This window comes from Geotrypetes seraphini, chromosome 3, assembly GCF_902459505.1.
Source record: "Geotrypetes seraphini chromosome 3, aGeoSer1.1, whole genome shotgun sequence".
NCBI classification, from domain to species: Eukaryota; Metazoa; Chordata; class Amphibia; order Gymnophiona; family Dermophiidae; genus Geotrypetes; species Geotrypetes seraphini.
In genome coordinates, this window is record NC_047086.1 from 18,645,569 (window position 1) to 18,717,657 (window position 72,089).

Sequence of the window (72,089 nt, forward strand, 5' to 3'; positions counted from 1 at the left end):
ATTATTATTATTATTATAAGTTATCAAGACAAGAGGGAAAAAGTACTCCATAGAAGCATCTGCTAAGATGTGCGATGCCTACAAGGCATATTGTGACATGCCTTTTGGGGATCAAGACAAACCTTGGGTACCTCGGTACCTCACTTCAAAAAACTCTGGAAGGTAAGACAATTTTATTTCTCTTTTTCAAAATTACAAGGACTAGGGGGCATGCGATGAAGCTAGATTTAAAACAAACCAGAGAAAATGTTTCTTCATACAACGTGCAATTAGATGCTGGAATTCATTTCTGGAGAATGTGGTGAAATCAGTTAGCTTAGCAGGGTTTAAGAAGGTTTGGATAAATTCCTAAAAGAAGTCCATAGGCCATTGTTGAGATGGCTTGATGAAATCTGCTGCTTGTTCCTAGGATAAGCAGCATAAAATCGGTGTTCTTATGGACCCAGAATTTTGAAATTCCTTTTTGAATAAGACCCATGGGGAGGCCGTTTTTAAACTGCCTGTGTGACATTTGCAGGTCCCTGGATACAAAGGGCTCCTTTTACTAAGCCGTGTTAGGGCTTTAACGCGCGGAATAGCACGTGCTGCTAGACCTTAACGCCAGCATTGAGCTGGCGTTAGTTCTAGAAGCGCAGCGCACGGTAATTTCCCGCGTGCGCTAAAAATGCTAGCGCGCCTTAACGGAGCCTGTAGCATTTGCAAGCCCTCAAGCTAATATTCTCTTTGAAAATTCAGACCTATAGGGGGGAATGCAGGTACACATATACCTTGCACCCTAAATACAGGCCGACCGTAGTATAAAAGGAAATTTGGCTCGCTCACATTTAGGGACGAAGACTTTGTATCTCAAGTGCCCAAAGTCTGCAACCAGGGCGTATCATAGTTACTACACTTATAGCTGGGCTATCATTGATATTTGTCTGATTTTCACCGTGAACTATTATTTAAAATATAAATTCAATCACACCTTGATGAATACTGTCTGCTGTATTTGTACTTAGCTCGGGTTAAATGTTACTCCCGGCTTTCATCCCGACGGAAGATCTCCGTTTCGCTCTATTCAGACTATCAAGACCTTCCTCAGGACAGCATTCAGTTAAGTATTCGAAAACAAAACATAGTTAAATACAATTTTATTATATTTTTTTCTTTATTTAATATAAGCTGAAAGCCTTTTATCCTATCCGTCCCAGAAAAACTCAAGGGCTACACCCCTCTAACTTGTGCTGATAAGATAACTTAAGAAAAATATAAAATGTTATATTATATTACTAGTCTTTAAGCCCGTTACATTAACGGGTGCTATAACATATGTGTGTGTGTCTGTCTTTATTTCTTTCTCTCTCTCTCCTTAGCCGCTTTTTTTCTTTCTGCCTTTCTTTTTCCTTGGCTGTCCATCACCACCCCTTGCCTGCTCCCCCTGTCCATTCTCCCTTCCTTTTACCTCCCCTGTGTCCACCACCACCCCTTCACTGCTCTCCTTATGCAGCAGCAGCCCTTCTCCCTTTGTTTTACCTCCCCCCTGTCCAGCAGCACCTCTTTCCTTCTCCCCCTGTCCAACATTAGTCCTCCGTTCCTTTTTCTTCAACCCCCTGTCCATCAGCATCTCTTTCGTTCTCCCCCCTGTCCAACGGGTGCTAGAATAGACGACTGTTTTTTTTTCCTTTCTCTCTCTGTGCTTGGATCCTGGCTGGCTGTCTGTCATTCTTTCTGTCAGTGTCTCTGCCTTGCGCCCTGCCTGCCTGTATTTCTCCACTGCGCCATGCCTGCCTATCTCTCTTTGGCCCCCTTCTCTTCCCCGCCATGATTGGTGTGTGCCCCCAGCACACCCTTCCCCCCCAAAGCAGCCCCGTTTCCCAATGCCCCTGCCCCCTTTTGTGCCATGCCTGCCTGCTCCGTGGCCCCCTTCTGTTTCCCCCCTATGATTGCTGTCTGGCCCAGCAAACCCCTCACCCCAAAGCAGCTCCCTTTCTCTCTCCCCTTGTTTAGCCATGCCTGCCTGCTCTGTGATCCCCTGCCCATGATTGCTGTGTGCCCCCAGCACACCCCTACCCCCAAAGCAGCCCCTTTCCCTCTCCCCCTGCTTGCCTGCCATGCCTGCCTGCTCCCTGTGCATCAGCATCAGCATTTCCCTCCCCCTCACCTGTTCCTTCGTAGCAGCATGGAGATAAAACGGCTCCCTTAGTTCTTTGCTGGATTTTTTTTTTAAGTTTAAAGATGCCGACGCGGCTCCTCTCACAATCCCGCCTGCGTCGGAAGCCTTCTCTGACACAGGCCGGGATCGTGAGAGGAGCCACGGCGGCAGCTTTAAACTTAAAAAAATCCAGCAAAGAACTAAGGGAGCCGTTTTCAAAGCCGCCGCCGCGGCTCCTCTCATGAGCTGCACTTATATTATGTCGGAAGATGAGAGAGGAGCCGCGGCGGCGGCAGATTTCAAATTAAAATAACTTAGGCGGCCAGGGAGTTTAAGGGACAGGATTGTACAGCTGGAGCAAGTCCATCCTGGGCCCGCGTCTGCCCTCCGCCGACAGCCGGCTTCCTCAAAGCCCTCCTCCCCCCCCTTTCCCTTCCCCTTCCCGCGGTCCATCTGGCTGCGGTCCGGCCTGTGGAGGCGATCGGCTGGTGACATATTAGCGCGCATGTGCATTCCTTCAGCCACAGACCTACACGCACGGAACACGCAAACAGAAGTGCGCATGCGCGGCTAGCTCTTTATTATATTAGATAGAGAATTATACTATAAAGTTTCTAGTTAATCCTATGAACTTACTAATTTTCAATCCGCAGTTCTCATCGTGATGTTTGTGTTCTGAGAATCCCTGATATTGCGGGCATGAAAGCTGATTATATAGTCGTATTTTGGCGGCGTCCTACGTCATTTCCGGAAGAAACTTACTACCGCTAAAAAATACGCAGTAGTGTAACGACCAGACTATTAAATAGAATGCTTAAATCCCTGCTTTAAATCTTGTTTGTAATAAATACCCTGATTCAACTCTAAACCTTGGTTCTGATTAAAAGAACACTTGCCAGTTTAAGGATATATTTAAACCCGTGCGGATGTATGGTCTGAAGGCGGTCTATCCATTTCTGTTCCGTTTGTATGAAATTATGTTATCAGCACAAGTTAGAGGGGTGTAGCCCTTGAGTTTTTCTGGGACGGATAGGATAAAAAGCTTTCAGCTTATATTAAATAAAGAAAAAAGTATAATAAAATTGTATTTAACTATGTTTTGTTTTCGAATACTTAACTGAATGCTGTCCTGAGGAAGCTCTTGATAGTTTGAATAGAGCGAAACGGAGATCTTCTGTCGGGATGAAAGCCGGGAGTAACATTTAACCCGAGCTAAGTACAAATACAGCAAACAGTATTCATCAAGGGGGGTAGGGGTGTGCTGGGGCACACAGCAATCATGGGCAGGGGATCACAGAGCAGGCAGGCATGGCTAAACAAGGGGAGAGAGAAAGGGGGCTGCTTTGGGGTGAGGGGTTTGCTGGGCCAGACAGCAATCATAGGGGGGAAACAGAAGGGGGCCACGGAGCAGGCAGGCATGGCACAAAAGGGGGCAGGGGCATTGGGAAATGGGGCTGCTTTGGGGGGGAAGGGTGTGCTGGGGGCACACACCAATCATGGCGGGGAAGAGAAGGGGGCCAAAGAGAGATAGGCAGGTATGGCGCAATGGAGAAATACAAGCAGGCAGGGCGCAAGGCAGAGACACAGACAGAAAGAATGACAGACAGACAGCCAGGATCCAAGCACAGAGAGAGAAAGGAAAAAAAAACAGTCGTCTATTCTAGCACCCGTTGGACAGGGGGGAGAACGAAAGAGATGCTGAATTTATATTTTAAATAATAGTTCACGGTGAAAATAAGACAAATATCAATGATAGCCCAGCTATAAGTGTAGCAACTATGATACGCCCTGGTTGCAGACTTTGGGCACTTGAGATACAAAGTCTTCGTCCCTAAATGTGAGCGAGCCAAATTTCCTTTTATACTACGGTCGGTCTCTATTTAGGGTGTTGAGTATTTATACTATTTATTGAATTGGACACATATACCTTGCACCTGGATCAAAATAAAAAATCTCCACATGTACTTTCTCTCCCCCAGCCCATAATCACTCTTTTCATCAAAAGATACAGTCATGGTCATATGAAGTTAGTCAACATTCCAAGTACCTTAGGTGTTAGAGCGTTAGACTGAAAGCCAGAAAAACCCTATTCGAATCCTGCTGCTAAACCTTGTGATCTTGAGCAAATCACTTAACCCTCCATTACATCAGGTGACTGAGCTATCCAAAGATAGGGGAATGCCTAGAGTATTTGAAAGTAGCTCGCATCCACCTGCAAAAGATATGAGCTAAATCCAAGTCATTTCTCAAAAGGTTGTATGTATTGGATCCTTCCTGAACTCATGGAAAATCTACCGGATTGGCTGATATTAGAGAGTCATCTCATGTCCCCATTATGTCTGAGTCATATTTTGAGTATCAAGTTGCCTAGAATATATAAGAACAATAGTATTCTTTTTTCCACCTGGAATACATTAAAATATATTAATAATGTAACACCTACGCCAATACAACAACCCACATGTCAATCCCTATGGTTAAATTCCAAGATACAAATTGGCGAGTCTAAAATCCTCTGGAAGCATTGGCTGCAGGCAGGCATATGTACTTTAGATGATGTAATGCAGAATGGGAGAACGGTAAATTCATTACAATTGCAACAATCATTCGGCATCTCAAAATCTCAAGGTTATAAGTGGTTGCAGTTGAAACAAGCCATTCAGATAGGGTTCCCTGATTGGCGAAATTTTAAAAAATCAGTATAGTTTGCCGGGCCTATGTTTCCAGACAGATTGGCAAGGGCACCAGGCCGCCCAAGTGGCACAAATTAATATCTGAATATTTGAATAAAAACCCTAAAACAAGCTTAAAAGACATTTGGAGCATTGAGATAAAGTAGCAGATTTCTGCTACTCAATGGCCACGGATTTGGACTTGGAGGCTGAGATGTGAAAAGAATTAGGTCCCAATTACTGCCCTACATTTTCTTTGTCTGTCATTTGCAAGACAGATGCATCTGGGGACATATCTTAGAGGCAAGAAATTATCTCCGAAACATGTCCAGTTTATTGTCAGCTTTACCACTCTTTTATATCATTTTACATGAATCAGTGTTGTCAGCATGTGTCAGCATGTGTCAGCATGTGACGTAAATGCAAACCATATATGGACACAGGTCACATGAAACTTTAAAGAAATAACAAGCATTTTACTATCTAAAGACTGAAGTCCAAAGGGTCAGCAGAGCCTTTTTCTTATCTAAAGCTGCTTGCAAATACAGCTATGAAAACAATTGAATTCACTTCACAACAAGATAAGAACACATCTTCTCAAACATAAAATGGCCTTGCAGTATTTCAGAGAAGGAAAAACAAACAGGGTCTGGTTTTCTTACAGCTTCAAACACAGTTGAAAGAAAAACTGCAAGACACATGAAAAGTATCCCTTCAAGATGTACAGTGTCAGCATCTATGAGACAAACCTGGTTCTTTTTGTTACATAGAGTTTTCTGGACCCCAGTTCGTTTGCAAAAGTTAGATAGTTCAAAGTCTAATAGATGCTGACACTGTCATCTTGAAGTAGGGACACTGGATCATTTGTTCTATTATCCCTTGATATTCAACTTTTGGAAGTCTATATGGGGGTAAAATCAATAGGATATTGGAAACTTCTATCCCAATGTCGTATGACATTGTGTTATTTGGGACTTTATTAAATCCCAAGAGTCCAGTTAGTGCAAGACAGATTACTTCTTATTAAGACAGGAATAGCTATGCAGTTAATTACAAAAAAATTGGAAAAACTGGGATAGACTGAATTTCAACTTTTGGTGGGAAACCCTGTATCATTTTTATAGATATGAGCGAATTAATTCAGAACTGGGGCATAATAAAAAATTTAAAGAGACTTGGGACCCATTAGCGAATTCTGTAAAAACTGATAACTAATATAAGGCTTTAATTTCTAAAGGAGTTTACACACATCCAGGGAGGGTGGGAGGGAAGGGAAGGGAGGGGGGAAAATGTACTTATATGGTTATTTGTTGGGTAAAAATGTTGTTTCATTGTACCAATTGTTTGTATATTCTATTGCACTTTGTTTTTAAAAATTAATAAAGAATTATTTAAAAAAAAAAAAAACGTTGACAACATCCACACTGGGAGCATTTTTTCTCATCATAATTCAAACCATCCCATGACATATAATATATGCTATATAATTTAATCCCTTCTTCCTTGGACTTAAATTTCCAGTGACCTATTGATTCTATTCTTTTTTTTTTTTTTTTAATCTGTATTAATTTTTCAAAACTAATACAAAGTGCCAAGAATTATATAGACATTAATAATAATAATTTATTTCTTATATACTGCTATACCGTGAAGTTCAAAGCGGTTTACAGTAAAGATACATTTTTATAGTACATGGGATACAAGTGGTTTACAATAAAGATACATTTTGTCAGGACGTGTTATGCAAGGGGAGAGAGGGTTAGAGTTAGTCTCAAATCTAAAATTGGGGAGGCGAGGTAGAGAGGAGTGCCGTAGCGAGGAAGAGGAGGTTGGGCATTTAGAATTTGCTAAACAATCGAGTTTTCAGGAATTTTCTAAAGTCAGCGTATGTAGTGGCCTCAAGTATGGGTTTTCCAAGCCAAGTGTTCAGCCTGGCTGCCTGGAAAGCTAACATTCTATCTAAAAACTTTTTGCATTGGTAAGATTTCAGGGAGGGGTAATTAAATAGGTTTGTTCTACGAGTACTCTTGTTGGAACCGTTGAGAAAGAACTGGGAGATTAGGTAAGTTGGAAGCATCCCAAAGAGAGCTTTGTAACAAATACAAGCAAACTTGAAGATGATTCTGGATTCTATGGGTAACCAGTGGAGTTTCTGATAGTAAGGGGTGATGTGCTCCCATTTTTTAAAACCGTGGATTAATTGGATCGCGGTGTTCTGAATTAATCTCAGTTTGTTGAGGTTCTTTTTATAAGCACCTAGGTATATAATCAAAGTAAGCACTTGAATTCAATCAATAACAATGCAGAAGAAAAATATCCCTTCCCTCCCATCAAACAATTTAATCAAGGAATAAACCAAAAAAGATATCCCCACCCCCGCCCAAAATAAACAAAAATAAAATAAAAGACAACTATGTTGAAGTAACAAAGGATGTCAACAGGCCCCAAACCAATTTTAAAAAATTGCTATGCCCCAACATATCAGCATTCATCTTTTCATATTTGTTTTTTTGTGTTTTTTTTTAAATTGTCTTTATTAGCAATTGCAAAGGGAACATACAACCAGGATCAAAACAAGCATAAAAAAACATAGCCAGCAGAGAAAACAGCACTGGAAAACTATGACAGCAAATGTGGACAGCAAATATTTCACAATACAGGAACCCAATGGCTGAATGCCCAACGCAATTGACATTTTTGAAGTACCAAACCCCCCAATCAAACACACACAAACCCCAAGCACTCGGCCTCAGACCACAACAAACAAACAGCAAACACTCCAGACAACCAAACACCCAAATGCACACTCTCAAGTGCAGTCACCCGGTGAAAAAACAAAAACAAAAAGAGAGCAACAGCCCCACCAAGAAGAAAAATCAAGGTAAAGAGTCCGTGTCCTCCGGCTCCGAGCTGGAACAAACAGTTAACGCCCTCTTCCATAGAGCTTGATAGCAGCGGAGGGCCAGAGTCCCAGACCCAGGGACACGTTGACGCTCATACCGCCCTACCTCAACAAAACGAGCAAGCCAGTGCGGGAAAGAGGCCACTGAGTCATCCACCCAGTGCTGCAACTGGAGCTTTTTCACCACCAAGACAGCCATGTAAAGCAACCTAAACATAAACTGGCCCACCAAAAAGGAAAGTTGAGGTGGTCGCAATTTTTCCAATTGCAAGTCACCATTTGCATGGCTATCCCTGTCATAATTAGGACAAGCATGCATTTGTAGCGATCCAAGGGGGGGGGCCTAATATGCAGCAATGTTGATTCCAGTATGAGGTTAATCTGTCCCCATATTGACTTCCAGAAGTTGAGTATCAAAGGACAATAGAACAACAGATGATCCAGTGTCCCTATGTCTAGATCTATTAGATTTAGAACTATCTAAGTTAAGTAACCTAACAGGGGTCCAAAAAGATCTATTGATTCTATTCTTAAATTTCCAGTGACCTGTTGATTCTATTCTTTAGAAAGTAACCTTACGAAACTAGAAACGTTTCCGACAGTTCACAAAGATGGTCCACCGAAATGTTGACTTCGAGAGCATCTGACAAAATCATAAAAATCTAATGAAGTCGCTCGGACAGTTCAAATTCAACAATTGCCATACAACTAGGGGAGGAAAAAAAAATATCAAAGAATGTTGACATCCGTCTCAAAGGAGCATTTTTCTATTTTGAAAGAATCGCCTGGGGGAATCATCCATCTTATCTACGGAGTCGAGGAGCAATGATTCTGGAAAGCTACAAAGCTGTCATGAGCTTCTTCACATGTAACAAACCTGAAATAAGCCTTCATCAATCTCTTTGTCTCCGGAATAATGAACTCTTTAGAAGGGGCTTATGTTTATACATAAGACTCTGCAGCCAACAAGGTAGAGATCCAGAGCAAATGTTTAAGGTCATTTATCCATTTTCTTCTTTTTTTATGCGATTTCACACTCTCAAATCAAGTATCCCTTTGTGCAAAAAAGCAATATTTATCAAATGAAGGGAAAAGTATTAACTAAATAAATTCTCAAAAGAAAAATATACGAAACTCCTGACCACAAACCGGAAGATTCAAGTGCAAAAGTAAATTAGAGAAACCCCCCAAGTTGATGATTATTGGCCCATAAACAGAAGATTCTTACTAGGCATCGACAGTAGACAGCATTGGAAATGAAGTTATGTCTCCACACTCATTGCTTCCTCTGGTAGATCTGAAAGTAGACCATTGCAAATTGTCAAAGACCTATATTTAAGTAAATATGTACAGGGAACCCATCTAAATGCAGCTTGTAAGAACTGAAATTGACCTCGCAATAAAGCTACTAAGTACATTCTCTGGCAACGAATTGCAGAATTTAATGACATGTTGAATGAAGAAGTATTTTCTCCCATTTTTTTAAAATCTATTACTTACTCAGGGGCGGAAAATTTCATGGCGACACCAGAAAGTATTTCTTCACAGAGAGAGTGGTTGATCATTGGAACAAGCTTCCAGTGCAGGTGATCGAGGCAGACAGCGTGCCAGACTTTAAGAATAAATGGGAGGGTCAAGATAAGGAAATTGGGTCATTAGGGCATAGACAGGGGGTGGGTAAGCAGAGTGGGCAGACTTGATGGGCTGTAGCCCTTTTCTGCCGTCATCTTCTATGTTTCTATGTTTCTATGATGGGTCATTTGGCCTTTATCTGCCATCATGTTTCTATGTTTCTATAATCAGAAAGTTCTATGACATCACAATGCAGGTGTAAAGAGCCTTAGCCTATAGGAAGAGGAGATGCAAATGTTAAGAGCCTTAGCCAATAGGGAGAGGAGGAGAGAGTGGCTGCTGCAGACACCAGAAAGTATTTCTTCACAGAGAGAGTGGTTGATCATTGGAACAAGCTTCCAGTGCAGGAGATCGAGGCAGACAGTGTGCCAGACTTTAAGAATAAATGGGATACCCATGTGGGATCCCTACGAGGGTCAAGATAAGAAAATTGGGTCATTAGGGCATAGACAGGAGGTGGGTAAGCAGAGTGGGCAGACTTGATGGGCTGTAGCCCTTTTCTGCCGTCATCTTCTATGTTTCTATGTTTACTAGCTCCATTGCAAGCCTCCTAATCCTAGGATTTTCGGAAAGAGTAAAGAAGCCATTCACATCTACCCAATGCACTCCACTCAGTATTTTGTAGACAGAGAAACATGATGGCAGATAAAGGCCAAATGGCCCATCCAGTCTGCCCATCCGCAGCAATCACTATCTCTTCCTCTCTCTCCCATGTGACTATCCCAGGCTGTCTTGAATTCAGACACAGTCTTTGTCTCCACCACCTCTACCGGGAGCCTATTCCAGGCATCTGTCACCCTTTCTGTAAAAAAGTATTTCCGTAGTGTTCTGCAGTGTCAGCCAATTTGACCTGTCAGTCAATTTTCTTTTTTTTCCCCTCCTCCCTTCCTACCCCCCCCCCCCCCAACTCAGACAAGAGAGTATCAAGGGCAGGAAAGCCGTATCCAGGGAGAGTGTGGCGTGGTTGTTAAAGTTATAGCCTCAGACTCTGAGGTTGTGGGTTCAAACCCATGCTGTTCCTTGTAATCCTGGGCAAATCACCTCATTTCCCCCATGGCCCCAGGTAGATTAGATAGATTGTGAGCCTGCCAGGACAGCCAGGGACAAATGCTTTATTGCCTGAATAAATTCATGTGAACTGTTCTAAGCGCCTCTGGGAGAATTGATGTGGGTGCACTTGGCCCCTTCAAAAAGGAGGAACTAAGAGGCAAATTCTATAAATGGCATCCCGATTGTAGGCAGTGGTAGGCGTCCTACTGCTGTCTAACCAGCCAATCAGGATGCAGGTTTAAAAAAAAAAAAAAAAAGAACAACCCAAGGCAGACTGCCTACATTGTAGGCATCTTCACAAGCCTAGGGAGGCGTGTAGAACCGCCTAAGCTGGTCCAAGGCTAGGCGTGGGCGTGGTTTTGCCCAGCAAGGGAAACTCTCTGCTGCTATCAGTTTAGTGGCTACAGCAGGAAACTCGTCCCACCGCGAAGTCAGTCGGCAGGAGAGCCAGCAGGAGGGATGTCCAATCCCTCCTGTCACAAACCTCGAAATAATCCACGATAGGAGGGGATGTCTCGGGGGGGGGGGGGAGTTCCAGAAAGAGGGACTGGACATCCCTGCTGCCGGTAGATGTCTTGGGGGTGGCAGTATTTGGAACTGGGCACTTCTGCCGTGGACATTTAGGGGTAGGGTTCCATTAGGAGAGACTGGGCATCCCTCCTGCCGGTAGTCTTCACGGGGTGACGGGTTCTCTGCCATGGTCGCTAAACTGATTACCTCGCCTATGACCTGGACGCCGATTAGAGAATCATAATCTTGGTTTTAGGCAGGCTTAGCTATTGTTTTTATCATATTTCTTTTAAAGATGTTTTTCTATGATCTACTATTACAATTCAGTTAAGAACATAGGAATAGCCTTAACTGGGTCAGACAAATGGTCCATCAAGCCTAGTAGCCCGTTGTCACGGTGGCCAATCCAGGTCACTAGTACCTGGCCAAAACCCAAAGAGTAGCAACATTCCAGCATCTCAAAGAATAGCAAGATTCCGGAATCCCACTGAGAGCAACATTCCAGAGCTGAGATTGTGATGTCATAATGCCTCAGAGCCAACCTCATCAGTGATGTTACAATGGCTTGATTATCATATGCTTGGCTCACATAAGAACATAAGATTAGCCTTACTGGGTCAGAGCAAAGGGCCATCAAGCCTAGTAGCCCATTCTCATGGTGGCCAGTTCAGATCACTAGTACCTGGCAAAAAACTCATATAGTAGTAACATTCCATGCTACCGATCCAGGGCAAGCAGTGGCTTCCCTCATGTCTTTCTCAATAACAGACTATGGCCTTTTCCTTCAGGAATTTGTCCAAACCTTTCTTAAAACCAGCTTAAGATGTAATTACAAATACTTACTATAAAGGTTACTCCATATCTTCATGCCATAGTATTATGTTGTGAACAATACAAACACATCCATTTCAACTTGTCAGGTACCAAAATGTGCAAAAGCACTACCCACTCCTTTTGTAACAATGAGCTCAAAATATAAATAGCAATCACAAGCCATTCAAGAACACAAGAGGAGGAGAAAGCCTCAGAACCTAACCCTTGCCATCCAGTCAATTGGCTAAAGGGTGAAAGGGTAGCGAACCTCACTGGCATTAAAAAAAAAAACCTCCTCTGTTCATGAAAAAGCTCTGCGTGTTGCAATAGTTCGCAACGAGGAAGACCAAAAGTACTTATCTTGCAAGCAGGCTCAATACACCAACGGTGGCCAGCGTTTCACAATTCTTCCTGCCTCTTTGGAATGTATGGAGATGGTTTTGATTTTTTTTTTACGTTCCCACAGACAGGATCGATTTGCAACGTTTACACCCTGATGCAGCAAGAATGTTTTTTTTACTCAAAAGGGTCCAGAGAAGAGCGACTAAAATGGTTAAGGGGCTGGAGAAGTTGCCGTACAGTGAGAGATTGGAGAAACTGGGCCTCTTCTCCCTTGAAAAGAGGAGACTGCGAGGGGACATGATCGAAACATTCAAAATACTGAAGGGAATAGACTTAGTAGATAAAGACAGGTTGTTCACCCTCTCCAAGGTAGAGAGAACAAGAGGTTACTCTCTACAGTTGAAAGGGGATAGATTCCGTACAAAAGTAAGGAAGTTCTTCTTCACCCAGAGAGTGGTGGAGAGCTGGAACGCTCTTCCAGAGTCTGTCGTAGGGGAAAACACCCTCTAGGGATTCAAGACTAAGTTGGACAAGTTCATGCTAAACTGGTGAGACTGGACTCATTTGATAGCATTGGTCTTGACCTAGGGGCCGCCGCGTGAGCGGACTGCTGGGCAGGATGGACCACTGGTCTGACCCAGCAGCGGCAATTCTTATGTTCTTATGTACTTGCCCAGGGTCACAAGTTTCACTTCAAGAATCCTCACCACGAGCGTTTTGTCTTGGATTTGACGTGGAACTTTCGTATGTTATCTACCAGTGGTGGACTCCTGATCCAGGCAACCTAGCCGAAACACGTCCCGTGTCGAGTCCATGTTCCATAATATTTGTTTTATGCTTATTGTTCAATTGTGGCCATCGGACTTTTATGATTTGTTAACAATAAAATGGGGGTTGAAGACCAGAGGCGCAATTTGCTGTCTTTTTCTGGAATAGGGGTTAGAGCTACAGCCTTAGCCTCCTGAGGTTGTGGGTTCAAAACCCATGCTGCTCCTTGTGACCCTGGGCAAGTCACTTAATCCCCCCATTGCCCCAGGTACATTAGATAGATTGTGAGCCCACCGGGACAGACAGGTAAAAATGCTTGAAGTACCTGTATGTGAATCACTTTGAGTGTGGTTATATAACTACAAAAAGGCAAGATACAAGTCCCAACCCCTTTCCCTGATGTCATAATGCCTCATTCCACCAATGCCTAAGAGCCAACCTCATCAGTGATGTCACAATGGGTTCATTGTTATAGACTTGGCTCACTTCTGATATTGTGTTGGAGGAGAGTGTGGTGCAGTGGTTAGAGCTACAGCCTCAGCACCCTGAGGTTGTGGGTTCAAATCCCATGCTGCTCCTTGTGACCCTGGGCAAGTCACTTAATCCCCCATTGTCCCAGGTATATTAGACGGAGCGGGAGCCCAACGGGACCGATATGGAAAAATGCTTGAGTACCTAAATGTACACCACTTAGGCCCTCTTTTACAAAGGTGCGCTAAGCGTTTTAGCGTGCGATTAGCGCACGCTAAATCAATGCGCGCGCTAAACGCTAACGCGTCCATAGGATAACATGCATGGGTTAGCGTTTAGCGTGCGCTGAAAAGCATAGCGCACCTTTGTAAAAGAGGGTGTTAGGTTATAAGTGGTATGTAAATAATATTTAAAAAAATAGCCTACTTTTTATTATTTTATTTTATCTCCAATCAACTAAATTGTAAACAATCCATTTAAGTGTTACCTTGTGCCGTTTCTTCGTATTCACTCTCTTCTCTCTCCCCTTCCCCCCATCACTGGAGAAGCCTGGAAGGAGGACTGCTGCCCAGTGGTCCTGGTTGGCACCAGTTTTAACAGGGCAGTCGTGGCTACAGCAGATTTGAAGCTGGCCAGAGAAGAGTTATCTATTCTTCTGTAAAGAGAGCAGGAGTTTGGGTTCATGGAAAATACAGACTTTGCTTTGCTTTGATTTTTTGGTTACTTTTTTTCGATATGAAAACCGGCAAAACATGTCAACGCAGCTTAAGAAACATGTCACGCTGGGAGGTCATCTGGAAAATACGCAAGCATGATTCAGACAAGAAACCTGACTGAGACACACAGCCGAGCAGCTATAGCTTTGACAACCTGCAAGGAATTCAGATTGAAAACCAGTGGTAAAGAAAATGTCTTAGAATACCGCCCCGGTAATTTACTCCTTGGAATAGCCTGCACAGAACAGCATTCGCAACCGTTGGACACTCTTTTTAGGTAGAGCGAGAACACAGCTATAGCTCAAAAGTTAAATCACAAAGTTTAAATCACAGAATGCATGAACTAGAAAATGTCTTGGTTGTGCCTCAGAAGATAAAGACAGTTTTAAGATATTTAGAAGTATTTGAGGACTCCTAGATGTCGAGCTCCCAGAATCCTCAGCATGGCAAACAGATATCAGCAGACATGGTAGGAAGAAACCACCCCACAGTGCACCCAAAACCATCTTGGAACACTAGAGAAACATTAATATATTTCAACATGGCAAACACATCTGCGCTTTGCCTTTGCTACTTCATGACAGAGCTAAATAAATGAACTGTATATAGGAAGGCATCACAAGCAGTTAGGAGAGACAGAGAAGACAACAGAGGCGTGCTTGGTGCAATTCTTACTATAATGGAATATGTCAATCAAATCGCATCGCAAGGCAGCACGAGCAGCCCTGACCGTTTAAACCGCTGATGGAAAACGAGGGGACGGCGAACATGAAAACCCCTTCCTTTGCTCCATGCTGATTTCAGGGGCTTCAAGGCGGGGAAGATGCTTGTAGGAGGAGATTCCCAACATATATGGAAGGGGGACGAATTTTTATAAGCCTTAATACATATCGAAGTAATGCCAGTGTGTGGCGCAGCGATTTAGAGCTACAGCCTCGGCACTCTGAGGTTGTGGGTTCAAATCCCACGCTGCTCCCTGTGACCCTGGGCAAGTCACTTAAGGGCAAATCCTATAAGACGCGCCCAAAAGTTAGGCGCTTAATTAGGCACTGTTCAGCGCGATTCAAGTAGAATTGGGCGCTGTTTAATGAATCACGCTGAGCGGAATCTATTTTGGAGGCGCCCAAGAAATAGACCAGCCCTCGGCACCACTAAAAGTTTGGCGCCTAGCTGAGCGCTCAAGCACGCTTAAGAGCAGCGATTCTGCAACAAGGCGCCTACCATGTAGCCACGCCCACGCCTAACATGCATAGCACCTATTTTTTTGAAGGCCGCCTAAATTTTTAGAGGCGCCTTGTTACAGAATCGCGCTTTCTTGATAGGCGCCTAGGTTTCAATCGGTTCGTTAAAAAGCTTAATTGAGCTTGTTCTTCAATTTAGATAGGCGCCAGGATGGTCTCAGGTCTCAAGGATCTCCCGTATGAGGAACAACTGGGTAAGTTGCAGCTGTACTCACTCGAGGAACGCAGAGAGAGGGGAGACATGATCGAGATGTTCAAATATGTCACGGGCCGTATCGAGGTGGAAGAAGATCTCTTTTATCTTAAAGGACCCATGACAACAAGAGGGCATCCGTTGAAAATCAGGGGTGGGAAATTTCATGGCGACACCAGAAAATATTTCTTCACCGAAAGGGTGGTTGACCATTGGAATAATCTTCCACAACAGGTAATTGAGGCCAGCAGCGTGCCAGATTTTAAGAAAAGATGGGATTGGCATGTGGGATCTCTTCATGGAGGTAGTTAGGGGGTGGGCCATTAGTGTGGGCAGACTAGATGGACCGTGGCCCTTTTCTGCCGTCATGTTCTATGTTTCTATGTTTCTATGTCTTAGGGGACATACTGAAAACATGTAAAGGAAAGAAAGAGAGATGAAAGGAAAAGAAGGGAGGAGGGAGGAAAAAGGAAGAAAAGAGAAGGAAGGAGAAATAGGAGGTGGGAGGGGAAAAGGAAAGGGGGGACGAGGGAGGAAGGGAGAAAAAAGGGGGAAATAGGAAGAAAAACAGGAAGGAGAACAAAAGAAGAGCACATACCCATGGTAAATTTCATAAACTATAAAACAGTTTTAAATAATTGTAAAAAACAACAACCCATAAAAGACAGATGTTACTACATGGAAACCATTATTACTGTAATACCCTTGACACAGACTTTTTGTACCTTATAACTCTTTCTTTTATTATGCAGTATGAGGAACGACTGGGTAAGTTGCAGCTGTACTCACTTGAGGAACGCAGAGAGAGGGGAGACATGATCGAGACATTCAATTATGTCACGGGCCGTATCAAGGTGGAAGAGGATCTCTTTTTCCTTAAAGGACCCACGGCAACAAGAGGGCATCCGTTGAAAATCAGGGGTGGGACATTTCATGGCGACACCAGAAAATATTTCTTCACCGAAAGGGTGGTTGATCGCCGGAATAATCTTCCACAACAGGTAATTGAGGCCAGCAGCGTGCCAGATTTTAAGAAAAGATGGGATTGGCTTGTGGGATCTCTTCATGGAGGAAGTTAGGGGGTGGGCCATTAGTGTGGGCAGACTAGATGGGCCGTGGCCCTTTTCAGCCGCCATGTTCTATGTTTCTAGTTGGGCGCCTCTGAAATAGGTGCCTGACTTTAGGCGCTGGTTACAGAATTTGGGCTTTAATCCCCACAGTCCCTGATACATTAGATAGAGTGTGAGCCCACCAGGACAAACAGAGAAAAATACTTGAGCACCTGTATGTAAACAACTTAGGATATAAGATGCCTCAAAAAGAGATGGAGAAGCAAATTGAAGGAGAGAACCGGATTGATTTTGGGAATGTGATTGCTCTTTTGGAACAAACTTTGAATGTAGATACTGAAAGAGCTACTCCTCTAATATCTTTTGTTTTTGAGCAAGACTTAAATATGGTTTTAAGGCTATACTTTAAGAATTCTCAAAAATTATTTGGAGATCAACGAATTTGGATGTACCCAGATGTCTCCAAAGTCACTCAAGAGCGAAGAAAAGATTTCCTTTCCTTGCGTAAAGAGACTTCCTTTTAGCTTATCCCTGCAAAGGTTTGGTGAGGTATTTGGGAATTAAGTGTACCTTTTTTTCTCCAGACCACTTGAGGGAGTTTCTGAAAGTCAAAAAGATCATTAAGGACTGATTAAGGAACGGACTATTAGCTAGATAGTAACCGGTTTCACATTAAGCCTTTTTTGAATTTATTATTACTTTAAATATCTCCATTATAAAGGATTTCCACACCCCCATAATTGTGGTCTAAGAAAGGGATAAGCTATATTTCTTTATTTGATTTTTGGTTAATTGGTAAAAAGTTGTTTTCTTCCCTGTGTTGCATGGAACAAGATTATTCTTGTGAATTGTTGTGAAAACTCAAATAAATAAATAAATTTTTTTTAAAAAACAAAAAACAACTTAGGATATTTTTTATTTATTTATTCAATTTATCTATACCGTTCTCCCAGGGGAGTTCAGAACGGTTTACATGAATTTATTCAGGTACTCAAGCATCTTTCCCTCTCTGTCCTGGTAGGCTCACAATCTATCTAATGTACCTGGGGCAATGGGGGGATTAAGTGACTTGCCCAGGGTCACAAGGAGCAGCGTGGGTTTGAACCCACAACCTTGGGATGCTGAGGCTGTAGCTTTAACCACTGCGCCACAAGGCAAAATACAGTGAACAGCTTTACTAGAAGTAACCGTGAGCAACTGAACATATCACTTTTCCCCAGCATGAATGCGAATCAACACAAATATCTATTAGGTTAGGTTGCAAAGGACCCTCAGCCACAAGAGGGCATCTGCTCAAACTCAGGGGCGGAAAATTTCATGGCGACCCCGGGAAATATTTCTTCACCGAGAGAGTGGTTGATCCTTGGAACGAGCTCCCGGTGCAGGTGATCGAGGCAAACAGCGTGCAAGAATTTAAGGGCAAATGGGATGCCCATGTGGGATCCCTTAGAGGGTTAAGCCAAGGGAACCTGCCACCAGGAGTGGGATCCCTAGGATAGTAGACTTGGGGGTGGGTCAGTAGAGTGGGCAGACCTGATGGGCTATGGCCCTTATCTGCCGTCATCTTCTATGTTTCTATGTTTCTATGATAATTCTAAATCTTATAGACGCTGGCATTGTCATCTTGACATAAGGACGTTAGATCATCTGCTTTATTTTTGTCCTTTGATATTCAAATTCTGGAAATCTATTTGGGGGTCAAATTATTACGATATTGGAAGCTCCTTTATCAATATCATATGATGTAATATTATTTGGTACGATATTATTATCTAAGAAACTTATAAGTGCAAATTGGAATAAATTGTTCCTCATCATGACAGGAGTGGCCATGCAGATGATTCTGAACAATTGGGATAACTTGAATTGTAGTTTTTGGTGGGAGTCCTTATGTCAAATTTATAAGTTTGAAAATATGTATTCTATACAGAGGGGATATCATAGTAAATTTAAGGAAATTTGGGGCCCACTGACAAACTACTGTAAATTATGATATATTAATATTATTTCCCTTTGTTTTGTGAAAGATGGCTATACACATCCAGGAGGGGAAGGGAGGGGGGTGGGGGAGAGGGAGGTTGGGAGGTGGGATTTAATAAGTGTATATTATTTGATTGGAACAAAGTGCGGTATGCTATCTTACTTGTTTGTTCTTTTGTTTACATTATGTATTTGATATAAAAATGAATAAAAAATTTTAAAAAAACAAATATCTATACTAGTATCTTATTTAACTTTTTATCACAAATAGAGTTTTGTTCACACAAGGCTGGGGAAGCTCGACTAGGGTGCCCCTGATGTCTACCCTCCTCCCCTCCCCACCAATCAGAGTCAGACGCCATGGTTAAATTTCCGCTAAGGAAGTTTTATTTATTTTATTTACAATCACATTAAACCATATCCAATAATTCTGCGTATAAATAACATATTGAAGTAACAATAATCTGTCCAATAGAGTACTTCAACTTATCGTAACTTCTAATAACCTTGCCCCCGGGGGAGGGGCCTACCACCATACCAAGCAGGGGCCAAGCTGGGGTCCATCAGCACTGCATACAAGTAGGTATCGCCATTCAAGCGAATGCTCTACTCCTGCTTGGCCCGAGCCACCGATCGCCGTTCAAGCGATTGGGGGTAGCGATGGTCAAACCTCTCCTTGCCCCTCCATCCAAGAGGGGTCTCTCATCCATGGAGGGATAGATTAAATTATAATTTTTGGTGGAACTCCTTATGTCATATTTATAAAATGGAGAGACTTATTGCAATACAACAGGATTGTTTCAGGAAGCCATTAACAAAGTATTGTAATGATTAGAAAAATCTTGTTTCCCTTAAATTTACAAGTTCAATTATGGGGTGGGAGGGAGGGTATTTTTATTGTTACATGTTGTATAAGTATTGATTACATGATAGATAAGGGTGGGGAGGGGGGAGATAAGAGAATATCATATGTATCATTGTTGATTATTAAGTGATATATTTATGGTTATTTGTATGGATATGTTATCACACTTATTATAAGTTTAAAAATGAATAAAGATTTTTTTTTAAAAACCTCCTGCTGCCCCTCCCTGCCCATCTCCTCTACTTCCCATCCTGCCCGGAGCCCCCCCCCCAACCTTGTGCCAACACCCCCCCCCTCGCTCCTCGCTCCAGGGCTTTCTCTCTCTCACTAACTTACATCAAAGCAGCCATTTAAATGTCCCACTTGCACATAGGGTGACCAGGTTACCCATTCCTGAAGAGAGACCTTTTTGGCCAGTCCTGGATATCTGCCAACCTCATCCCGGTGTATTATGGGACCTGCAGCACTGGTTTCAATGGCTGGGATCATGGACCACAAATGCTACACTGCTTTGGGATGCAAGTTTAAAACCAGGACTGGCCAAAAAGTCTCCCTTATGGAATGGGTAACCCGGTCACCCCTACTTGCACACCCTACGCACTCACACAACGTGTTGAAGTAAACGCATTTGACGCACTATCAATTCTAAACTCTCAAGTTCCCCAGACGTCATTTATGCAAACCACAGTCACGCTGCTGTGAACTTACTCTCACGCTGCTAAAAACGCAATTCCATCTCACCATGCTATTGTACAGATTCAAAACTCCATTGGTTTTGGGGGGGGTTTTTTGTAAATCTTTGAGTTTCAAAATCAACCAAAATGCAATACAGTATCTATACAAATAACACTCTTCCTTCTCTGATCTTCACCCAACCCTTCCTTGGAGTTCCTTTCTCATTATAATTCCTGTAAACCGTGCCGAGCTCCACAAATGTGGAGATGGCGCGGTATATAAACCCAAGATTTAGTTTAGTTTAATATTAATCATATATGCATTTTTTTTTTTTAATTCTTTATTTAATTATTTGTTACAATACATTGATAACAAATATTCATGAATGACCACAGCAAACTCAATAAAGAGAACATGAAAACATAGGCAATTATCAACCGTGTCTTAGTCCACATTATCATGGTCACCAGTACCTTTTTAAAAAGGAAGAAAGAAAAAAAAAAATCAAATCCATCAATCTACCATCTAAGGACAGGCAAAATGGCATTTATATTTTATACATAACATCCTCCAAAAATAAAAATCAGTAATAGAAACTAAACTTTCAACAAAGGTTTCTCTTTAATAAAGTCTTCTAACTGGACTGGATCATAAAACACATATTTATCACTTCCATACGATATAAGGCATTTGCATGGAAATTTCAAAAAGAAAGTAGCTCCAACTGCCAAAACCTTAGGCTTTAGCTGAAGGAACTGCTTCCTTTTAAACTGGGTTTGTCTAGAAACATCAGGAAAAATTATCACCCATTGGCCACAGAACATCTCTTGTTTTTTCACAAAGTACAATTTTAAAATAGCTTGTTTTTCCAATTCTGTCTTAAAGGTCACAAGAAGAGTTTCTCGCTTATCTATTATATCTTTAGATGATTCTAAAAACTGCGAAACATTCAAACTATCAGGTGACCATATATGCATTTATAATCAATCAAAGTCCATACAACAATAACCACCCCCCCCCAACCAACATTTCATAAGGGAATAGAACCATACAAAGAAATACCCCCCTCCCACCCTCCCTCCCCTGTTAATTAAGGAAACAAAGTAATTACACAAACGAACCATTATAATGTAATGTAATTTATATAATTTATTTCTTATATACCGCTAAATTCCGTTAAGATTCTAAGCGGTTTACAGAAAATAGACAATAGGGTGCATTAAAATTATAAGAAAGATAGGTACTTAGAAATTCCCTTACTGTCCCGAAGGCTCACAATCTAACTAAAGTACCTGGGAAAATGACAATTAGTAGAGTAATGAAGAAATAAAATAGAGAATAGATGAGAAAAATAAGAAAATAAACATTCTAATAAGACTACAATGATCTAAAGGACTTTGAAAGGTTGAAAAGAGGGGAGATAGGAAATAGAAGCAGAAGGGAGAACCGATGAAACTATAGAATTCTGGGGGAACTTAAATGAAATTTAAATAATAAAATAAAAACAAAAACAAGTGGCAAAACAATGAATGAGATTTAAAATATATCAAACTAAAAAGAAAGTGAAAAATAAAAAACAAAAACAGTCAAGACTGAAGTCCAGCTTGAAATGACTTCACTGCTTTGGCTGCCAAACTTCTCCAGATGTCATCCGATCCTTGTCAGCAAACCGGAAGCCCCAAATCCAGTGTCTTTGGTCATCAACTCGTCTAAGACATTCACACTCGCCTCCTGCATGCCAAATTCGCTGAATCTGTCTCCTTTCTGGACAGGCACCGCCCGCGCCTCTCTGACCGTTTGCGGCGCCTCGATGACCGTGCGTCCGGACCAACCATGGCCTCCCGGTGGCGGTGGTGGTCGTGGGGGTCGCTCCTATTCATGGCCGAAGCTAGCAGAGTGTTCCCGGCTGCTACTGGGGGGCGGACCTCTACTCTTAACTTCATTCTATGCCCTCTCATTCCAGAGCTTCCTATCAAATGAAAGAGACTCGACTCATGCGCATTTACGCCATGTAGGTACCTCTCTATCATATCTCACTTCTTCCGCCTTTCCTCCAAAGTATACAGATTGAGATCTTTAAGTTTGTTCCCATATTATATTATGTACTCCATATGCATTTTTGATTTAAATTTTGCAGAATGATGCCGTTAGTTATTGCTTCACGCATTCCTAAACACATAGCCAGACATAAATTTTAAATGAAGAGAAGAACCTTCAGAAACGGCACTTAAAACAGGAAACACTTTGCTTCCTCATCGGCTCAATGTGAATTTCATATAATGTACCAACCGAGGAGGTGTCCGAGGTCTGAAGGCCCAATGAGATTGATCTCTGGGAAGGAGAATACTGTTCGATAAGTTAAATCAAGAATAATGATGATGTCCGTGGCGGGAGTAAAAGTATGGAATCTCCTCCCTGGCACCCTGAGGACCTGTCTAGACCGGTTACAGTTTCAGAAAATGTTAAAAACTCAATTATATGTTGAGACCTTCTTGTAAGCTATGTCATAGATATGCTGAGGTAACAGAGCTGCTTCAGGAAATTGGACTTCTGCCAGACTTATTTGATTTTTTTTTTCCAGTTTATGAATTATTTTAAATTTTATTCCATTGTTTTTACCCCTATTGTTTTTATTTTATTAACTGAATTCTATTGTTTAACGGTTCCTCCCTTCTATTCCTGTTTACATATTCCTTTAATTCATTTAAATGCTCCTATCTGTAAAGTTAGGAAGTTCTATGAAATATTCGACATGCTTCTCTCCTCTCCACTCCTTCCTGCCCTCCATAGTCCTCCCTACTCTCTTTTAAGACCAGGACCCTTAATGCCCCTTCTTTATCTACCAACACCTCTCCCCCCCCGACCTACTCTCCCCTACTTCTACTTCGTTGTTCGCAACTTTGAACAATTTGGTATTGAACCGCTTGTAACTCTGTTTAATTGATGTGAACCGCCTAGAACTCTTCTGGGTATGGCGGTATACAAAAATAAAGTTATTATTAAAGTTATTATTTTCCTCTGTAATGTCGCCTAGAGCTTGTATAGGTATGTGCGACGCACAAATGGAAGAAATAAATAAAATAAATAAAGGGCTCCTTTTACAAAGGTGCGCTAGCGTTTTTAGCGCACGCACCGGATTAGCGTGCGGTCTAGCACGCGCTAGCCGAAAACTACCACCTGCTATTCCGCGCGTTAAGGCCCTAACGCACCTTTGTAAAAGGAGCCCAAAATGTCTACCGAGAATTTGAATGACGACCTTTGCTCTATAATTACTAAAGACTGAGGATATGTAATTCCCTCCATTATGATATCATTGTGGTGTGTTAACAGTACTCTGTATGTCGCTTGTTGAACTATTGTGAATGTTTTATTTTGTTAACCCGCTTAGTTTAGGCGGTCAATAAATTTTAGAAATAAATAAATATAGGGACTTCATATAGGTATATCACATTGATTCCGTTTAGAAAACCTTTGGAAAAAAATTAACTTTCCAGAGCTTAACTATTCACTCAGAGAATAGATAAGCTCTGGAACGCATTGCCAGAGGTTGCGGTAAGAGCGGATAGCTTAGCTGGTTTTAAGAGAGGTTTGGACAATTTCCTGGAGGAAAAGTCCATAGTCTGTAATTGAGAGACATGGGAGAAACCACTGCTTGCCCTGGATTGGTAGCATGGAACGTTGCTACTCTGTGAGGTTCTAGAATCTTTTGTTACTCTTTGGGGTTCCGGAATCTTGCTACTCTGTGAGGTTCTAGAATCTTTTGTTACTCTTTGGGGTTCCGGAATCTTGCTACTCTTTGAGGTTCTAGAATTTTTTGTTATTCTTTGGGGTTCTGGAATCTTGCTACTCTTTGAGATTCTGCATTGAATCTTGATACTCTTTGAGGTTCTAGAATCTTTTGTTACTCTTTGGGGTTCCGGAATCTTGCTACTCTTTGAGGTTCTAGAATTTTTTGTTATTCTTTGGGGTTCTGGAATCTTGCTACTCTTTGAGATTCTGCATGGAATCTTGATACTCTTTGAGGTTCTAGAATCTTTTGTTACTCTTTGGGTTTCTGGAATCTTGCTACTCTTTGAGATTCTGCATGGAATCTTGATACTCTTTGAGGTTCTAGAATCTTTTGTTACTCTTTGGGGTTCCGGAATCTTGCTACTCTTTGAGGTTCTAGAATTTTTTGTTATTCTTTGGGGTTCTGGAATCTTGCTACTCTTTGAGATTCTGCATGGAATCTTGATACTCTTTGAGGTTCTAGAATCTTTTGTTACTCTTTGGGGTTCCGGAATCTTGCTACTCTTTGAGGTTCTAGAATTTTTTGTTATTCTTTGGGTTTCCGGAATCTTGCTACTCTTTGAGATTCTGCATGGAATCTTGATACTCTTTGAGGTTCTAGAATCTTTTGTTACTCTTTGGGGTTCCGGAATCTTGCTACTCTTTGAGGTTCTAGAATTTTTTGTTATTCTTTGGGGTTCTGGAATCTTGCTACTCTTTGAGATTCTGCATGGAATCTTGATACTCTTTGAGGTTCTAGAATCTTTTGTTACTCTTTGGGGTTCCGGAATCTTGCTACTCTTTGAGGTTCTAGAATTTTTTGTTATTCTTTGGGGTTCTGGAATCTTGCTACTCTTTGAGATTCTGCATGGAATCTTGATACTCTTTGAGGTTCTAGAATTTTTTGTTACTCTTTGGGTTTCTGGAATCTTGCTACTCTTTGAGATTCTGTCTGGAATTTTGCTACTCTTTGAGATTCTGCATGGAATCTTGATACTCTTTGAGATTTTGCATGGAATCTTGATACTCTTTGAGGTTCTAGAATTTTTTGTTACTCTTTGGGGTTCCGGAATCTTGCTACTCTTTCAGATTCTGCATGGAATCTTGCTACTCTTTGAGTTTTGGCCAGGTACTAGTGACCTGGATTGGCCACCAAGAGAACGGGCTACTGGGCTTAATGGGCCATTGGTCTGACCCAGTAAGGCTATTCTTATGCTCTTATCTGGAGCTGTTTTTCAAAAACAGTCAGTTGATCATATACTGCCAACATGCATGGATCAGGGCATAGTTTTTTTGTATATCCCACTCAATATAGTTCAACTGTATAGGCTCCAGTAACACTGCTTATTGCTTGGCATCTGATGTTACAGTTGTAGGCCTTTATCTGCCATCATGTTTCTATGTTTCGAACATGGTGGCGTATGATGACACAATGGGCTCCTTTTACAAAGCCGCGCTAGGGCCTTAATGCGCGGAATAGCCGCTACCGCCTCCTTTTGAGCAGGCGGTAGATTTTTGGCTAGGGTGCGCTAATCCGGTGCAAGCGCTGAAAAAGGAGCCCTATATGTGTCGTAGTTATTTGTGGCATTGTGCATGCTTGAATTAAGATCTGTTATCACATAGTTGAACATATGAGCACTATTTACAGCGCTATCAGTATGTTAAAATTGTAAGCTTCGGTCTTTAAAGCTGTAAGATTGGCCCAGTACGACAGTTCATGTGAAAACTTTAAGGGTTGTCTATGGGCAGGGTCTGTAATGTTGCTTTAAAAACATATGTGCAACATCTATGCAAGTCATCAACGTCATTTTGAAATTCTTGATGCCAGGGTTTGAGGAGTCTTAAGCTGTGAGGTTTATTTTGAGGTTATTTATTTAAGGGTCCTTAGCTGAGTGCTGCAATTTGGTCAAGAGAACTGTTACATTTCAGTGAAAATCCAAAAATCAGAGAATATAACAGTAAAATTAGTGTACAAATCGTTCAAACAGGTAAGTTTTTATCGACTTTCTAATCGAAATGCATAATAAGATTGTGTTTGAGCAATCAAAGAATTCTTGGATGAGTTCTATGATTGCTCAAACACAATCTTATTATGCATTTCGATTAGAAAGTCGATGAAAACTTACCTGTTTGAAAAATTTGTACGCTAATTTTATTGTTATATTCTCATTGAAATGTAACATTTCTCTTGATATGAACCGCCCAGAGCTATTGGTTGGGCGGTATATTAAATTAAAATCATTATTATTATGTTTCCGGAATCTTGGAGGCTGGATGGTGGCTGGCTGACAGTTGAGCTCCCTCCTTTTAAACAACAATTCTTCATCTATTTAATTATAAAATCCTCTAAAAGGACATCAACCAAGCAAAAGAAGCATATGATATATGCATTATGAGAAAAGACCAGCTGTAAATTCCAAACATCAGACGATACTATGAGCTGTTCGCCTGCTCCTGCCTTTTGCCTGCTCTCACCATAACTGACATCTCTAGGGCTCCCAGGCCACCTCTCTTCCTCCGGGGCTCGGCGTGTGAGCGAGCTCAGCCCCCCAGAAGCAGCCGGGAACCCTCCTGAACTGCGGCAGTTGAGCCGTTTGCCTGCTCCTGCCTTTTGCCTGCTCTCACCGCAGCTAACATCTCCAGGGCTCCCAGGCCACCTCTCTTCCTCCGGGGCTTAGCGTGTGATCGAGTGCCGCCCCCCTGAAGCAGCCAGGAACCCTCCTGAACAGCAGCAGTTAAGCCGTTCACCTGCTCCCTGCTCACACCGCAACTGACACCTCCAGGACTCCCAGGCCTCCTCTCTTCCTCCAGGGCTCGGCATGTGAGCAAGCTCCGCCCCCTAGAAGCAGCCGGAAACCCTCCTGAACTGCGGTTGTTGAGCCGCGGCGGTCCCACGGGAATCCTCCCCTAACCCACAGGACTCCCACGGGGACCCCCCTCTGGCCCACGGGACTTCCACAGGGACCCCCCTCTAGCCAACAGGACTTCCACGGGGGTGGAAGGCTTTGGAAGCAGGGTTCGGCCATATAATATAATGGACACGTCAGCCTTAGTAAAAGAGGGGGTTTATAAGTTAATTACCTGAACAGAAAACAAAAAAAGGGTTCCACCAAAGAGATTCCACAAGGAAAACAGCAGCGCAAACAGAAAAGAAACTGTGGAATTGATGATCCTGTCAGAAGTAATTGCTGCTTTTTATGGGGACGGGCGGGGATGGAGGTAATTCCTTGCGGGGACGGGTGGGGACGGAGAGGATCCTGATGTGGACGGGTGGGGACGGAGAGGATCTTGATGGGGACGGGTGGGGACAGAGAGGATCCTGGCGGGGATGGGTGGGGACGGAGAGGATCCTGGCAGGGACGGGCGGGGATGGGTGGGATTTCTGTTCCTGCGCAACTCTCTAGTTAAGAGGTGATAGGCTCAGGAGTAATCTGAGGAAATTGCAATTCCTTTGCCGCACTGATTATCAGTCACTGAAAACGTTTGGTGCCGACATAGCATTGAAAGTCAAATCTGAAGGTGCAAGGTAAGCAAAAAGGCCTCTTACCCTCCCTCCCTCGTAACCTCATCGCACTGGATTTGGCCAGATTCAACGTATCTTAAGCCATAATTACCTGACATATTAGACAGCAAGCAAGTCAAATATCTAGGCATAAATCCATAACACATTTATACAAATGTGACAGACATGACCTTTCATTCTCCAAAGTAAGAAAAAAAAAAAAAAAAACCCAAAAACAAGCTGATTATACAAAGTACATTACAAGGATACAATAAAAGGTTGCAAAGCAAAAAAACGTGGCCTCTGCGACAGTGATCAAACAGTACAATTCGATAGCAGAAAACTCCGTCTTTAAATTGCAAATGTTACCTGGTATTAGTGTTTAAAGAATTGACTTTTAAGTAGAGAAAAGCAAATTACTCATTCTAAAAGCCTGAACTAAAATGCAGCAGAACAGGCTCTCTTCGTTAAAATTATAGCACAGTTTGCATTTTGTTCGCACTTTTTTCAGCGGGAGCGCAAAGTGAGTTACGTTCAACTATATTAGGTATTTCTGTGCCCCTAGAGGGCTTACAATCTACGGGGCAATTCTAGAACTGGGTGCCATAAATTTGGCGCCTAGATGCAGCATGCGGAGTGGCTAATTCTCTCCCCCCCATCCACCCCCACTTTTTACAAAACCGCAGAAGCGTTTTGGGGGTTTTCGTAGCCTGCCGTGCTGAATGCTCTACACTGCTCCAGACACTCATAGGAACTCTGTGTGTTGGGAGCAGCACAAGAGCATTCAGCATGCCAGCCGACGCTAAAAACCACTTTTGCGGTTTTGTAAAAAAGGGGGGGTCTATACTGGCATCTAGATGCCCATATTCCATTATAGAATACTGGTGTAAGATGGCAGCTCTGCACCTACATTTAAGCCTGTCCACTTATGCCATAGAACCAGCACGTCAGCTGGGGGCGTGTCAGCTGTGTTACCGGAGGTTTCCCTGCGGGATGATCTCTCCTCCTGAAGAAGCGGCATGTGAAACATGTATCGTGTTGAGGATGAGAACCAGTGTTTGTTTTGGACTTTTTCACAGGGGTTTTTTTTTTGCACTTGGGGATTGCTACCAGGCTCAGCTATGGTTTTCTTCAATATCATCTGGTAGCGACAGTGTATATAACATCTCACAGTCTTCTACAGATAAGTCATCTTTTTGTACTTTTTGAGGGGATATTGTGCCTCTAAATTTGTTTCTCTACCTGGTTGGTTGGTTAGGGAAGGCCAGTTCTATGATATCATATCTATACTGCTGTTGCCTGGCAGGTATAGCTTCCTGAGAACTTTACAAAGAATTTTTATTTTATTTCTGTTTTGTGAGATTTTTCTTTTGGTATTAAATAGAAACATTAAAACATGACAGCAGGTAAAGGCCAAATGGCCCACCCAGTCAGCCCATCCACAGCATCCACTTTCTCCTCATCTCCCTAAGAGATCTCACACGCCTGTTCCACGCTTTCTTGAATTCAGTCACAATCTTTGTCTCTACCACTTCTTCCGGTAGACTGCTCCATGCATCTACTGCCCTTTCTGTAAAAAAAAGTGTTTCCTTAGATTACTCCTGAGCCTATCACCTCTTAAACTTCATCCTTTGCCCTCTCATTGCAGAGTTTCTTTTCGAATGAAAGAGACTCGACTCAGGCACATTTTTATGACCTAGGTATTTATCGCCTCTCTTCCGCCTTTCCTCCAAAGTATACAGATTGAGATCTTTAAGTCAGTCTCCATACGTCTTATGATAACATGAGGCCCCACCTGGAATACTGTGTGCAATTTTGGAGGCCACATTATCGCAAGGATGTGCTGAGACTGGAGTCGGTGCAGAGAATGACCACCCAGATGGTCTCGGGACTCAAGGATCTTCCATATGAAGAACGGCTTGACAAATTACAGCTATACTCGCTCGAGGAGCGCAGAGAGAGGGGAGACATGATCGAGACGTTCAAGTATCTTACGGGCCGCATCGAGGCGGAGGAAGATATCTTCTTTTTCAAGGGTCCCACGACAACAAGAGGGCATCCGTTGAAAATCAGGGGCGGGAAACTACGAGGTGACACCAGGAAATTCTTTTTCACTGAAAGAGTGGTTGATCGCTGGAATAGTCTTCCACTACAGGTGATTGAGGCCAGCAGCGTGCCTGATTTTAAGGCCAAATGGGATCGGCACATGGGATCTATTCACAGGGCAAAGGTAGGGGAGGGACATTAGGGTGGGCAGACTGGATGGGCCTTGGGCCCTTATCTGCCGTCTATTTCTATGTTTCTATGTAATATAAAATGGCATTTGTACACCGCAGTACCTTGTAGCTCCATGCGGTTTAACAAACAGGGCCGAATAATTACAACGAAATACAAAGATCAATCATTCAAAAACTTCAAACAAGTAAGCCTTCAACAATTTCCTAAAAGGTAAGTAAGAAGTTGAGCTGGATAACAATCGACGAAAATCAGTATCCCAGTTAGTAGCTTGAAATGATGATAATTGGTCAAAATATTTTTTGTAAACACAACCCCTTACTGTTAGAAAAAACAACAATGTACATAAGAACATAAGAGTTGCCGCTGCTGGGTCAGACCAGTGGTCCATCGTGCCCAGCAGTCCGCTCACGCGGCGGCCCTTTGGTCAAAGACCAGCGCCCTAACTGAGACCAGCCCTACCAGCGCATGTCTTTGTTCAGCAGGAACTTGTCTAACTTTGTCTTGAATCCCTGGAGGGTGTTTTCCCCTATAACAGCCTCCGGAAGAGCGTTCCAATTTTCTACTACTCTCTGGGTGAAGAAGAACTTCCTTACGTTTGTATGGAATCTATCTCCTTTCAACTTTAGAGAGCATTTGGAACAAGCAAATGTAAACTAGATAACTTGGAGCCAGGCCTTGTGAAACTTTATAACAAACATCCAAATTAGAAAAAACACTCTAGCCAATACAACTCCATATAATAAGGTATCACATGATCTGTTTTCTTCAAATTGAAAAGCAAATGAACAGCTATATTCTGTATTATATATAAACTACTTAAATTCTTTCATAATCCTGCCAGATGAACAATATTACAATAGTCCAACATACTCAAAGCTGGAGATTGAACCAGTAGCCTAAATCGAGTAAAGGTAAAATAAGATCTAATTGCTCACAGTTTCCAAAACATGAAAAAAAAAAAACCTTTTTTTTGGCATAGATAAATTCCTACCTAAATAAACTCTTTGAATAGTTGAAAAAAAATGGGATAAGAGATTTCATTCAATGATAGCCACTCCATCCAAATATAATGAATAGAATCTAAGAAGACCTTCGTTTTATCTGAGTTAAGCTTTAATTTGTAGTCCTTCATCCACTAATCGACTATTACAGAAGGTAGCCAGGGAAGGTTGGGAGGGAAGAGGAATTGCAGTAGTCTCGACTCCAGGGATGCTAAAGAGACGTTACAAAGTAATGGGGAAAGAGGGAGATCCCAGTGAAGACCATTGTCCATTTGAATAGCCCTCCTCTGGCCTGACTACATCCTGCTTGTATCTTTTTGAAGGTGTGATCTCCAGAATTGTACACAAATATTCTAAATGAGGTCTCACCAGAGTCTTCTACTGGGGTATCATCACCCCCTTTTTCCTACCGGCCATTCCTGTTCCTATGCACCCTAGCATTCGTCTAGCTTTCACCCTCGCCTTTTATTTATTTATTTCAGGTTCCATGCTAACATACGTGTTACAGTTTACAGGTTGCAATTTGCCCTAATGAATATGCATGGAGCAGATTTGCATGCCTCTCACTTCCATTACATGCAAATCTCTCTCATGCATATTCATTAGGGCTAGCCTGAAAATCCGATTGGCCTGGTGGTCCTCCAGGACAAGGTTGGGAACTAGTGCCCTAGAGCCTTACGTTCAAGTAACCAAAATCTCCTTTCAGTATCCTCTTTAAAAATCATTAGCAGCTGACGTAATGAGATCTTTTCGATCACTGCACCCTAGTTATGGAACTCGCTCCCGATTTTTCTTGGAGAAGAATCTATACTAGATAGATTCAAGAGTTCCTTGAAAACCTTCCTTTATAAGGATGCATTTGAAACTTAAAACCATTAGACTCGACTTATCCAAACATTTAGAACGCTTAATCGTCAATTCTTATCTATACATATGAGTTGTTGCTCCTGTTGTGCCCGACCTATAAATTTCCCCTCATTGTTACCTTTTCTTAAAACCATTGAAGTTCTACCCCCTTTTTCCCCTTGTCTCCGTTCGTATGCAGTTAGGGCTGGTCTCAGTTAGGGCACTGGTCTTTGACCTAGGGGCCGCAACGAGAGCGGACTGCTGGGCACGATGGACCACTGGTCTGACCCAGCAGCGCCAATTCTTATGTTCCCCCTAATTTTATGATGTACACCGCTTAGAAATTTTTATAAGTGTTTGTATCAAATGTTAAATAAACTTGATTGTGTCTGAGGATCTAAAGGCATCTAAACAGTGTGACAAGGTGCAAGGCCGTATTGAAAGAGGAATATCCAGCAGAAGAAAGGAGGTGGCCCCTATATAGGCCATTGGTGAGACCACACTTGGAGTATTGTGTTCAGTTTTGGAGGCTGTATCTGGTGAAGACTGGAAGTGGTCTAGAGAAAGGCGACGAAAATGGTAAGGAGTTTGAACCAAAAGAAGTATGAGAAGAGACTGGAAGACATAAATATGTATACTCTGGAAGAGAGGAGGGATAGGGGAGATGTTTATTATAAACTTTATTTACCGTATAATAGCCAAAAAAAGGATCCAAGTGGTTTACAATCCATATTTCAAAACAATTTAGAAAAAAAACTCCATTCAAAAATAGAAAACAAATTTTTTTAAAAACACTTAAAATTCTACGACAATCAAATAACAATAATAAAATTTAACCTTATTAATACAACCTAAAAATATTCTTTAAACAAAAATCAATAACTACATAGAACAGTTTGCAATCCCAAGCTTGTTTCTTCAATTTGAAAAAGCTAATTGAAAATAATGTACTTTTAGATGTCTTTTAAAGTTTATATACGATTCTTCTGTTCTCAAGTCTATAGGCAAATTATTCCATAACCATGGAGCTAAATTAAAAAAACGCACAATCTCTAGTTGAGGCAAGATATGATACAGATGTTTAAATACTTGAATGGTATTAATATAGAACCAAATCTTTTCCAGAGAAGAGAAAATGGTAAAACTAGAGGGCATAATTTGAGGATGCTAGGAGGAAGACTCAGGAGCAATGGTAGGAAATTCTTCTTCACAGAGAGGGTGGTAGATGACTGGAATGTCCTCCTGAGAGAAGTGGTGGAGAGGAAAAAGGTGGTGGAATTCAAAAAAGTGTGGGATAAACATTCAGGGTCTTTAATTATATGTAGAAGAAGGTCTTTAATTATATGTAGAAGAATGTATATTAAAGGGCTAAGGCTGGTACTGGACAGACTTGCACGGTCTGTGTCCCATATGTGATGATTTGGTATAGGTTGGGCTAGGGAGGGCATCAATGAGAACTCCACTAACTTGGAACATGAGGATGTTACTGACCAGGCTTTACGGTAGATATCCTGCAAACAGGATGGCTGGATAGGTTGGAGTGAGCTTGAATGGCAACTTCAGAATTTGGAACCTAGGACAATACCAGGTGGACTTTGCAGTCTGTGACCCAGAAATATCAAAGAAGAGACAAGTTAATTTAATCATGTATTTTTAATGGGTGTAACTAATGGGCAGACTGGATGGACCATTCAGATCTTTATCTGCCGTCATTTACTATGTTACCTGGCAAATACCCACAATTAGAGAATGACACGGTGACAAAATTCATCACCGTTCCCGTCCCCGCGGATAACCGCGGGAAATAATCCCATGTCATTTTTTAGTGTCTATTTCAATCTCAATCCTTCTACACCAGCATTCTTCAAAGCAAAGCTTGTGGGTCAGTGGTTGTGGCCATTCATACTCTGATTCTTCCCTCTCTCCTTAAAGAATGACATGTAGATAGTTTACCGCGGTTATCCGCAGGGACGGGAACGGTGATGAATTTTGTCACTGTGTCATTCTCTACCCACAATGTAGCAACATTCCAGAACCAAAATTGTGATGTCATAATGCCTCATTCCACCAATGCCTAAGAGCCAACCTCATCAGTGATGTCACAATGGCTTGATTAATGGCAACTTCAGCATTTGGAACCTAGGACAACACCAGGTGGACTTTGCAGTCTGTGACCCAGAAATATCAAAGAAGAGACAAGTTAATTTAATCATGTATTTTTAATGGGTGTAACTAATGGGCAGACTGGATGGACCGTTCAGGTCTTTTAATGTGCCGTCCTTTACTATGTTACTATGACAAGCATGGAGACTAAGCGTGATTCTATATACGGTGCGTGCCTTTTATACAATCACACTAAGCGCCGTTTTAGTTGGTGCAGATTTTTTTGGGGGGGGGATCTATGTATAGAATCAGAAGACTTGTATGCTAGTGTTAGCACGTAGGTAGCATCCATTCATGACAAAATTAGCAGAAGACACCTTTGTGCGCCCCAAAATATGCCATATTTTTCTGCATATTAGATGTTTTAAAGGTGAGGCAGCTGGCGTTTAAACTTCTGATCGCCAAGACTGAATATCAGCCTATAGATTTCTATATTTGTATTAAATAACAACTTCATTTCTTCTGTGGTAATCAGAAAAGAAGAATGTGGAAGGAATATACCACAAGTCAAGGAAATACTGCTCCAGATCTTTATTAGCCTTGTAAAACCTCTCCGTGAGGTTTAACTTCTTTGGCAAATCTCTCTCTGTAACTATAGTTCAATCAATGCATCACTTACTTTTCACCCGGAATAAAGAGGCCAGTGTGTTGTACAGGTTTAGGGCTATTTTATGAGTTCCATTACCTTACAACGTAAAAAGCAAATCAATGTTCTGTTCAAGTAGATGTCAAGGTGGCCTGATATTCCCACCAATAACAGGCTCATTCTCACTAAGTACTGTCCATCTGCTTTTTATGTATCTGCGCAAGAGACTAAACTATCTATAGGAGTCACTTTTCTTCTTATTTCTTGAACAAGAAAGTCAGATTAAGATAAATGCCTTGTTTTTAACTGGTCCTGGAAGCTCTGAAACTCACTTAAGGTCACGCAAAATCAGTGGCAACAGAACTTACAGAGTAAAGTTGAACAAAGAAAAATCAGAACCATGGTCCAACTCCTGCGGCGTTCCCCAAGGATCTCCACTATCCCCAACTTTCTTCAATCCCTACATTGCATCCCTCGGCACCTACCTGGACAAATTAGGTATAACCTTCTATAGCTATGCAGACGACATCACCATTCTCTTTTCTTTTGACCAACCAACATCCTCCATGACAGACACACTACACAGGACACTTGAAACAGTAGCAACATGGATGAAAAATCACAAACTGAAACTGAACCCAGACAAGACAAAATTCATTCTCCTCAAAAATAATAAAACCCCAACCATAACAAATCTAGTAATAAACTCAATCACATACCCCATACAACCCACTCTAAAACTTCTAGGAATGACAATAGACAGATGCTATACAATGCAACCACAAATCAACAAAACAATACAAAAATCATTCGTGGTCATGAGAAACTTAAGGCAATGTTTGAAAATTCTTCGACAGAACACAATTCCAGCTCTTGGTCCAGTCCCTAGTCCTAGGTCTTCTAGACTACTGCAACATCCTCTATCTCCCCTGCCCCACAACCATGATAAAACAACTACAAACAGTACAAAACACAGATCTGAGACTTATCTATTCACTGAGGAAACACGACCACATCACCGAGGCATACCTCGATACACACTGGCTCCCAATACAAGCAAGAATACTATTCAAATTCTACTGTTTACTACTTAAAACCATAAATGGAGACAGCCCAGCCTACTTGAACAACCGTCTAATCCAAACTACCACAACCAGACATAGGAGAACCCACACACTATTCACGCACCCTCCAATCAGAAACGTCAAACGAAAAAAACCGTACGATGGCCTTCTTGCCACTCAAGCAGCAAAACTAGACCACCAACTCTCCAGTTTACTGATCACGACCCCAGACTACAAAACCTTCAGGAAAGAAATAAAACCCTGCTATTCAAGAAATCCTTAAAGTCAAACTAACACTGCAAGAATCATCTCAATCCCCAACAGCACTGGAAATGTCCAGATAACTTCTTATGTATTCCGGAATGTCCAGACAATGCCTTATGTAATCCGCCTTGAACCGCAAGGTAATGGCAGAATAGAAATCACTAATACAAGAGGGCACTCAGAGAAATTGAAAGGGGACAGGTTTAGAACAAACGCTAGGAAGTACTTTTTCACCCAGAGGGTGGTGGATATGTGGAACGCACTTCCAGAGGCTGTGATAGGCCAAAACAAGTTACAGGGCTTCAAAGAAGGTTTGGATAGGTTCCTAGAGAACAAGGGAATTGAGGGGTACAGATAAGAATTGAGGTTAGGTTATAGGGATAGGAGTAGAGATAGGTTATAAAACTAGTCAAGGACCATTGCTCAGGCAATGGGCCTGACGGGCCGCCGCGGGAGCGGACCGCTGGGCGCGATGGACCTCTGGTCTGACTCAGCGGAGGCAAATTCTTATGTTCTTATGTTCTTAATGCAATGTAATGTAATTACATCCTGCACGTCACAGTTTATATTTCCCACATGTAGTCAGGAGTAAAGCCTAAGCAGAAAATGCAGATATGAGAATTTTAGCTAAAGAATGGTGGAATTAATGAATAATGAAAGGAAGCTGTCACAACATGAAGGAACAAATATCACAATGAAAATAATTAGTTTTGTGTTTTCTGTTCTTGTAATGTGTACTTGTCATCTAAATGGTACACTCGTGTTTTCTACATGAGAAACAATGCTTATTGAGAGATTAAGATGACTCTCTTATAAAATCACAACATATCCATTCATCAATGCATAGGATTCTAATTCCATCTGTTAGTATCGGGCCCCAAAGAAGACCTTGCAAACAAATAACCTTATGGATACAATACTAAGGAGACCTAAGTATTCAGGCCAATCCAAACTGAATAGAAACATAGAAACATGATGGCAGATAAAGGCCAAATGGTCCATCTAGTCTGCCCATCCGCAGTAACCATTATCTCTTCCTCTTCCTATAGGCTAAGGCTCTTTACACCTGCATTGTGATGTCATAGAGCTTTAAGATTATAGAAACATAGAAACATGATGGCAGATAAAGGCCAAATGGTCCATCCAATCTACCCATCCGCAGTAACCATTATCTCTTCCTCTTCCTATAGGCTAAGGCTCTTTACACCTGCATTGTGATGTCATAGAGCTTTAAGATTATAGAAACATAGAAACATGATGGCAGATAAAGGCCAAATGGCCCATCCAATCTGCCCATCCGCAGTAACCATTATCTCTTCCTCTTCCTATAGGCTAAGGCTCTTTACACCTGCATTGTGATGTCATAGAGCTTTAAGATTATAGAAACATAGAAACATGATGGCAGATAAAGGCCAAATGGTCCATCTAGTCTGCCCATCCGCAGTAACCATTATCTCTTCCTCTCTCCGAGAGATCCCATGTGCCTATCCTAGACCCTCTTGAATTCAGACAGTCTCTGTTCCCATCGCCTCTTCCGGGGGACTGTTCCACGCATCTACCATCCTGTCCGTAAAAAGTATTTCCTCAGATTACTCCGGAACCTATCACCTCTTAACTTTATCCTATGCCCTCTCATTGCAGAGTTTCCTTTCAAATGAAAGAGACTCAACTCATGCACATTTACATTATGTAGGTTATTTAAACGTCTCTATGATATCTCCCTCTCCCGCCTATCCTCCAAAGTATACAGATTGAGATCTTTAAGTCTGTCCTCATACGCCTTATGATGAAGACCACGCACCATTTTAGTAGCCTTCCTCTGGACCAACGCCATTCTTTTTATATATGAAGAACTGATTTAGATATTTATTTGGGGTGGTTTACATGATATAGAAGAAAAATATCCTTCTCTGGCCCTTAAGCAAGCAGAATTAAAGTAATTATTCTACTGTCAAGGCAGCCAACATAGTTGGGTTCAAATGAGGTTTGGACAGGTTTCTGGAAAAGAAAGTCTTTTAATACCCATTTAGCGGAGAGCTGGAAGCACACCTATACCGCTGCAGTTAAGCATATCCTAAGCGGTCAGATTAGGAAACTTCTCCCCTGACTGAAAGAAGCCATTTCTGGCTCACCAAGTTAAGGCACCTTGTTGCACCTTGTTCATCCTCTCCAGCTCTCATATAATGCCATTTTCTTAAATATTATGCTGTTTGCAGGAGACATGCCAGCCTATGTCCCCCCCCCCAAAAAAAAAAAAAAAACATAGCACAGCTACCATGTTTGCCATCCCCTAAGGGCCACCCCAATTCTTTTGTTTGCAGCCTGGGCTTCATGGAACACTAGATAAGACAAAGGTCAATATGACGAAGTAGCTGAATTTAAAGTGGTACTTATTAAGGAAACACTAATGCCCAGATGCTACTCAATGATGTTGTCCCCATATCACACAGTGTTAGGGTTATTGCACTATTGTATCTGAATGGGCCCTGGCCTTCCGTTTGTAAATAAGGGTACCGCTTTTAGCATGTGCTAAATGTTAAAACGTGCATGTTATCCTATGGACACGTTAGCAGTTAACGCATGTGTTGATTTAGCGCACATTTGTAAAAGAGAACCTACAACTCACCAATTTACTGTTCTCTCAGAAAATCATCAAGAAGTACACCCTTGTGAAGGAAAAAAAGTGTGAAACATGCTAGCATTGTGAAAATGTATTTACTTAATCACAAGGGCTATTCAGGGAAGAGGTATAGTTATTATAGTGCAGATAGTAATCAAAATTTGCAGTCAAGTAAAGGATATCTATCATTCGCACCTATTCTTTCTGTTTTGATATTTGAGCTGCTGGCAATAACTATTTGCCCAGGTGCAAGCTGGTGTGCTGAACCTAGTTTGAACAGACCTGCTCTGGCCTCTGGGAAACACAAGGGGAGTCATTAGCCACTCTGGGGACATGAAATCATGAGAAAAGGGGGAAAATGTTAGAAAGACATCTGTGGCAAAAGTAAAAAGCTGAAGTTGTGGAAAAATATGTCACAGCACAGTCTCAAAATAACACCTAGAATGAACAGAAGCACAAACACTATTGGACTTCTAAAAAGATGCCTAAGTACCACATATTCATGTAACTTGTATATCCATTTTCCTGGCACCAAAGTTTCAAACAGCATGGGTGTTTTTTCAGCAAACACTCTTGGAACCAATTTTTATCATCACTAATTCTCACATCCGCTAATGGCCCTGTGGAATGGAGAGAGTTGAAGCAAATATCAGGGGCACAAAAAATTAAAGGAGAATCACCATATGCAATAACACAGAATGGGAGTCCAAAAGAAGAAATCAGTTCTGTCTGTGCTTTTTTCTAATAAAGACACCTAAGTAGCTAGCAATATATCATTCTCACCTGGGTTTGGTATCTGAGCTGCTAACAAGGAGTTCCTTGCATAGGTGCAGTATATTCACCTGGAAAGATGAAAAATGTTAGAAAGGCATCAATTGCAAATTACTATAGCTGCTAATGGTCCTGTGAAATGGAGAGAGTTGTGGCAGATATAGGAAAGAAAAAGTTAAAAGATAATCAGGAAAGGTAAGGTCTCAGAAATCAGCATAAGCAATAACACAGAATGGGAGTTCTAAAAGAGAAAACTCTGCTCTGATGGACCTTCTTATACTAAGCACGCCTAAGTGGTGTCTGACATCATAGACACCATTAGGACTTCCCACCAGAAAACATTCAAACTGATTGGGCGTGTTTTGGGTGTGGTTTGGCCAAACACATCTGTACTGACTTTTAATCATTTCCTTCACTTCTCAAAGCTTTGACAAGAAGCCATTTGTCATCTGCTTAGTCTGTAGAGTCTCCTGTTACCAAATTCTAAAAGGCATTCCCTCTGTACCTCTATGCTTCAAGGCACTGCTTTTTTTTTAATCTTCCAAACATCAGGGGTTCAAGTCTTGAGTATGGTTAACAAAAATGTAATATTCATTTTTCTACCAGAAAACCTTCAAACTGTTTGGGCGTTCTTTGGCCATTCCTTTGCTTAAATATATTTGGGTTGAGCTTTAAAATGATCTGCAGTAATTCTCATATGTCTAAATCCCCTCCCCTACCCCAACATACATTCCTCAAGCATGAAACCACACCCCCAATTTTAAAGCCAAACTGAATTTACCAATAGTAATGTCTCTAGGATACATCTCAAAATATGTACCTTCCTTCAACACCTGTCCAAGCCCTCTGAAGTTTTAGTAAACTCTTATACCTGTTACCCTGTGCGCATATTGCATAAAAAGAAATACATTCCTACCACAATGGCTTGTAGTTGAGAGCAAATTAATGTATCTGATGCACAATGTTGACCTCATTGTGAGATCATCAAGATGCATCTAGATGGTAGATTGTCACCAAAATATTAAATATGTTTTGGGACATCATTTGCATTTGACCTTCAGAGGATGGGAGAGGTGCCATTACCTGTTAAGCCACAGCCACTTCTTTTGAGGTAGGTGTTTTCTACCATGAGAGCTTAGGATATCCTAGTCATGGCAAGATCAAAATAAGTGTGCCTGCAAACTGCACAATGCTGATGAAAAACAGCAAAGTCCACCAAGTATACTCCTATGAGAGCTAATAGGAAGTTGTTAAAATGAGTGAAGGTGAGAGTGGGATTTGAACTGGTGAGCTTGAGAAGATGGACAAGGTGCAACAAGGTGCCTTAACTTGGTGAGCCACAAATAGCTTCTTTCTGTCAGGGGTGAAGTTTCCTACCATGACAGCTTAGGATGTCCTAGCCATGTGAAGGTGAAAATAAGTTTGCCTGCAAAGGGAAATGTGCTGATGAAAAATGGCAAAGTCCACCATCTAGACCAGGGGTGGCAAAGTCCCTCCCCGAGGGCCGCAATCCAGTTGGGTTTTCAGTATTTCCCCAAAGAATATGCATGAGATCTATTAGCATACAATGAAAGCAGTGCATGCAAATGGATCTCATGCATGTTCATTTGAGAAATCCTGAAAACCCAACTGGATTGCGGCCCTCGAGGAGGGACTTTGACACCCCTGATCTAGACTCTCTTATGAGAACTAATCGGAAGCTGTAAGGAAGTTGTTAAAATTAGTGAAGGTGACGGTAGGATTTAAACCGGTGAGCTGGAGAGGATAGAGGAAATGCATTAACTTGGTGAGCTAGAAATGCTTTATTTGTGGTGACTGTGATATCATTCCTAAGCAGAGAATACATAGGCAGGTCAGTAAGCTATGATATGACAGGGCAGTGAGATCCACCTGATTAGAAGCTGATGTAGCTCAATGTGTTAAAATCCTGTGCTGATCTTGCAGAGATTGCGAGTTTAACACCAAGTGCATCTTTTAATTGAGGCATTCTACCTTGCAGATGCACCTTGATGATCTCACAATGAGGTCAGCATTGTGCAGCTGCACACCTCCATTTGCAATGAAGGAAAATGCATGTAAAGGTCTGTATCTGTTTTTTCTATTTTTAAGCTTTGAGAAATGAAGTAATGTTCTTTCTTTGCTTTCAAGAAAGAGCTAATTGCAGCACTGTTTGGTGAGAAAAAAGGGGTTCTTTTTAAGCAGGAAATCCAAAGGTGTGTGTTTTTCATGTGCTGTAATTAGTAAATGATATTGCTGTTTGGGCAGAAAAGTATAGTTAAATCTCGGTTTGCGAGTAACCCGGTTTGCGAGTGCTTTGCAAGACGAGCAAAACATTCTCGCAAAACTTGTCTCGCAAACCGAGTGTTGACTCGATTTGCGAGCACCCCCCCTTGATAACCAGTATCGCTTCCCCCCGCTCGCAAAGCTCCCCCCATGAACCGGCAACCCCCCCACGAACCGGCACCCCCCGCCCAAACAACTTGAACTTACCCCCCCATCTGGCACCGGCACACAACCCACAGGACGTGCCGGTGCCGCTAAAAGATCTTCCTGCCTCTGCCGGGCCTTGAGCATGCATCTGCGCATGCTATAGGCCTAATTCTCCCTCTCGCTGAGATTCTCGGAGATCGCTCATTAACCACTTAAATCGGACACATAAACGGCAGGTGCCACTTAGGCGCTGTTAGGCGCACTTTGCAAAATCGAGGCCTAAAGGCCCATTTTGCCAGCACCTGTTTGGCTGAGAACCACACCTAATGGCGCCTAAAGTCATTTCCGGCCATAACCATGCCTACCTTAGGAGTCATGACATAGCCGCGATTCCGATGCCTATCAGGGTAGGTGTTTGCTGGTGCCTACTTTTTTTAATACATATTTAATTGTTTTTTAAATAGTGGCCAATTACTGGGCCTATTAAAACAATTAAAGCAATTAAGTTAGGTGGCAATAGGCCTAACGTATGGCGCCATTTTTAGAATCCGGGCCTGAATATCCAGATTTTTTTTTTTTCACCATTGCAGCTAGCATTTTAAAAACATGCTGACTGCAGCAGCCAAATATTGGGTTATAGCTGTTTGATATCATTACAAGGGGGGAAGGGAAGAGTTGCTAGGTGCTCATAACAAAACTTTAAAAGCTCACAACTTCAAGTTTATTCATTTATGATAGCTGTAAATCCTCCGTCTACTGAAATTCAGCAAGAAGTGGCAAAAAAAATAACTTTATCCAATATATCCTGTCCTCAAGTCAAGGACAACAATCTAAGGGAAGAACTTGTGCCTTCTGGGAGGAAATAAAATCATTTAGACTTGTTGAAGTCCCAGAGGAACTGGGCCGGCCAATAAATCTAAAGCCAGCCTGGAATCATTAATAATAATAATAATAACAACAGCTTATATTCCGCAATACCGTGAAGTTCTATGCGGTTTACAAAGATTAAGCAAAGGTACAAATTGATTGACTTTAAGAGGGGAGGAAGAAAGAGGGTTAATAGGACAGGAAATCCATTTTTGAGGAGAGAGTGATCCATAGAACAAGTTAATCGCTATGGAGGGGAGAGAGAAGAGAGGATCAGTTGTCTAGATCAGTGTTTTTCAACCGCTGTTCCGCGGCACACTAGTGTGCCACGAGATGTTGCCTGGTGTGCCGCAGGGCCGCCATCAGGGCAGTACTACCAGTCCTGCATTCAGGGGCCCGGAACTGACAGGGGCCCGAGGCAGGGGCGCCAGTAGCTCACCAAGGCAAAGTGAGTCGATCACCCAGGACTCACTTTGTCTTGGCGATCTAATCTATCGAGCCGATAAGTCTTCTTCTCCCCGACGTCAAATTCTGCAGTCGGAGAGGAAGTTCGGGCCAGCCAATCGCTGCCTGGCTGGGCGGAACTTCCTCTCCGATTGCAGAATTGACGTCAGGAGAGCATGGCGTCGGCGTCGGCTTTGGGGCCTATTATCCATTGGTGGGTCCTGTTCCCCGATGGCAGCGGCATGGGCAGTGGCTTGGGAACGGCAGGGAGAAAGAAAGAAAGGGGGCAGGCAGGGAAACAGAAGGAAAGAAAGAGAACAGAAAAAAAGAAAAGGAAAGGTCAAGGGAGAGAGGAAGAAAAAGTTTGGGGAGGGAATGAGGTGTGGAGGAGAGAAAGCATACAGGCTGATAGAAGAGGAAGAAAGATTGGATGCACAGTCAGAAGGAAGAAAGTGCAACCAGAAATCACCAGACAAGGTAGGAAAAATGATTTTATTTTAAATTAGCAAAGTGGAGGCAGTATTACCACAGTTTTCAAAGGAATTTTGCCCAAATAACTTAATAATTAACTGGGTAAATTCCAGAGATGAAAACTTCCCTTCACTTACTATGCACAGTTCTGAATTTATATCTGCTGCCTATATTTTACAATATGGTCACCTTTTACTAAACCGCAATAGTGGTTTTTAGCGCAGGGAGCCTATGAGCGTCAAGAGCAGTGCTGGGCATTCAGCGCAGCTCCCTGCGCTAAAAACTGCTATTGTGGTTTAATAAAAAGGATGGAGGGTATATTTGTCTGTTTTTGTATGCTATAAAAACCAAATACAGAGAGAGACTGAGAGCTGTTGACGAAGAGCTACGTGTGTGTCTTTCTTCGATTCCAGCCAGAATATCAGCTTTGTGTTCAGCCAAACAGGCCCAGGTTTCGCACTGAATAAAGTATTTTATAATTTTTCACTATTCTGTTTACTTAAAATTTCATAATAAAGTAATTATAAAATACTTTGTTTGTGTTTATTTGATTCCTATTCAAGAGAATTACTTTATACAAGGCTGTCCTGTGAACTTCTAAAAGCTAAGTTACTCAGCATTTCATATTCTGCTCTTTTCACTGGTTTTCAGCATTATATCTGCTTAATTTCTCTTCTCCTCCCTGTTTCTTACTAAAAAAAAATATAAAAAAGCACAAAAAAATAAATCCTTCTCTTTCCTCTGTTAAATCTTATTTCCTCTTCCTGCATTTTTGTTTAAAATACTGTGTTTTAGGTGGTATAGAGCCTATATTTCTGGTGCCTGTGGCTCAGGGTGACTAAAGTAGGGAAAATCCTGTTATAAATCCTGTGTTTTAGGGTAGCACTGATAGAACCTGCATTTTTGTTTAAAATACTGTGTTTTAGGTGGTATAGAGCCTATATTTCTGGTGCCTGTGGCTCAGGGGACTAAAGTAGGGAAAATCCTGTTATAAATCCTGTGTTTTAGGGTAGCACTGATAGAACCTGCATTTTTGTTTAGGTGGTATAGAGCCTATATTTCTGGTGCCTGTGGCTCAGGGTGACTAAAGTAGGGAAAATCTGTTATAAATTCTGTGTTTTAGGGTAGCACTGATAGAACCTGCAGTTTTGTTTAAAATACTGTGTTTTAGGTGGTATAGAGCCTATATTTCTGCCTTACTTGTAGTCTTACTTATAGTCCCACCAACCCCAGGGACCACTATTCATATATAGAGACCCATATAATCAGGACTACTCAAATCAAGTCACTTCACAACCAATCAAGATGACCTTTATTCTATGCAATCACTGTGGTGCTTTAATTCCAAGACACATTATTTGGAGGCTTAAGGCTTGCCCCATCTATCTTCAACTTGCTAGTATTAAGGAGGAGCTCTGCAAACTTAAACAGGAATTGAATACAATTAAAGCAGCTTCCATCACTCCACAAAATCATACCAACTTACCACCTCTACCTCAAAGAATAAAACAGCCCAGGAATAAATGGGTCACAGTAGGCTCAGGAAGACTGCGACATGTAACACAGAAACATCCACCTTCACTAATATTACCTCTACAGAATTCCTTCGCTCCACTAGTGCACTGCGATACTCAGGAAAACAGAAGGGAGGTGGGACTTGAACCAATGAAGGAAACTCAAGAGAACAAGAGCACCCTAAGTACAAATAAAAAAGCCAAAAACAGAAAACTATTACTGTTGGGGGGATTCCATCATCAGAGGCATTAACCTTGGAACACAGGGTGAGGAGACCAAAATAGTGAAATGTCTTCCAGGATCCTCAGCTACCAGGAGTTCCAGGCAAATACTGACTATAATTAAGGAAGAAACTAAGGATTTTAACACTGATGTTGTTATCCATCTGGGAACAAATGACCTGGCCAACAACTCCACACTTGCAGCACAGAAAGCTTTTCGGGAGCTTGGTGAGGGCGTGAAACCTTTTGTAAAGACTTTAGCTTTTTCTGAAATACTGCCTGCATATGGAAAAGGAGAGCAAAGAGTGAAAAACACAGAGGACTTTAATAGATGGCTCAGAGCCTGGTGTCATCATGAAGGCTTCAGGTACATAGGAGGATGGGGGAAATACATGAAGGACAAGAAGCTATATTGCACTGATGGGCTACATATTACTACAGCAGGAAAAAGAAACCTTGCAGAGAAATTTAGACAATATTTTTCTAGGCATTTAAACTGGAAGGTGGGGGTGATGTATGTACGAAGGACAATTATAGAGACCACCCCCGGCAAAGAAAAGATGTGATAGTAGTAAAGGCTGCAACATAAGCAATATCAGCAACTCATTTCTTAGTATTGCAACGGAAAGTGAAACGACACAAAAATCCATACGAAAAAGGAGATTATCGCTGAAAAATAGCTGGAAAGCGATGACCACAAATGCTCGCAGTCGTAAGCAACAAAGTTCATGATCTGCAAGCCCTGATATTAGAGGCAGATCTAGATATTGTTGCTATCACAGAGACATGGTTCAGTGAATCACATGGATGGGATGCAAACATACCGGGATATAATCTTTTTAGGAAGGACAGAGATGGTCATAAAGGTGGAGGAGTAGCTCTCTATGTAAAGATCAATATCCAAGCGACCGAAATGCAAGGGACCTGGGGAGAGGAAGAAGCGATATGGATTGCTGTGAAAAGAGAAGATGGAACTTCTATCTACGTGGGTGTAGTCTACAGACCTCCGACTCAATCGCAGCAAATTGATAAGGATCTGATTGTGGATATCCAAAAGTTTGGAAGGAAAGAGGAAGTTCTGCTGTTGGGAGATTTCAACCTGCCGGATGCGGACTGGAATGTTCCGTCTGCGGAATCGGAAAGAAGTAGGGAGATTGTGGATGCCTTTCAAGAGGCTCTGCTCAGATAAATGGTGACGGAACCCACAAGGGAAAAAGCGATATTGGATCTGGTCCTCACAAATGGAGAGAGTATCTCTAATGTTTGAGTGGGTGCTCACCTGGGTAGTAGCGATCATCAAACGGTTTGGTTTGATATAACGGCTAAAGTGGAGAGCGGCCGCACGATACTTAAAGTCCTAGATTTCAAACGTACGGGCTTTAATACAATGGGAAAGTACCTGAAGAAAGAGCTGTTAGGATGGGAGGACATAAGAGAAGTGGAAAGACAGTGGTCTAAGCTGAAAGGAGCGATAAAAATGGCTACGGACCTTTATGTGAAGAAAATCAATAAAAACAAGAGAAAAAGGAAGCCGATATGGTTCTCCAACCTAGTGGCTGAGAAAATAAAGGCGAAAGAGTTGGCGTTCATGAAATATAAAAAAACCCAAGAAGAGGAGAGCAGAAAGGACTACAGGGTGAAACTGAAAGAAGCCAAGAGAGAGATACGTTTTGGCGAAGGCACAGGCGGAAGAACAAATGGCTAAAAATGTAAAAAAGGGAGATAAAAATTTTTTCAGATATATTAGTGAAAGGAGGAAGATAAAAAATGGAATTGCTAGGCTAAAAGATGCTGGGAACAAATATGTGGAGAGTGATGAGGAGAAAGCAAATGTGCTAAACAAATACTTCTGTTCTGTGTTCACAGAAGAAAATCCTGGAAAAGGACCGAGATTGCCTGGCAAAGTTACACGAGAAAATGGAGTAGATTCTGCGCCGTTCACGGAGGAGGGTGTTTATGAGCAACTTGAAAAAACTGAAGGTGACAAAGCGATGGGACCAGACGGGATCCATCCAGGATACTAAGGGAGCTCAGAGAGGTTCTGGCGAGTCCTATTAAAGACTTGTTCAACAAATCTCTGGACGGGAGTGATTCCTGGGGATTGGAGGAGAGCGGATGTGGTCCCTATTCATAAAAGTGGTCACAGGGATGAAGCAGGAAACTACAGGCCGGTGAGCCTCACTTCAGTTGTTGGAAAAATAATGGAAGTGTTGCTGAAAGAAAGGATAGTGTATTCCTTGAATCTAATGGGTTACAGGATCCGAGGCAACATGGCTTTACAAAAGGTAAATCGTGCCAAACGAACCTGATTGAATTTTTTGATTGGGTGACCAGAGAGCTGGATCGAGGACATATGCTAGATGTAATTTACTTGGATTTCAGCAAAGCCTTTGATACAGTTCCTCATAAGAGGCTGTTGAACAAACTTGAAGGGCTGAAGTTAGGACCCAAAGTGTGAACTGGGTCAGAAACTGGCTGTCGGACAGACGCCAGAGGGTGGTGGTTAATGGAAGTCGCTCGAAGGAAGGAAAGGTGACTAGTGGAGTCCCTCAGGGTTCGGTGCTGGGGCCAATCCTGTTCAATATGTATGTAAGTGACATTGCTGAAGGGTTAGAAGGAAAAGTGTGCCTTTTTTGCAGATGATACCAAGATTTGTAACAGAGTAGACACCGAAGAGGGAGTGGAAAATATGAAAAAGGATCTGCAAAAGTTAGAGGAATGGTCTAATGCCTGGCAACTAAAATTCAATGCAAAGAAATGCAGAGTAATGCATTTGGGAATTAATAATAGGAAGGAACCGTATATGCTGGGAGGAGAGAAGCTGATATGCACGGACAGGGAGAGGGACCTTGGGGTGATAGTGTCCGAAGATCTAAAGGCGAAAAAACAGTGTGACAAGGCAGTGGCTGCTGCCAGAAGAATTCTGGGCTGTATAAAGAGAGGCGTAGTCAGTAGAAGGAAGAAGGTGTTGATGCCCCTGTACATGTCATTGGTGAGGCCCCACTTGGAGTATTGTGTTCAGTTTTGGAGACCGTATCTGGCGAAAGACGTAAGAAGACTTGAGGCGGTCCAGAGGAGGGCGACGAAAAATGATAGGAGGCTTGCGCCAGAAGACGTATGAGGAGAGACTGGAAGCCCTGAATATGTATACCCTAGAGGAAAGGAGAGACAGGGGAGATATGATTCAGACGTTCAAATACTTAAAGGGTATTAACATAGAACAAAATCTTTTCCAGAGAAAGGAAAAATGGTAAAACCAGAGGACATAATTTGAGGTTGAGGGGTGGTAGATTCAGGGGCAATGTTAGGAAATTCTACTTTACGGAGAGGGTGGTGGATGCCTGGAATGCGCTCCCGAGAGAGGTGGTGGAGAGTAAAACTGTGACTGAGTTCAAAGAAGCGTGGGATGAACACAGAAGATTTAGAATCAGAAAATAATATTAAAGATTGAACTAGGCCAGTTACTGGGCAGACTTGTACGGTCTGCGTCTCTGTATGGCCGTTTGGAGGAGGATGGGCAGGGGAGGGCTTCAATGGCTGGGAGGGTGTACATGGGCTGGAGTAAGTCTTAACAGAGATTTCGGCAGTTGGAACCCAAGCACAGTACCGGGTAAAGCTTTGGATTCTCGCCCAGAAATAGCTAAGACGAAAAAAAAAAAAAAAAAAAAATTTAAATTGAATCAGGTTGGGCAGACTGGATGGACCATTCGGGTCTTTATCTGCCGTCATCTACTATGTTACTATGTTTTATATATAGTCAATATAGGCACAGAGTTAAATTTTTTAACATTTTCTAATGGTGGTGTGCCTCGTGATTTTTTTCATGAAACAAGTGTGCCTTTGCCCAAAAAAGGTTGAAAAACACTGGTCTAGATACTTTATTATTATTATTATTATTATTCTTTATTCTTATATACCGCCATACCCAGTGAGTTCTAGGCGGTTTACATCAATTAACAGGTGTGTTTTCAGACATTTCCTAAATTCCTCATAAGTAGTGGGCGAAAGCAATTGTTCTAGGTCTTTACCCCATGATGCTGCTTGGTGCGAGAGAAGATGTTCATGGTGTTTTTTCAGTTTACAACCTCTGACTGGGGGGGAAACGAAGTTGGAATGTGAGCTTCTCTTGTGTCTGTTGGCTGAGAAGACGAAAAGGTCAGTTATATATTTAGGGGCAAGTCCGTGTAGTGCTTTGAAGCAGAAGCAGGCAAATTTAAACTTTACACGCGCCTCCATTGGCAGCCAATGTAGTAGTAGTGTCACGTGGTCAAACTTCCTCAGCCCAAAGATCAGTTTGACCGCTGCATTTTGCATCAATTGTAAACACTGCATGTTCTTTTAGGAAATTGCTAAATAGGCGATGTTACAATAGTCAAGTAGACTCAGTACGAGGGATTGGACTAGGGTTCTGAATGCCGCTGTATCAAAATAAGCTTTAATGGATCTGAGTTTCCAGAGAGTGAAAAATCCCTTTCTGATCAAGGAGTCCACCTGGTCTCTCATGGTTAGGCACTGATCCAAAGTTACACCTAGTTTCTTTATGGTAGGTTGGATAGGGTAATTAAGATTATTGATACATAGTGGTGATTTGGTGTCAAGCGGACGTGGCGAAGCAACAAAGAAAGTTGTCTTTTCTGAATTAAGTTTGAGCCTAAAGGTTGTCATCCAGTGCTCCATCACGTTTATGGCTTCTGAAGCTTTAGGAATAGTTTCAGAGATAGAATTAACGAATGGGATGATCGTAAAATCATCTGCATAACTAAATAGTTTTATCCCTAACTGGGTTAGCTGCGTGCCTAGTGAGGACATGTAGACGTTGAAGAGCAATGGAGATAGCAGAGACCCCTTGTGGCACACCGGATGGATTGCTCCAGGTATCTGAAAGTTCATAATTAAAACGTACTTGATAAGTGCGGGACATAAGGAAGCCACGGAACCAATTCAGTTGAGTAGAATGCTTTACGTTTGTCTTTTATCATTTGTTTGTAGATTTTTATGTTAGCTCTCCATTAGTCCTCTATTGACTAGGAAGCTAATCAGTATTGTGATTTTCCCCATGAATATCAGTCCACCAGAATCTCATACTATGGGCTCCTTTTACGAAGATGCGCTAGCGTTTTTAGCGCCGGATTAGCACATGCTACCCGAAAAACTACCGCTCGCTCAAGAGGAGGCGGTAGCAGCTAGCGCGTGGGGGGTATTTTAGCGCACGCAATTCCACGCGTTAAGGCCCTAACGCACCTTCGTAAAAGATGTTTACATTGCTAGTTGGTTCATATTATTTAGCCAACAAGGGGGGGGGGTGAACCTCTATACCAGGGGTAGGGAACTCCGGTCCTCAAGAGCCGTATTCCAGTCGGAAAAAATGTAAAAAGCTGCCATTCTCACAGTAATTCAAAAACGGCTTGACCGATTTGAACGAAACTTGGTATGCAGATCCCTCACTACCTGGGGTGATATGTTCTGGGGGTCTCGCGGCCCACCTGCACACATGGGCGGAGCTACAAACAGAAAATCAGATTTCACCCATTCATGTCAAGGGAAAAAATGTAAAAAGCTGCCATTCTCACAGTAATTCAAAAACGGCTTGACCGATTTGAACAAAACTTGGTATGCAGATCCCTCACTACCTGGGGTGATATGTTCTGGGGTTCTCACGGCCCACCTGCACACGTGGGCGGAGCTACAAACAGAAAATCAGATTTCACCCATTCATGTCAATGGAAAAAATGTAAAAAGCTGCCATTCTCACAGTAATTCAAAAACGGCTTGACCGATTTGAACGAAACTTGGTATGCAGATCCCTCACTACCTGGGGTGATATGTTCTGGGGGTCTCGCGGCCCACAACTCTATGTTGCTTGCTCAAGGGTGGGTTCACCCAAGAATTTATATGTTCTTGCTCCTGGAGGTGAAACTAAAAATGTTGTTTATAATCAAGTTTTGCATTAGTTGTATTGTATTCATTTTGTCAAATATTTCACATTATAATTTGAATATATGTGTGTGTGTGTATGTATGTATGTTCCAGCATAACTCTTCAATGCATGGACAGATTTCAACCAAACTTGACATACGCATTACTTACTATCTGAGGACAAACACTGTGGGGGTGGGAAGGGGGGGATATGTAAAAATGATTGAAAATGACAGATTTTAGTATCTACCCCATAGTGTTTTCGGGCTCACAGATGAATACTCAGCATAACTCTGAAACGCATGGAGAGATTTCAACCAAACTTGGTACACATATGACTTACTATCTGGGGAAAAATATTGTGCAGGTGGGACAGGGTAAAATACTGTGGGGGTGGGAAGGGGGTGATATGTTAAAATTATCAAAAGCGACAGATATTAATGTCCAACCCATAGTTTTCGGGCTCGCAGAGATGAATACCGACACTCCCGATGCCTTTTAAGTCTAAGTTCAGCCCCATAGAGAGGGACATTCCTTTGGGACATGTGGAGGGTAGGGGGTTGGGACATGGGGGGTGGGGCATATGGGACATGTGGGGGGGGTAACGTGGGGAGTGGGACATGTGGGACATAGTGGGGTGGGACATGTAGGGGGGTTGGACATTTTGGGATAAATAAATATCCGGGCAACGCCGGGTAATCAGCTAGTATAAAATATATGTCCCTCCTCCCTGGATGTGTATTGGAATCTTATAGGAATTAAGGGGCTCATAATAAAAAAAAAAAAGGTCTAAAAAGTGGTCTAAATGGGTACTTGATTAATCAAAAAGCCTGATCATCCAAGTACCCATAACCAAAGCTGGTTTTAGACATATCTAAAACCAGCTTAGGCCTTTCCCCTGCCTCTAAAACGCATAGAGCGAAAAGAGGCTTTTTAGAGGAGGGGAAAGGGCGGGAGGTGGGCCGACCTAGACATAGTCGTACAGCAGGTATAACCAAACCTTTTGACAGGTTGCCTAGTCGGCACTTATACGTTTTGACTTAGACCAAGTCAAAACAGGTATAAGTGGCAAAAAAGGGCCCGCTGAGCTGATGGCGGCTGGCGCAATCAGCTCAGTGGCCCGGCAATCTACCCACCCACCCCCCACCGCAACCATCACGGCAGGAGAGATCGCTCATCTCCCTTACCGCGATGCCATCACCCCTCTACCCATACTGCCACGACCCGTGGCAGGAGAGATGTTGGGCCAATTCCGGTTGGCCCAGGCGCCTCAGGCCCCACCTGTGGGCAGGGTTTGAGCCACCTGGGCCAATCAGGCTCTAAGGCCCGCCATTCCAGGGATGGCTGGCCTGTTGGACGGACGGGCTTGGGACCCGACCGTTCGGCCAACTTGTACAGGAAGGGGGATTGGGGGTGGAGGGGTGTTGAGAGGTTGACGGGGGGGTCAATCGTGGGAGGTGGGTGCGTCGACGGCAGGAGGGCCTGGGATCCCTCCTGCCCGTATCATAGTGGGGGTGGGGGGTAGGGGGATCACCTGGCCAGGAGGGCTTGGGCTCCCTCTTGGTCCGATCATAATGTCGGAGGGGGTCGCGGCTCACCGGGGCAGGAGGGCTTGGGTTCCCTCTTGCCCCGATCATTGTGGGGGGTCGCTGATCACTGGGGCAGGCGGGTTTGGGCTCCCTCTTGCCCCGATCATTGTGGGAGGGTCACAGCTCACCGGGGCAAGAGGGCTTGAGCTCCCTCTTGCCCGATCGTTGGGGGGGGCGCGGTTCGACGGGGCAGGAGGGCTTGAACTCCCTCTTGCCCTGATCATTGTGGGAGGGGTCGCGGCTTGCTGGGGCAGGAGGGCTTGGGCTCCCTCCTGCCCGGATCATTGTGGAGGGGGGTGGATTCTGTAACCGGTGTTGTTTTTGACAGACATCGGTTACAGAATCCAGCTTTTGGGCGAAGGACTGGCCCCTCCTTCGCCTAAAAGCCCTTGTTTTGGGCGTTTGGGGCTTAGGCTTTTTTTAGATTGATTATATGGTGTAAGTTTAGACATAGTGGTGGTCTGGGCGTTTAAACAGCTGAACGTAGAGGCAGGCCATTATTTTTTTTTAAAAACGTCCTTTTGGATGGTTTTTTTTTGATAATAGACATTTTCCCTGCTTCTACTTTCAACGTTTAGGGACTTTGGCCAAAAGAGGACTTAGATGGTTTTTTTTATTATGCCCCTCCATGGGTTCTTCCACTTAATCAGGTCTCATAAACTCAATTAATGGGCTCCAAGTTAATTTAAAGATTTTATTATGTCCCACTCTTTCTGAATATATTTTTAAAAAATTTATAGCATAGACACAAGGACTCCCACCAAAAGGAAAAATTAAGGCGGTCCCAATTTTTCCAATTTTTAGGTTCTTTCTGTCTTTAGGAATGTTTTACCTGAATAGTTATTGTATATCTTCTAATTTTTAGAAAATACTGTGCCTGACTATTGGCCCTGAAGCAGCGGAAAAAGTAATACTCTGCGAAACGCTGGCCGCGTCGGCTCCGGTTATGGTTCAGACTGTAGAAATGATTAGTAGTACTGTAGTAATATTTTGGGGGGATTCCGCATGGAGTCTTGCCATTTCTTCTGTAATTCCTCCACCTGAGAACTGTGTATAGATGCACCTTCTTGTCCAGTTTGTCTGTCTTGACTGGATTGTAAGCTCTTTTGAGCAGGGACTGTCTCTTCTATGTTCTGATGTACAGTGCCGTATATGTCTGGTAGTGCTGTAGAAATGATTTATAGTAGTAGTAGAAGAAGAAGCTGTCTGAACGCTCAGTGACATCACAATGCAGAATTCTTGATGACATCATAATGCATCGGGGTCATACCCAGAATTCTTGATGACATCATAATGCAGCTCCCTATGGTTCTCCACTAAGCACTGTGTATAGATGCACCTTCTTGTCCAGTTTGTCTGTCTTAACTAGATTGTAAGCTCTTTTGAACTGGGACTGTCTCTTCTGTGTTTTGATGTAGAGCACTGCGTATGTCTAGTAGAGCAATAGAAATTATAAGAAGTAGTTTGGTAATATAAGTCACAATAATACAGAAGGGGAAAATAAGTCTCATCTCTTTGGCATAAAAAAAAATTCTTGCCTTCGATTACGAGGAGGAGAGGTGGTTTACAGATATGAAACTATATAAGCAGCTGTGATAAGCGAGGGAGAAGAATCTTCCGCCGGGATGCGAAGAGAGGGGGGACAGGGTTAAGTGAGTGGCAGAGACACCGATAAATCAGACTCGGCAAGACAAAAAAAAGATCTGCTCCCATCAAAACTGGTGAGAGCAAATATTTATCACAGGGGAGCGAGAGAGATTTGTAACGTTCCGCTGAACTCCTCTGTTGACTTAAAGAAAAGACTTTGCGTTGTCACCGTGACGCCCGTAGGACACTGATGATCTTTCTGGAGCCAGTCCAGGAGGATAAGCTGACCTGTCTGGGAGCGATCGCTTTGGCTGGAGCAGGCGCTGGTGCTAATCAGAACCAAGTTTGCGCAGTGAATCACAGTTGTCAGGTGAAGCAATGAAAATTTCTATTAGTTTTAGATCGTTGCCTGCAGCTTCTAATAACAATGGCATTAGCTTCTCCTTACATTTAAAATGCAATTATACAGCTTTAAAATGCCACTGCTCTACCACAAATGCAGCTATAATTATTTTAAACTGCTTTGTGATATTCCAGGACAAGCTGAGAAATGACTGCGATATGCCCAAGTCCATTCAGGAGAGTAAGCAGCCTTCTGCAACATCATATAAGAACGTACTTTCTCTTTTATTAAAATTAGCCCTTTTTACATACTTTTTTTAAAAAATTGTATAGCAGAGATTAAAGGGCACAAGATCACCGCCACTAAAGGTTTTGATAGCATCCACTTAAGAAACTTGAGATTCCTTTGAGTCAATTTGAATTCATTTTAGTATAGTTTTAGGGCTCCTATTACGAAGGTACGCTAGCGTCACACGGAAAATACTAACGCTCTATGGAGGCGTTAGCGTGCAGCGTGCGCTAAAACCGCTAGTGTACCTTCATAAAAGGAGGCCTTAGTTTATTATGAATTTTTTTTTAATTAAGCTACACTAGGCTCTCTCTCTTTTTTCCAATAATTTTTTAATTGAGTTTTAAGAATAAAATATACATAACAAAAATCTTACGAAAAATATTATCTCAGCTCAGTTAATACATTGTAGAAATCCCGTAGAATTCAGCTGTTCGCCTTCCCCTCGCTAAAACTTTGTCACCTCAAAAGATTCCTAGACAAAACCTTCGCCTTCCAAGCGGCCAAGCTGAACTCATGGCTTGCCCAAATGATACTCGAGGCCCCCACTTACCTTGGCTTTAGAAAATCACTCAAAACTTACCTATTCAGCAAACAAAACCCCTAAGGGTCCTCCCCTGATTTCATTACACTTCGCCCCCCTTACTTCGCCCCCCCCCGCACTTCTCCTCCCCCACGATAGCTTCTATTCCCGATCTTCTCCAATCTCCCCTCCTCCTCTATGTCGGTAAAATTTGTTATATATCTTATAATTTGTTGTAAATTTGTTGTTATATATCTTATAATTTGTTGTAAATCTGCGGATCCTAATTTAACTGATGTAAACCACCTAGAACTCGCCGGGTATGGCGGTATATAAGAATAAAATTATTATTATTATTATTATTATTATATATAAATTCAAAGAAATCAACAGTCAGTTATCACCACAATACAAACACGATAAAGTACCTCCCAGCACTCCCTCCCCCCCTCCCATCCCCCCTTCCCCCCTCAACTCACCCCATTCCCAAATATTACTAATAAACAGTGCTTCACTTTCTGACTGCAAATGTAATGAGTTCACTACAAAACGGCGAGTGCGAGGCGGGGGTCAAAGCCTTAGAACAGCCCGACCGTTGCGTTCTCTATTAGCCAATGACAACAAAGGGAAGAACAAAGGGGCGTTACGTCTCTTAAAAGAGGGCGTATCCGGGTAAATCCGGATGCCTGGTAACCCTACCCAAAAGGCCCATTGCAGTCCCCTCCTTCCCTCTGATAATTGCGGGATATAAGGTTCCCAGGTCATCCCAAATTTGCTCTGTTTTGTATAAGATGGGGAGGTCGCCCTGGCTTCCATAATTATAAGAGCATGAAATGCTGCCCTCCAATGCCAAAATGAGGGTGGACTTTCTTCCAACCAATGTGGTAAAATACATTTTTGACCTATAATAGAAGATTTACGAAATAATTCCCTAACCCCTTTCTTAGCAATCCTGTCCCATTGAAGAAATAATACCATCTGGTGGGAAGATACCACAGAAATAATTGATCCAAGAAATAATTGATCCTAGAAATAATTGATCCAAGAAAAACACAACCAGCATTCCAAACTTTCCAAATTCTGGGACATAACCAAAAAGCATGACCCCAATGTATTATCCATTTTTTCACATTTTAGGCATATTCTGGCCTCAACACAACCAAAATGTAAAGCCTGAACTTGAGAAACATAGGGCCTCTTTTACGAAGCCGTTTAGCGCAGGCCGCTGCGGTAACGGCCCTGAAGCCCATAGAGATTTAAAGGGCTTTGTAAAACAGGCCCATAAGCTCTCATAACCATTCGAAATAGACTCTCTCTATAATAAAGTGCAAGAAATTGATGAAATACCTAATTGAAGAGCCTTTTCTATTATTACCTCACTAATTTCCACTCCCAATTCCTCAGTCCACTTATCTGCAATCCGTTTGTAGCTCAGATGTGGATAGACTGTACAAAAAGGGGAGTGTGGCAGAGTCCAGACCGGGTTTTCCTGGAACCCTATGTACATTCACCCAACCATTAACACAAACCACTTTAAAAGATGCAACAAAACCTGAGCCTCTTTCCTCACAGGCTCAGGGCCTGTAACTTACATTCTCTCTGCTTAAGGATATCAGTTTGTTCCCACAGCCACACTCAGTCTCTATTCTCATGTCCAGCTATTGTTGTGGTCAGTCCTTGCCAGGCTTCAAACAGTATTTAGCAATGGGGTTCTGGCTTACCTTAAGCCAAGCCACCAGTAACCATCTCACTTGGACGAGGGCTACCAGATATCTGGATTTCCCTGGACACGTCCGGGAATCCGGATGGCTTTTCAGAACCCGGCACTTTGTCCGGGTTTTGAAAAGCTTATGGCAACAAGCGACATTAGGACGACATTCGTACATGCGCAGTTGCAACGCGGTGACATCATACGCATGGGCATGTCATCATCGCGTCACACCAGCGCATCCATGAATGCCATCCGATGTCACTCATTGATTGCGTCACTCATTGCTCGTGCAGGTCGAGGAAGGCAGTGCATGGGGCGGAGATGGGGGGTGGAATGGGGCGGGTGTGGGGGCGGGGCCAAGGGGCCAGATTTTCCGTTTGGAAAATCTGGTAACCCTAACCTGGACAAACTCTCTCTCCCCACTCCTTCCCAGGGCTTTGCTCAGCCCATAGCTAGGGAAGTCTGGAAGTCTCTCAATCCTGGGGACCTCTCCTGATGATTCCAGTCTGCGGCATATGTACTCCTCCCAGCCTGAGTCCCACCCCTCTGACTCAGCAGGGCTGTATTCCTTCCATAATGGATCTCTGCACTGAGTTGCAAAGCTCAAGTCATTCTGGGACATGTAGTTTTTCCTGATTTGCCTAGCGTTCCCTGCTGCCCAGGGACACAGCTGCAGCTTCAGTGAGGGAAACCCCCTGTATCTTTACAGGGATGTATCATGGATGGAGAGTGGTCATTCCTTTGTTAGCCATATTAGTGCATGGACATTACCGTGCACTAATTGGTTAGAGCATGGTCAAAGAGGGATCATTTATCGCCTTATAACTAGCAAACAGTAATGACCAGATTCTGTAAGCAGCACCGTTACCAGCCGCTGCCTACTAAAGAGCCACACCATGATGTCGTTTACGGAATCGCGGCTTTCGTTATAGGTAGGCGTCGGAAATGTAGACTGGGGTTTTCAAAGCCTACATGTCCGGCACCTACCTTTTGATAAGAATCATGTTCGTAGATGTACCTTAGAACGCTTATGGTTGTTTCCGGCATTAACCGTGCCCGCTTTGACCTTAGGTGTCATAAGGCGCCTCCTTAGATGAGATATGGCGCCGTTTTCCTGGATCCCAAGGAGACACCTACATTATTTTTTAAAATATTTTGTTTATAAAGGGCTTTTACTACTTCAGTTAGGCGCCAATATGGCGCCTAGCGGCATCCAACTTGAGGCAGCGTTTATAGAATATGGGCCTAAGTGCTCCGGTGATAATATTTTTGACGGTTCCGCATGCTAATGTAACACAGGCTGGGCAAAAAATTATTTATAAAAAAGAAAGGCTCTTTTACAGGCCTGGCATAAATGGCCATACAGTCACTGGCGTAGGAAGGGGGGAACACTCCGCCCCAGGCGCGGTCTTTGTAAAGGGCACAGGCACCCCTTATCCTCTCTGCCCCCTCCCCCCCTGCACCCGTAGGCCCCTTCCCTTCCCTCGTACCTCTATAATTTTCCCAGTGCGAGCAGCATTACGAACTTGTTGCCCGCGTCATGTCGGCTATTCCTCTACTACTACTCTTTACTATTTCTATAGCGCTAAAAAGGTGTACGCAGTGCTGTACATTTTAACATACAATAGATGGTCCCTGCTCAGAAGAGCTTACAATCTAATTTAGACAGGACATTTGAAGGTTGGAGAGATGATGGTAGAGGAAATTATACAGTGGGTCTAGGCATCTGACAGCAGTGAGTGGGAGTTAAGAGTTGAAAACAGTTTCAAAAAAGTGGGTGGGCTTTTAGCTTGGATTTGAACGCTGCCAGGGAGGGAGCACGACGTATTGATTCAGGCAGCCTGTTCCAGGCATCCGGTGCTGCAAGAAAGAAGGGACGGAGTCTGGAGTTGGCAGTGGAAGAGAAGGGTACAGATAAGAGGGGCTTGCCCAACGAACGGAGATCACGGGGAGGAGCATAAGGGGAGATAAGCAAGGAGAGATATCAGGGGGCTTCAGAGCGAACGCACTTGTAGGTCAGCAAGAGGAGTTTAAACTATATTCAGAAAAGGAGGGGAGCCAATGAAGCGACTTGAGGAGAGGGGTAATGTGAGAATAGCGGGGTGTCACGGAATATGAGTCGCGCAGCAGAATTTTTGAACGGACATGGCTTCCTAGGCGCGGGGCCCGGAAGTGACGTAAAAGAGAGGCAACACCGACGTGGGCAGCAAGTTTGTAATGCCGCTCGCACAGGGAAAACTAGAGGTACGAGGGAAGAGGCGCACGTACGTGGCAGGGGGATCGGGAAGGAGCGGGGGGAGGGGGCGGAGAGAAGATCCGGTGCTTGAGCCCCTTACAAAGACTGCATCCGGGGTGGACCCCACTTACTAGGCCACTGGTCTCATTTATGTTTGTACAAAGGCCGTACTCAAGGCAGACAGCCCCCCACCCACTCCCACTCACCCCAGTCAGTGCAGCTCGGGGAAAGGATGCAACAGTAACACTTTGCATTTAATAGGCCCTTATTTTTATATAATTCTAAGGACTATAAAAGCATAAACATGGTAACTGAGTGCAACCCCTTTTTTGATCATGTATTTTTAATGGGTATAACGAATGGGCAGACTGGATGGACTGGTTCAGGTCTTTATCTGCCGTCATTTACTCTGCCGCCATTTACTAAGGGCACGGATCCGATCCAATCCATGGTCCGGGGGGCTGATTCACGAATCATGCCCCCAACCGCCTGCCCGGATCTCTCTATTGCGATCCCAACGCATGCACAGACCATCTGTAAATGGTCTGCTCATGCGCTAGCCCTCTGTGCCCAGCAGAGCTAAATTATACTTTTTTTTACTGTTTTTTACTTTTTCATGAGCCCATAGTTTAAACCCGCGGGTTAAAACCACGGGCTTGCACAGCAGGGAAGGGCAGGAGAGTCAGGGAGAATTGGGCAGGAAATTTGGGGCCGAGCAGGGCGGCAGGAGAATCGCGACTTGAGTTAGGGCCGAGAGCCGGAGATTCGGGGCCGAGCAGTCAGAAACGACGTGAACGACTGGTCCCCAGCAGTCGCTTGTTTGCTGATTGGTCAGCCCAGTCGGTGTTGCAGTGTTTTTTTAGTGAATCGCTGCCTGCCTACATTTGAGTGCCGTTCCCCCTCATTTGCATGTGCGGATCGGAGGATGATCGGGACAGAGGTTAGTGAATTGGGTCGGAGGGAAATCGGGTCACAAAGGGGTCGGAACTTGATTGGTGGGTTTAGTGAATCTAGCCCTATGTTCCTGCCTTCTCTTATCTCGGTGAACCACAAGCGGGACATTCGATTGCCGTTTGAGGATTTATCGCTGTGCGGTTCATCAAGATGATGTTTTGCAGTAAGAGCTTGGGTAATTTGATTTTAAGATCTGACACCTAGCTAATGTTTAGGAAATTGATAAAAACGTTATCTCTTTGAGAAATGTTGTAAAGAATTGCATTGTAATTCACCGTGAATGTGCTATTGTAAACCGCATTGAACTCCAAGGTAGCTGTGGTATATATATGAATTGTTATCTTATGTTATATATGAATTATCTTATGTTATGTTATATTGTGGCCTTTTATTAAGGCGTGCTAACCGATTTAGCGCATGCTAAAGATTAGCACGCCCTAAATGCTAAGGCATCCATTATATTCTATGGGCGCCTTAGCATTTAGCGGGAGCTAATCTTTAGCGTGCGCTAAATCGGTTAGCGGCCTTAATAAAAGGACCCCATTAATAGTAGTAATAGTAGCAGTATGAATGTCCATTTGAGCATTTTGAGACGTCCATATTCCCCGAAAATAAGCTCTCTAGTCATATAGTAGATGATGGCAGAAGACGACCAATCTAGACCATTCAGCCTGCCCAGTACCGTTGCCAGGGCAGTACTTACCATGCAACGCAGGCTGCTGTCCTCTTGCCATTGTTTTTAGAGGTTGCATCTGTTGTGCCATGCAGGTTGCTTTCTCTGTAGTTTCTTAGGATGAGCACAGCAGTCATTTCTAAGCTCTTTTGATTTGACAGATCCAGTGTTTTTATGGTTATGGGATAATCGCGCGCCCGACAACAGCACGCCTACAATCGAGCGCTGACAATTTGGTGCAAGAAAGAAGCGCGCAGCGGGAAAACTTTGTTTTAAAGAGCTCCGATGGGGATGTGTGGGAGGAACCCCCACACACACTTTCCTGCATAGTGTTCGCGCATAGTGCATAGTGTTTACTGCATAGTGTTCGTGCTGCCATTGGGGATGGGTGGGGGTGCAACCCCCCACATTATAGAGAAAACGGAACTTTTCCCAAAAAAATCAGAAAAAGTTCCGTTTTCTCTATAATGGAGGGTTCCAACCCCCCCAACAGCAGCGCGAACACTATGCAGTAAAGTGGGGGGAGGTTCCCCACTGACACCCCACTTTGGAGCTCTTTAAAACTAAGTTTTCCCATGGGCGTGCTTCTTTCTTGCCCCAAATTGTCAGCGCTCGATTGTCGGCATGCTGGTGTCTCACGCGCGACTGACTATTGTGACAGGGAAGCCCCTGTCCCAGCCAAAAGAACTACGAAACCCAGCATGCACCCTGCCCTGGGCCCGAGAAAACCTGGCATGGAGCAGGCACAGCCAGGAAGGGAAGAGAAAAACCCGGTCATATCCCAGCCTAAGAGCCAGAGGGGGAGGGTACTTGAACCAAATTCTTCCCCCTATTACTCCTTTCCTCCTTCTCTGAAACCTAAACCCAACCCAGGAGGGGGTGGGGTTAACACTCGAGGTATGCAAGTCAGAAAGCCTCAAATACCAAGAAGGGGAAATCAGTGGGGGAGCCCAGCTGGTGCTAATCACAATCAGCCAGCCACCAGCAGGGAGTGCAGCTTCCAAGGAGTTCCTGTTCCTCAGCCCCGTTTGCTATCCAGGAGACAACCCAGCAGGTGGGAGATTGAAGGTCCTGGTCGTGACCTTGCCTGGCTGTACTAACCCCGGGAGGGTGCACCAAGAGAGGGGCGGTGGAAAGGACCGGTTGGCAAGGAGCTAACACCCAGGCAAGATGGGGGTTGGGAGAGCCAGCCAGGGTTATGGATCTATGGACTGGGAAATGAACAGCATTCCTGGGGAGAGTGAGTCTGGGGAAGACATGGACTTAGGGGAGTGTGAGATATGAGAGGTCTTGCCCCTTTCCTCAATAATCCAGTCTAGGCTAATTGAAGCCCTGGACACTAGCAGTGTTTGAAGCAGGGACAGGGTACTTCTGCCCAATTGAAAAGTAATTGTTAAAACTGTTTAGTTGCCTTACCTCTGGAGGACTTGGAGGGGTAAGAAGCTCCTGAGAGTTAGCCCAGGTTGGGCTTAGCTATGGTCATTAACCCTGGACACATTTTTGGTGTGGGAGAATTTAAAAGCCAAACCGTTGCTTTGTTTCTGTTGGGAGGTTTGGGATGTTAACCTGCTTTATTTTATGGACCTGGAAGCTCCAGGCAGGGCACAAGGACTGAAGCCCCTGTTATGCTTGGTGGAGGAAAATGTGAAGAACGTACTAGATGTTCCAACATGTTTTTTTTTGAAAACTTTAATAAATTTGGTTCCAGTTCCTAAGAAATCCGTCCTCCGGGTTTTTGTTCATCCAGCCACATAAAAGGCGCATTAATAAATCTACCTGTGGTCTGAGCCTGGTTTCCCACCTACTCAGGGACAGGCCCGGTCACACTATGAACCCTTTTTATTCATACCTTTTTAAAGTCCAGCACTGTTTTTGCCTCCATCTCCTTCAAGAGGACGTTCCTGGCATTACTCTTTCCTTGAAGAAATATTTTGAAACGATGCTTCCTTAGGAACCTGAATAGCTGAATATTCTCTTTAAAAAAAAGAAATTGGCATGGAGTGGATGCGGAGTGAAAAAATGATGAATAGGTTGCAAAGGGGATAAAGTACATAAGCATCACCATCGTGGGACAGGTCGAAGGTCCATCAGGCTCAGTATCCTGTTTCCAACAGTGGCCGACCCAGGTCAGAAATACCTGGCAAGATCCCAAGGAGTAAAACAGATTTTATGCTACGTATCCTAGGAATAAGTAGTGGATTTCTCCAAGTCCATCTTACTTATGACTTATGGATTTTTCATTTAGGAAATTATCCAAACATTTTTTTTAAACCATGCTGAGCTAACTGCTTTTACCACATTCTATGACAACGAACTCCAGAGCTTAATTACATGCTGAGTGAAAAACTATTTCCTCTGATTTGGTATAAATGTACAACTTAGTAGCTTCAGTGCTGCCCACTAGTCCTAGTATTTTTGAAAAGAGTGAACAAGCAATTCACATTCCACTCCACTTGGTATTTTATAGACCTCTATCATTTCTTCTCTCATCCATCTTTTCTCCAGGCTGTAGAGCCCTAGCCTCTTTACCCTTTCCTCTTAGGGAAATTATCCCAGCCTCTTCATTTTGGTCACCCTTCTCCGTATCTTTTCTAATTCCGCTATATCTCTTTTGACAAAGAAAGCAACTGAGGAAATATGCTGGATCTTTGATGTTGTTTTCAAACGAGCATGCGATTATAATCTTTCATTCAAGCACCAGAGCACTTAAATAACTGGGAAGTTTACACCAGCAGTAATACCCGGTGGATCAAGCTGACACCAGTCAGATAGGATCCTGTATGAGTAATCTCACTTCCATTTGCCTTAGACTTTCCATCCAGGTAACTTGATTGACAGAAAACCATTCTCCACCGACAATACTTAATTTCATTTATTACCCGACAAAGGAGAAATCTCCCAGGCAATTAGACTAGTCCTGAAAGGTCATAGGCAGCAGCAAATGCCGTAGGATAAGACACTTCTGCTAGTGCAAAATGTTTGTTTTAACAATTGCGCACCTGAGTTTTGTTAATGATTGGGAACTTCTTTGAATGCTGCTTTCACTAAGCGCGCACTGCCCCCGCGCTAGGCGTAAAAACTAACGCCAGCTCAATGGTGGCGTTGGCGTCTAGCGCAGCTTAGTAAAAGGAGCCCAGAGTAGTTGTTCCCCATATTTCAAAGGCTCATCTTGCCTCGACTAGAAATGGTGCATTTTTTTATGTAGTCCCAATATTATGGAACAGCTTGACAGCGGCATTGAGAACAGAAGAATCATTCCCAAATTTTAAAAGACATCTAAAGGCACTTTTTTTTTTTTTTTTTTTTCAAATGGCCTTTTAAATTCGGGACTGCAATCCGCATCTATATAATTTTATTTTATTTTTTATCATTTTTAATTGGTATTAATTAATTTTTAGTTTTATTTGTTAATTTGGTTGTAATAGGGTATTATGTATTAGAAATGTACATTTCTTTCCTTTTCTTTTTCTTTCCTATTAAAATGGAGTTCTTTATATAAATTTGATTGAGTTATATTGTAAACCACTTTGATCCTTTTTGGCCTTATATGCAATATATAAAGATTTTAACATCCATAAACAAACCTAAACTTCAGCACATGACAGAACAGAATCTGAATGCTTTCGTAATTATCATCTGGCTCTATAGTTTTCAAGGGGGCTTGTATAATTTTGTAAATTTTTTTGTCCTGCTTTTATTTTTAGGATTTTTCTTTGGGGCTCTTTGATAAGTTTTCCCTTCTGTTGTGCCTTTTATGCACCTAGAGTACTGAATTTATTGTACTATCTTTTCCCTCTTCCTTCTCTTTATATAGGTAAATGTAAATAACCATTTCTTTCATAGGTACTATAGTTAGATTGTTAGCCTGTTGGGACAGAGAGGGAAATTCAAAGTACCTGATTTTGGTCATTACTTAAGTCAATTTAATTGTTTTGTAAACTGCTTCGAATCCTTTGGGAGATTTAGGGCTAGAAAGAAAGAAAGAAAGGGGAGGAGGGGAGCAGGGATAGAGGAAGATAAAGTTGGGGGAGGGAACAGAGTGTGTCAGGTGACAGGGGGCAGCCAGGGAGAGAGGAAGAAAAAGTTGGACTCATGGAAGGACAGAGAAAGATGTTGGTTGGGGAATGGAATGAGGTCTGGAGGAGAGGAAGCATGCAGGAGACAGAAAGAAGGGAAGAAATATTGGATGCACAGTCAGAAGGAAGTGCAACCAGAGACTCATGAAATCACCAAACAACAAAGGTAGGAAAAATGATTTTATTTTCAATTTAGTGTTCAAAATGTGTCCGTTTTGAGAATTTATATCTGCTATCTATATTTTGCACTATGGCCCCCTTTTACTAAACCGTGATAGTGGTTTTTAGCACTGGGAGCCTATGAGCATTCAGCGCAGGTCCCTGCGCTAAAAAACGCTATTGCAGTTTAGTAACAGTGGAGGGGGTATATTTGTCTATTTTTGTATAGTTGTTACTGAGGTGACATTGCATAAAGTCATCTGCCTTGACCTCTTTGAAAAAACATAACCGAATATAAATTATAGTTAACATTTTCTCCACATACAGTGTGCTTTGTGTTTTTTAAAATTTTATTGTTGGTAGATCATTTTGACTTGGTCATTTTAAAAGTAGCTTGCAAGCCAAAAAAGTATGGGCACCCCCTGCTTTAAAGGTACACGGGAGAAGACGAGGGGGGAGTTTTTAGCTGGCAGGGCTTGGAGGTCTCCACCAGCTACCTTATAGACGTCCTGCTACTGGGTGGAACCCGGCCTACCTGTGATTATGCTACATGTGTAACTCCTTGTATCAAAATCCAGGACTTCGAGAATTTTGCTGCCTTGGGAATCAGCATTTGGAATCCCTTTCATTGTTCTAGTAATGCCAGAACATTGTGCAAAATCCTTTCATTATTTGCTAATGTATACTTGAAGCCAAGCTTTTAAGAGAGATTGAGATATCCTAAGGCCACATCATTCCACATAAGGGCTATTAAGCAACCAATGTTTATGTAATTATTGTCCCGTGGTGTGTGTTTTGGCTGCAAGTTCTAAAGACTATCTTTCAGTCATTTTATTTGGGCTTCATAATGCACTTTCCAACCCGTAGTAAGACTCAATTCCTTCCTGCCACAATTGCTAGGAACAAGATCTAACAGCTAGGGCCCGTCATCTCCTATGCCAAGCAGACAGTGCTATAATCCTTGGCCCCTCACTGACCTTCCTGCGCTTCCCTTAAACGATAAAAGGCTGCCAATCTGAAAAGCTGTTTATTTCTTCAGCAGCCATTCCTGGCATTCAATCAGGCACCATCGAAATAAAAAAAGGGAGAAAAACACCCCCATGTGTGAAATACTGACAAAGGGAAACAGTGGGAAACTGAACGATATGAAAACAGAAAGTTTCAATTTGACATCTAGCAGTTCAGAGGTGAATTGTCAGGCTCTGGCTCAACATGGAGCCGTAGAGACCTTGAGAAGAAAAGTTCTTCCCGACAATGTAATGCAAAATCTTTAGCAAGACTTAGATGTGCGATGACACGGTAAGAGAAATTGTAGAAATAAGACTTTTTTTGTCTCAGATATTGGAAATATGATATCAGTTTTACGCAGATATATACGAGGGTCTGTTAAGGTTTAAACGGTATATAAATTTTTTAAATAAAAAAAATAAAAATAAAAACTACCAGCACTAGCATACTGGTTGTGAAGTGTATTATTCTACTGTTTGTTATTTTAAACCCACTATTTGTTCAAATTCAAAAGCCAAATATCTGCTCGGAATTCTCTTTATAATGAAAGGGGGTTCCATACAACTTATTTTGAGGAACTGGAAAAACTGGGATCGATTAAATTATACTTTTTGATGGGAATCTCTATATCACACTTTTAAAATGGAACGTATGATGGCCATACAACAGGAGCAAACAAACCAAAACTGCAGACGTGTACAAGATGCAGGCAAAATTTATTGTGACAAATAAAATATATCTAAAAACCTTTTTACCAAACAAGGGACCCAACACCGTTTGTGTTTCGGACAACCTTCATCAGGGGTCCATGGTAAAAAAGGAAAGAAATGTGTCACAAAAAAATGTAGAGAAATAACAATGTATATTTCGCCGAGAGTCGCCAACTGCTATGAGATTGATATCACCGCCGTAGGTAACACTGCTATTTGTAACACCGCTGTATGTAACTTACAGCAAATGTAACTACTCAGTATATGTCAACCTAGCTGAAAAAACAACTTCACCATAAATTTATCGTCTAAAATGTATATGTTAACATCACTGAAAATGTATCGTCTAAAATGTAAATGTAACATTACTGAAATTGTAACTTCGCTGTAAATGTACAGTCTCTTCATTTGTTAACCGCATAGAACTTCCATGGTAATGCGGTATACAAGAATAAAGTTATTATTATTATTATTATATGAGATTTTTTGTATTGTACGTTATATTTTTGATGTATGTTATTTTTAGGTGTTATGAATTAACAACACCTGGTTTTATTCTTTTTTGTCAAAGATTGATATTTATATGTTTTTGGTTTTATCTGTGATCTGATGCATTATATATATAATATTTTTTAAACCAATTTCTTTAACCTGTTTACATATTTTTTAACCTGTTTAGGGTTCAAACAATTTTTATTGATGCAAACAACAGAATAAGCAAAACAGTGGAATAGTAGGGTTCTCAACCGACAAAAAACAGGCATCAACATTTTAAAATTAGCATCAACAGACCCCTGGCCAACTCTTCCCGCGGGCAAGCGAAGCCAGAGGCCCTGGATTCATGAGCTCCGAAGAAAGCCATCCCACCTCCCTCCCCCCACTCATCCCTAGAGACTGTAACTGTTACCGAGTAGCAAAACCCAATGGAACACCCCCAAAAAAAACCCATCCCCTCCCCCTCCTGTACTCTCCACCCCACCCCACTGTATCTCTCTCGCCCCATCATCAGCTGAGTGCCCGTATTAGGACGCCCACCTTAATATCTCACTACATCCCTTTGGATGCAAGGAATGCAACAGACACAAGAGAAGCTCCCACTTGCACTTCGTTTCTCCCCCGGTTAGAGGTTGCAAACTAAAAAAACACCATGAACACCTTCTCTCGCATCAAGCAGCTCTATGGGGTAAAGATCTAGAACAACTCCTCTCGCCCACCACTTACGAGGTATTCAGGAAGCGCCTCAAAACTCACCTGTTCCTGAAGTATCTAGACAGCTGACCCGTTCCTCACTTTCCCCTCTATAACGGTTCTCTTGCCCTATCTCCCTCTAGTTTTCCCATCCCTTAAGTTCCCTCAACTTGTACTTCACTAATCTTTTGTAAACCGCATAGAACTTAACGGTACTGCGGTATATAAACTGTTATTATTATTATATGGTTTCCATATATTCAGAAACATTAGCTTCTGCTTCCGAGACCCCCCCCCCCCAACATCCCTCGCCTCCCAGGTAGCAACTGGTTTTTTTAAATATATGTTTATATATGTATTTGTAGACTCCTGAGGCAGGCCTGTTTGGCTGAAACATGTACATGTCGAATCATTGAGTCATTGGATAAGTTGTTGAGTTATTGGATGAATAAAGACATTTGAATCATCAGATGAGTTGAAGGACACTTTATTTGTGAACATCATTCTGATTAGGACAATTCCACTCTGTTTTTTGTATTGCTGCTTTGGTGGAGCTACATGTAAAATAAACTTTCAGAAAAGAAATAAAACCCTGCTATTCAAGAAATCCTTGAAAACAAACTAATCAAATGTCCAGATAACTTCCTGTGTAATCCGCCTTGAACCGCAAGGTAATAGCGGAATAGAAATCACTAATGTCATGTAATGAAAAACTAAAGACATCAAGAAAGCAGGTCCTGGACCTGGGAATCTTTGTTTCTTGGGAACCAGTACGGCCATTAGGCACTATGATGACATTCTCGGTTCCATTTCCAACCTCTTGCCACTGAATCTTGCAGGTCTTCCTTGAGCAGGGATGGGAACAACTTCCCTATGAGGAAAGGCGAAAGTGGCTAGAGCTTTTCAGCTTGGAGAAGAAACGACTCAGGGGTGATATGATAAGAGGTCTATAAAATACTGAGTGGAGTGGAAAGGGTAGATGTGAATCACTTATTCACTCTTTCCAAAATTACTAGGACTAGGGGGCATGCGATGAAGCTACCAAGTAGTAGATTTAAAACAAACCAGGGAAAATGTTTCCTCACACAGGCCTGGATTCTATATAGGACACTCAGTCTCAGAAACCGCCTAAGCGGCTTTTGAGAATCACACATAGGTGTCCTATAAATAATCGTGCCTCCAACAGATAGATTAAAAAGCGACAAATCACCAGGCCCGGACGGAATCCACCCAAGGGTACTAAAAGAACTAAGAAACAAAATAGCGGAAATACTCCAACGAATTTGCAACCTGTCCTTGAAAACTGGCGAGATCCCAGAGGACTGGAAGATAGCAAATGTTACATCTATCTTTAAAAAGGGATCGAGAGGTGACCCGGGAAACTACAGGCCGGTAAGTTTTGACATCGGTTCTGGGCAAGATGGTAGAGGCACTGATAAAGGACAGCATCTGTGAGCACATTGAAAAAAGTGGACTAATGATAGCGAGCTAACATGGCTTCTGCAAAGGAAGATCGTGCCAAACAAACTTACTGCACTTCTTTGAGGAGGTAAACAGCCAGATGGACAAAGGGGAACCCATAGACATCATTTATCTCAACTTCCAAAAAGCCTTTGATAAGGTACCCCATGAGCGGCTACTTAGGAAGCTGTGGAACCACGGGGTGGAAGGGGACATATACAGATGGGTTAAACACTGGTTGGCAGGCAGGAAGCAAAGGATTGGAGTGAAGGACCACTACTCGGACTGGAGGAGAGTCACGAGCGGAGTTCCACAGGGGTCGGTACTCGGACCGCTGCTGTTCAATATATTTATCAACGACCTAGAAACGGGGACGAAGTGTGAAGTTATAAAATTTGCGGATGACACTAAACTCTGTAGCAGGGTTAGAACTGTGGAAGAATGTGAGGACCTACAAAGGGACCTGAACAAACTGGAGGAGTGGGCGAATAAATGGCAAATGAACTTCAATGTAGGGAAATGCAAGGTCATGCATATAGGGAAAAAGAACCCGATGTTCAGCTACCAAATGGGGGGATTAGTACTAGAGGCAAGTAACCTTGAAAAGGACTTGGGTGTGCTGGTGGACACAACAATGAAGTCAACGGCACAACGCGCAGCAGCCTCAAAGAAAGCAAACAGAATGTTGGGTATTAAGAAGAGTATTACAAATAGAACGAAGGAAGTCATCATGCCGCTGTATCGTGCGATGGTGTGCCCGCATCTGGAATACTGTGTCCAATATTGGTCGCCGTACCTAAAGAAGGACATGGAGATACTTGAGAGGGTTCAGAGAAGAGTGACAAGAATGATAAAAGGTATGGAAAACCTTTCATACACAGACAGGCTAGAAAGGCTGGGGCTCTTCACCCTGGAGAAGCGGAGACTCAGAGGAGACATGATAGAGACTTACAAGATCATGAAGGGCATAGAGAAGGTGGAAAGGGACAGATTCTTCAGCCTATTGGGAACTACAAGAACAAGGGGCACTCGGAGAAATTGAAAGGGGGCAGGTTTAGAACCAATGCTAGGAAATTTTTCTCCACTCAGAGGGTGGTAGACACCTGGAATGCGCTTCCAGAGGATGTGATAGGACAGAGTACACTAAGGGGATTCAAAGAGGGATTGGACAAGTTCCTGAAAGATACGGGGATTGAGTGATATAGATAGAGGTAGAGATAGGTTTATGGAAGGGTATAGGTAGAAGAAAAATGGGGATTGAAAGGTTTTAGACAAAGGATTACTTACAGGACATGGACCTGATGGGCCGCCGCAGGAGCAGACTGCTGGGCGCGATGGACCCCTGGTCTGACCCAGCGGAGGCAACTTCTTATGTTCTTATGTATTTTAACATAATAACATAGTAAATGATGGCAGATAAAGACCTGAATGGTCCATCCAGTCTACCTATAAGTTAAACCCATGATTAGATTAACTTGTTTCGTCTTTGATATTTCTGGGCCTTAGACTGTAAAGTCTGGTATTGTCCTAGGTTCCAAATGCTGAAGTTGCCATCCAAACTCACTCTAGCCTATCTAACCATCCCGTTGTTTGCCACCTTAACACCTTGAATTGTGCTACATCTAAGACGGTATATCACATTTTAATAAACCATAAACACAGCTTTCCTGCTCTTTAATGCTACTCCTTCTGAATGAAGACATAAAATTCTCAATCAAGCACTTCCCAGCTCTTCTCAATTATTGAGAAGCTGCTTGTGTTAGTTTAGGAAAAAGTCCTACTGTGATTAATATGGTACCAAAGTGCCTAATGTCTTCTAGGGTCAGCCAACTTTGTAAAATGCCACAAAAGTCAGGAAGCCGAAGCCCAGCACCGTAACAAAATATTTTTAATGCTTGAAAGTTATCTTAGTTCCATACCTATAGAAAACTCTTAATTAGTGAGACTAGTATGACTGTGGGAATTGCAGTAAACCAATCATTATTATATAAAAAAAAAAAAGCTATCAAGCAAAAAAGCATAAGTAGCTTGTAACATGTGAGTTCTTTAAGCCAGGAAATAGCAACCTGCAAAAATCAAGAAATGAAACTTGCCAAGCACTCACCAGGAAAGCTGGCAATCCCAATAACATACTTGGAAGAGCTCCAGTCCAGAATAATACTGTAGCTCAGGTCAATATCTTTATAAACATTCTGTCAGTATGTCTGGTATGTCGCACTCTGATATCTCACATGAGGCCAAGAGCTGTCTTAACCCAGAGCCCAGGGCAGGATTAACCAATAGGCCCAATAGGCACGTGCCTAGGGCCCGAAAAGGTCAGGGGGGCCCGATGAAGGAGGGCTTCAACATTGTTTTTTTCAAACAGCGATGGCCCCCTCCAGCATCGATTGGCAATGCGGGCCCCCCCCCCGATCGGCAACACAGGCCCCCCCCCGATCAGCAACGCAGACCCCCCATTGACGGAAAGTAAGACAAGCAAGCAACGCAGGTAAGAAAGGCAATGGGAACTGTAATTTTACAAGCGGTGCTGCTTGCCCAAAGCAACCCTCTGACGCAGCTTCCTGTTTTCGCCTGGGCGCATGGTGGGGTGGGGCGGGGCAGGGGGCCCAGTGTACTTGTGTGCCTAGGGGCCCTTGACGAATTAATCCTGTCTTGCCGGATCCTCCATCGGCATTCCTGGGGTAGCTCTGGACGCCTCAGTGTGTTAACACCGACATCTTCAGGCCTTAAAGTGTACTGCCACCATTCCACCACTCCTTTTAGAAGGGGCCGGATAACAACTGGCTTGGCCCCTTCCTCCTTGAGCATGGAGGAACAGAGATCGTGCACTCACAGGCCCCAAATAAAGATGTGCATCTATTT